At 34.4% G+C, this 72089-nt stretch overlaps 2 protein-coding genes across 3 annotated transcripts; both read left to right on the top strand.

The window, feature by feature from the left end:
* Positions 1–13052: 13052 nt before the first annotated feature.
* LOC125671362 (coiled-coil and C2 domain-containing protein 2A-like) lies at positions 13053–67435 on the top strand. 2 transcript variants are annotated; one of them, XM_048907007.2, is made up of 41 exons: positions 13053–13316; positions 18117–18192; positions 19176–19226; positions 20490–20561; positions 26301–26583; positions 27386–27570; positions 28010–28117; positions 31259–31342; positions 33138–33161; positions 33729–33899; positions 35987–36017; positions 36435–36569; positions 36985–37127; positions 37319–37651; positions 37820–37876; positions 39993–40060; positions 40393–40533; positions 40705–40861; positions 42059–42169; positions 42365–42564; positions 43477–43569; positions 47651–47735; positions 48350–48503; positions 48705–48852; positions 49117–49255; positions 49339–49548; positions 49652–49744; positions 51079–51170; positions 53857–54015; positions 56663–56726; positions 56861–56970; positions 59205–59301; positions 59654–59752; positions 60507–60674; positions 61138–61338; positions 61596–61685; positions 61999–62095; positions 63280–63431; positions 63519–63641; positions 64140–64300; positions 66949–67435. In XM_048907007.2, exons 1-41 carry the CDS (start codon positions 13312–13314, stop codon positions 67211–67213), a joined length of 5235 nt encoding a protein of 1744 aa, XP_048762964.2. In that variant the 5' UTR covers positions 13053–13311; the 3' UTR covers positions 67214–67435. The 2 variants fall into 2 exon arrangements, with proteins under 2 accessions (XP_048762964.2, XP_048762965.2); XM_048907008.2 differs by lacking the exon at positions 33138–33161.
* Positions 67436–67895: 460 nt separating this feature from the next.
* On the top strand, positions 67896–69931 carry LOC125671366 (uncharacterized). Its single transcript, XM_048907015.2, has one exon. The coding sequence runs from the start codon at positions 68816–68818 to the stop codon at positions 69686–69688; it is 873 nt and encodes a 290-aa protein (XP_048762972.2). The 5' UTR covers positions 67896–68815; the 3' UTR covers positions 69689–69931.
* Positions 69932–72089: the final 2158 nt, after the last annotated feature.

Genomic DNA, 72089 nt, shown 5'->3' with positions numbered 1-72089 from the left:
TGTGGTATTCTATTAAAGGATGAGTTACAGGTCTTCTAGTAGATTTATTCTCCTGACAGCACACGCCCTTAAAGACTGCAATTCCAGTCGACGATCTTCCTTTGCAGATTAAATTTAATTCCTGTCTTAATTCTTTTGAGAAGCAACTCAGATCATTAATTTTAGGTCTTTTGTTTAAGGAGATATCGGTTGGCTGAAAATAAACATGGGATCTATTTTTGGTGGGAGACAGATTCAAGAACTATTGATTAGAGGGCACTTGCAAAAAAGCCGCACCAGGCGCGCGGGTATTTGAACTGTTTACACTTTTTAACAAAGAAATCACACGATTTGTTAATTTAGCATGTTAGAGTTCTCACTAACCTTATATGTCCCGTCGCAATATATAGCTATATATATATATATATATATATATATATATATATATATATATATATATATTGATTATAAAAATTGTAACGAAAATAAAAATGAATTGTTAGACATTTTTACGATATTTTTTTTTTATCAGTTTTTGTTTTGAAGTTAAACTAATACCTGTTCCATCTATGGGTGAAACGGATGTGTTGCTAATTATTGACAATGAAAAACAAATGAACGTGTGGATTTTCTTTGGTATCGCTTAATTCTACTTGCTTACATCAATTACAAAACTTATATATTTGTTCCCGGAGACAATCGTACTTTTCTTTGTTAAACTGTGTTAAACACAAAACTTTACACTGAATTTTAACTTGGGCGTTGGTTCTTTGTGAGTTCAATTACTTAGTACAATAGGATAAATGTTTGCGTTTTTAAAGTAGTGTCAGGTAGGTAAAAAGTGCATTAAGTTCAATTTAAAAAATTAAGTATGTGATAATCTTCTTTCAATTAAATTTCAGTAAAGTTGAACATCGGTGGCATTTACCTGCGTGACATTGAAAAAAAATATCAATCTGATTTATTACAGGTATTGAGGAATACGCCTTGATTTTATCAAAACATATCACATAAAGATTATTAAAAGGCCATGAACTGAAAGAGCATGTAGACGGACGTGTCCAGAGCCGAGGAAATATCTGGCCTCTTTAATGTTTAATCTAATCACAATGTACATCACATTATCACCAGTTAAAAGGGAAATAAATACAAAATGAATTATTTCTACATCAGTCTTAACCTTTATCTTATTCCATTATATCAGGGATTTATTATGAGACCAGATATCGTAATTACAGCATGGTTTTCTCGTAATTTTCCATTGGTTTGATCACAAGATCATCTCATGATTGCGATCAATTATGTTGACTTATCATATTACTTACTATCTTATGATATGCTATTTTAACGTCTTTTCTCGTGGTTGTGAGATTAACATTACAAGAAAATTGTGATGTCACATATATTTGTCTAATAATGGACGCTAACACTTGTCTACTACAGAAAATGTAAACGAATATAAACTTGTAGAATTAGAAATACTAGAACACAGAATTTGAAAAAAATATTGATTAAAAGGTTATTGACTAAGTATCGGGAATACGCCAGTTTCGAGATACGAACTCTTCTGTGTAGGCGGTACATTTAGTGGAACTTTGAATGACTAAGTGGGACAGAGTGGACCTACAGTCAACGAGGAAGACGATGAAATGTAATAAAAGCGGCTTCTCTTTTGATATGTAAATGTGGGAAATACAAAATACTATCAAAAGAAATCTTTTACTAAAGTGGAAACATAAAAACAATGTCGTATTTGCAAGTAATATCTTAGATATGGTATTTATGATCAACGAAATAACGTGATATGATAAGAATTCTATGTATTTAATTACTCCCTAAATACTTATAACTTACTTAGTTTGTGTATCAGTCGAATTCGGGTAATCTAACAGTGTATGAGAAACTTACTGAGTACACTCACTTACGCAGTTATGAATATTAGTCCCACTCCCGCGTGTAAACAAATTGTTTCGCGTCTCACTATGTAAGAGAGTTCTCTAAAGGGAAGTAACTCGGGTGTATCTCGAAACCGGCGTATTATGCCCGCCCTCACTCAGTCTTTGCCTGAAACTCGCAATCTCAGTCCGCTTTTATTTTTGGACGAGCATATAAATTTCCCGATATTCCGCCAATAATTTTTAAATACAGGATCTGTATAGCTATATGAGACTAGTGTGGTATCACAATGTACTTGTCTGGTGACTGTAAACAATATACACGTACTTGTCTGGTGACTGTAAACAATATACACGTACTTGTGATTTAAAAAAGATTCGGAACGATCACATACTGACTCAGGGCCGTAAGTAGGGTTCTAAATCAGGGGAGGCAGGGGATTGGGGGCCGCCGATTGACTTTACGACTGAAAATGACACTTTTTAAATCCCAATTTATCATGTTTGTGTTTCATTTGTACTATGTAAAGAATCGTAATATGGTGTCAAAGACAAAGGTGCTTGTCTTCATTTTAAACATATATCCTATAATATAACATTTATATAATTTTATTTTCTTTTTTGCCAAAAAATCAGACGAGGCAGTTGCCTCGTCTGCCTCATCGGCAGTTACGGCCCTGTGACTGTAATAACACCATGAAAAAGCAAAGATAACGAACAGTTATCAAATCTCATAAATTCTACAAAGAATACAACATTTAGAGTAGAGCAAACACGGACCCCTGGAAATACCAGAGGTGGGATCAGGTGTCTAGGAGGAGTAATCATCCCCTGTCAATCGGTCACACCCGTCGTAAACCCTGTCTTGATCAGGTACACGGAGTAATCCGTAGTCAAAATCAATGTATAAAGAGTTCAATGTAATTTCCCCTGAACTCGTGTATAGATAACGAACAGCAATACAAAATGGAGAGCTGGGCAAACACGGACTCCTGGAAATACCAGAGGTGGGATCAGGTGTCTAGGAGGAGTAATCATCCCCAGTCAATCGGTCACACCCGCCGTGAGCCCTATATCTTGATCAGGTTAACGGAGTAATCCGTAGTCCAAATCAGTGTGCCAAGAACGGCCTAACAATCAGTATGAAACACGTCAGAAAGCATTTGACCCAATGGTCGCACACACTTATTTCATCACCTGGGTCAAGCCGGTTGATACTTCCGGAAGCGGGTAAGTAACTTGTTTCAAGTATTTTTAAGCCGCCGGTCGACCGAAAAGTAGCCCGGATCGCCTGATAAATTTAGAGCGGGCACGTGGAAAACAATATGGCGGAAAATAGAGATAAACATTTTCTTGCTCGTTATTTATCCATTTTTCATTCATTAAAAGAGTTTAAATTTCAATTAGCATAAAGTAGTGAGTTAAGAGGTAGGTTTTTTGACATTTTTGTGTCCGAATGCTCGATGATACGATCAACACCGCTTCTCTGTGGAAGTTACAGCTCAGTCCGCAGTGTTTGTGAACAAAATGTTTGAATAGAAAACCGATTATCAATTATGATTTTTAAACTTACATGGGTTACATTTGATAAAATCTGTTTTGCAGATGTTCTTTGAAAAATACATACGTGTAATTTTTGTTTTTACATTTTGATAAATATTCGACCGATTTCCCACTCGTTTCGCAAGACAAACCGGGTCAAAAAGTCATGTGATAACAGTGAACCGGGTCGTCGCCCAGATTTCTGAAACAAGTGCGCCCATGATAGGTTGTATTGGCAAACTAGGTCATTATAACGCAGCACGGTAGCTGAGTGGTTGGAGCTTTCCCCTCGTGACCGGGAGGTCGTGTGTTCGAGCCCCGCTCGTATCGTGAGTTGTAGAATGTTGTCAAACCTAAGACATTAACGTACGGGCATTTTTATTGCAGAGACACCAGTTTAGGTTTCAAATCAATTCCTCAGGGCAAATGGAAAAGTTTTACATGAAAGTGATGGTAACGATTAGTCATCAATCTCGTAAATCCTATAAAGAGTGCATACATGTATAAAGAGAAGGACAAACACGGACATTGGAAATACAAGAGGTGAGATCAGGTATCCAGGAGTAAGCATCCCCTGTTGACCGGTCACATGATCACACCAGCTGTGAGCCCGATAAAATAAGTTGTGCGTTAAATTGCATTATATTAATTTACCACGGTATAGATTAAATTAAAGCGGGTCAACCAATAAGGGACTTGAATGGATGGCTGTTTTAGAAGATATAATTAAGTGAAAGAATCCGAAACAGTACGGTTCAATGGTACGACGTACGACTTGAAAACTCAATGTCGAAACTCACGGCCGAAACGAAGTAAGATGATTGATTGAATGTTGTTTAACGTCCATCTCGAGAATATTTCACTCATATGGAGACGTCACCATTGCCGGTGAAGGGTTACAAAATTTCGGCCTATGCTCGGCGCTTATGGCCTTTGAGCAGGGAGGGATCTTTATCATGCCACACATGCTGTGACACGGGACCTCGGTTTTTGCGGTCTCATCCGAAGGACCGCCCCGTTTAGTCGCCTTCTACGACAAGCAAGGGATACTGAGGACCTATTCTAACCCGGATCCCCACGGGGTCGAAGTAAGATGAGTCGTACGTTTATTTAGCACTGAACAAATTGGATTCAGGCGAGTCAACCAATAAAACACTCAGCTTTGTAACCGGGAGGTCGTGAGTTCGAGCCCCGCTCGTGATACGGCCGCGTCAACCCCAAGATGCAAATATAGGTAGTGATTGCTCCTTCGCCAAACGCTCGGCATCTAGAAGTGAGAATCACCATGTAGGCAGGACGTAAAACAAACAATCAAATCACATGTGATATATAAACAACACAAAATGTTCTCAATGATAAAAGAAGCAATAATTTCTTCCACTCCTACTTTATTGGGAGAACTTTTTTTTTCAAAAACCCTTAAAATTTGCGTCATTTTATTAATTTCACCTTATTAAAAATGATAAAAATAAGTACAAATTACTAAATAGGAGACATATTTTAAGCCCTATAAAATCTGTAAAATCCAGGAGCTTCCGGGGTATTCGCCCTCTGGGCACCAGGGCTTCGTCCTGGACCCACTGGGGACCTCAAGGCGGTCCCCAGCCTCATACCCCCCACCCCCCGTAACCGCAATTCCTGAATCTGCCCCTGCCAGTACATCTAGACTGATTTTAACAAAAGTTTCTGTCATTAATCCAGCACAAAGTATACAAAGGAAAAGGTTTGCCTCCCCTTATGCCTGGTTTACAATATCACGTACATGTATAAGCGACAAGTTGAGGAAAGATTCGTTCACGTAATCATGAGTAACTGTAAAATTTCTGTGGTGTGAATGGGTCAAGTGTGACGTACATTGGGTCTGTATGGCAGGCTGTCCAGCACCCTTGGACAAAAAATAAGGGCAAATTTTAGGGGTAAAATTTTTAAAAATTAGGGCTAAAATTAGGAATTTTTAACCAAATTGCGGAAGTTTTAATTATTTAAAAGGACTTACCTTGTCAAATTTGACAATAAAGAAACTCACATGACACACAAATAAGATGTAAGTACAAGAAGGGCGTATTCCAGTGTTCCATGGTCTCAGCTATTATTGGCTATAACCTAAAATCTCAACTCTTTATCACAAAGTCACAACCAATAAACAAGCTTGACACATGGATCCACAGGTCAACTGCCTTTCACTGCATCAGCATTATCTGAATAAGAACTGCAATCTACGTTAATAACACACATTTTGTATGAATGCATTTTGATTTTTCAAGACTGATAAAAAAGTAGGAATTGACATGAAAAATAAGGGCTTTTTTAGGATTTTCCCTTGAATTTTACATTTTTTAAGGAATTTTAGCAAAACTGAAAAAAATTAGGAATTTTAGGGCCGCTGGACAGCCTGGTATGGGGTTCCGGGGACGTGAAGTGTGTATGTGTGGCGTTAGACAGGAAATCGTGACGTAATGGTTACGATGGTGTGGCGTTTTATTCATATATAACGTTCATACTAGGAATACCTGCAGCGTTCACAATCATAATAACGACCATGATGCAATTTTCATCAACATGCGGCCACGGCGGCATCAACCGTCTTCGGGTAGGTCATCTGCAGGCTTCATCCTGGATATTTGTCTCCTATTTTTCCACAACAATTTCAGCTAGGATATCAATATGTGTTCTGAACTTCTTTCAGGTCCATGAAGGTGGAATGAATGATGGCAAGGGAAGAATGATCTTAAAATACTTCCTTAAATACCGTGTATAACTCTTACAACGCGGAGGTATAATACAACGTAACAAAAACGTAGTTAGCAACGATACGACAACGAACATGCCGTTACTTAATTTGTATGTTCTATCTACAAAAATACGCCAACGAAAGACAAAATACGCCATTCATATGAGGAATATGTTTGGTTCCAGCTGACAAAACTTAAAACAACATTGTCTTTCTTTGTAAGGATCATTGTTACAACTGTATCTTAAACGAACTCGGCATTAATTCCACTTTTGGCAATTCTACTTATACTCTAACTGCCCTTTCAAAAAATGAAATTCTTCAAAACCATGCTTCAGTTTTAAACACATTTAATATCCCAGTCAATGGAACGAATTAATATGAGCTACCGTACCGTACCTATACTGGATTTCCTAACTTTACAAAAACTCTTACAAACATAGATACATTGCTGGATCCAGTAAATTCTCTACAAAGTCCCTATCTTTGCTCCTCACGAAAATATTTACAGCTGTGGTGGAGACATTTCAAACGTATCGTGCCACAGCATATGCGAGAAGTGGTGTAAATCAAATGTGGATTCTCAAAAATTTCAAAGAACCTTTAGTAAATTTGATGTCACAAAACTTTTCTCAAATCAACGACATCAAATCTGATGGTTTTCAAGACTCCTTAAGATGAATTAAAGACTAGACATATTTACATCAAAGACAGTTGCTTCTTCAACAAAAATATAAAAGGGACATGCTCAAATCTAATGATCAGTCATCCAAAAAATTTCAAGTTATTAGACATTATTTATTAGACACCACTCTGATTCTACTCACAAGTACTCTGAAATTGATACTAAAAAGATGCTGGAGTTCCTAATAAACAATATCTTCGTAGTCTTCGGTGATCAGGTCTTCCAACAGTCTGTTGGAATTCCCATGGGCACGAATTATGCTTCTTTCCTATCTGACCTGTTTTTATATTCTTATGAGACATAGTTTATTCAAAAGCTTCTACATGAGAAGAAAACATATCTTGATGTGGCCTCAGGCTTTCAAGCGAGCCCTTATTTTCCTAGAACAGCCCTTATTTTCCTTATTTGAGCTTTAGAATCCTAAAAAAGCCCTAATTTTTTGTTGAAATTCCTACATTTTCAAATTTTGAAAGTTTTAATAAATTTGAGATAAAGTAAGTGTTGGAATTTATTAAATTTAGTCTTAGTATAGTTTCAGAAAATGAATATATGTTGATTAAATGTACATCTCAGAAGATATCTTGATGGTTATCAGCTATATTCAGCATTGATTGTGAGCCATGGGAGTCCACCTGAATTATATCATGGTTTGTGCTGAATGCCGAATATGGCTGTTGATGACCACTGGTATGATCTTCTGAGTGGGTAATTAGTTTTTAGGTCACCTGACCTATTGCAATTGGTTTTCGTCCGTCGTCATGCGTTAACAATTGAACATTTTTAACTTCTTCTTAATAACCACCAGTCCAATTCTTTTCAAATTTGGTATGAAGCATCATTGGGACAAGGGGGACATATAAATTGTAAATTTCAGGACTCCAGCACCTCTGGGGTCCTAGGGGTGGGGCAAAAACTGCCCAAAATTGACAAATTTTCAAAAATCTTCTTCTCAAGAACCACACACATGTAAGAAAAACTAAATGCATAGTGATGTACAGCAGGAAGGCCTCTAACAAAATTGTAAATTTCATGATCCCCAGGGTAGGGGTTATGACCCCAGGGCAGGACCTAACTTGTTATATAGTGTTTATGTGTAAAACACTTAAATAACATTTTCTTTAGTGCTTTTGATACTAAATTGAAACTAAATGGATAGAGCAGGTAGTCTTTTACCAAAATTGTAAATTTGATTTTCCCCAGAGTAAGGGTTTGACCCCAGGGTGGGGCCAAACTTAGTATATAGTATTTATGTGCAAGTTTGCTGATACTGTATAAAATCTAAATGCATACTTAGGAATAGCAGAAAAAGATGTACAAAAAAATGGTGAATTTCACAACCCAGGGTTATGACTTTAAGATGAGTCCAAATTAGTCATATCTTTTGATGTTTTAATGCTAATACACCTATTATTTAAAGCCTTTCATCAGTGTATTCACTTTTGAGGGCAGTGAAGTTTTAAGAACACATCTTGTTTAATATTGTTGCTGAACATTAGAATTTAGTTTAGATATTTAGAACAGGAATTTTTTTCTAGATTTCATAGCCCATGGAAGTAGTGATACTTTTTCACTAGTATTCAGGTGACTGATAAGGCCTGTGGGCCTCTTGTTGTATTATTGCTCTTGCAAATGGTGAGTAAAACATTTTTTCCTATTGATTTGTAAATCTAACCCTTTTTTTGTCTAAAAAGCCCTTAAAAGTCCTTAAAAAGGCCCTTATTTTTTTTTCTTTCTTTTTATAATTTTGCCCTAAAAATGGCCCTTATTTTTTGCAAAATGTCACTTGAAAGCCTGTGGCTTTAGATATATCGAAGACGTTTTATCTATTAACAATAATCGTTTTAATTTATATGTCGATTCAATATATCCCAGTGAACTCGATATAAAAGACAATAAAGAGTTTTCCAAATCTGCTTCCTACTTAGATATTCATTGAACATAGATGTTAATGGCAAACTAACAACTCAACTTTTTTTACGAACGGATAATTTCAGCTTCTCCATCGTCAACTTCCTATATTTATTTAGCAATATTCCATTATCACCTACATATGGTGTTTATGTCTCTCAACTGATTCGACACGCAAGAGCCTGTTCAGCATATGATCAGTTTGTAAATTGAGGCAGACTAATAGCAAATAAGATGATGTTCAGGAGTTTCAACAGTCTCGTTTAAAGTCAGCATTTCTCAAATTTTATGGATCTAGTTTGCCAATACAACCTGTCATTGAGCCAAATGTTTGTCTGACGTGTTTGGCCGTTCTTTACACACTGATTTTAACTATACGGGTTATTCCGTTTACCTGATCGAGATATAGGACTGACGGCGGGTGTGAAGATCGACAGGGGATGTTACTCCTCCTAGGCACCTGATCCCATTTCTGGTATGTCCAGGAGTCCGTGTTTGCCCAACTCTTAATTTTGTATTTCTTATAGGAGTTATGAGATTGATCACTGTTCTTTATCTTCACCTTTTCATACATATCTCATATGGTGCTATGCTTTGAATGCCACAATTTAGTCAAAATTGTTTATTCGACGTATAGAGTGTTCGAGCATCATTCCTGCTGCGTCGCTGCGGTGTAGCTTTCGTTTCTACGGCGTACATATGACGTATGTAAGGCGTATGAAAGTTGTCACGTATGTGCAACGTACTTTTAAGTGCACACTTTAACACTGCATCCTGGAGTAACAGGAGATAGTATAACGCAACGAAGTGTGCCAATAACTTGTGCTTTCGTTGCTTTGACGTTCCTTTCTTATTGCCACGTGTCTCAATATGCCTTACTTGTATACGCAATCTCAAAAGGCTGGTAGTTAGGCAACATTTCATTTCAAATCCTTGTTGTGCTGAAATTCATATGAATGTTCATATAATACAAGAAATCTAAATGCTCACCGCTCAATTGTCTCGTGGGGATCCGGGTTAGTATAGGTCCCCAGTACCCCTTGCTTGTCATAAGAGGCGACTAAATGGGGCGGTCTTTCGGATGAGACCGCAAAAACCGAGGTCCCGTGTCACAGCAGGTGTGGCACGATAAAAATCCCTCCATGCTCAATAGCCATAAGCGCCGAGCATAGGCCAAAATTTTACAGCCCTTCACCGACAGTAGTGACGTCTCCATATGAGTGAAATATTCTCGAACGTCAATATTCAATCAATCAATCACCGCTCAAATCTGCATGAGAGGTGAACCTTATATACTACGGATAACTCCATTTACCTGATCAAGATATAAGGCTCACGGAGAGTGACCGGTCGACAGAGGATGCTTACTCCTCCTAGGCACCTGATCCCACCTCCAGTACATCCAGGGATCCGTGTTTGCCCAACTCTCTATTCTGTATTGCTTATAGGACTTTCATACTAATAAAACTTTCTAACGACCCACGTTTATAATTAAAAAAAATAACAAATTATCACAATGAATTATAAGTAGCTAACAATCTCGTGTGCTTAGTAGTCGCCTCATAAAACTCGATCAGGTTGTAATTACTGGACCGTGACCGGATATGTTAAAAAGAATAACATGCGAGTTCGATTCGTTTTTAAGGAAGTACTCTACAACGTCATAATGGCTGACTTCCTTTTAAAACATGGATGGAAAAAAAACAACATCAGCAATAATTAATTTCGATTTAAATATTTAGCTTAGTAGCTAAGTAGGTTGACATACCGACTACTGAATAGTAGGTCACAGGTTCGAGTCCAGCAGGGGTTTTAATTTTTCTTCTTTTCAGATTACCTTCTACTAAAACTGTATTTTTTGACAAAATAAAGTAAATTTTAAAATTTTCAACTTCAAAATATTGGTGTATATATCCTCCACTTTTCTTCTACATAAAATTTCTTTGGTGTAGCACACCTCCTTAAGGTTGGTTTTTTAAAAATCGTTGTTTTACTGGGTTTTCTATATTAAACCCTTTTCGAAAGACATAAAATTACCGGAGTAAATGTTTGCACAAAAACGTTCAAGAGCTGTTACGATGGTCGAAGCTGGACACAGTTCATGAGAGGTTGAATTTCGTTCACTATACCCGCCTGTTTGGCTTACAACTTTTAAATGTTCTGTAAAAATGATTATAACCGTCCTCAAAGGCTTTTACACAATTACGTGAACTCTATGAGGGGAAGTACCTACCTGTTATCCATGCAAATGGAGAACATACACGGTACTAATGTGTGTGTTTCTTATGAGATGATTCAATACATTATGATTATTGTTTTCTAACTTGTTATCGTACATACTGATGAATAGTTATATTCAAAATGATAAAATATAATTACAGAACAATGCGAAAGTATACGAATTTAGCTACCCGAAAAGTGCAATATTTACCGAGCCCGGAAACTCCGTTTCGTAGGCTTCTGTAACTGGTTTCCATGTTTTAAATTACGCCTTCCGGGCTCGGTAAATATTGCACTTTTCGGGTAGCTAAATTCGTATACTAAACAAACTTTCTAACGCCCCTCTCAAGTTTTCGCATTGTTCTGTAATTATATTGTATCACTTTGAATATAACTATTGATCAGTATGAAGGGAGCTATGTCCAAGACACGATGTAAATATGATATCGACAAACCAAACATGATATCGACAAACCAAACATGATATCGACAAACCAAACATGATATCGTACCGATATCGATAAGTACCACTTTAATAATGACATACCTTTACTGAAGATATTGTGTCGATATCGAATCATGATCGTTTTGCTTAACGTAGTGTTAGAACTGAAATAGAAATGATTTCTCTTTCTGTCGATATTGTGTCGATATCGTATCATGATCGTTTTTTGTAATGGTTTTGTGAGGACTAAAATAGGATTGGTATATCTTCCTGTCGATATCGTGTTGATATTGAGTCACGATCGTTTTGCTTAATGCGGTATTTACATAATGCTGTGTAGACTAAGACTATTAATTAAAACACATTTTAAGATAGACATTGTTGATATCGATACGATATCGTTATCAGAATGTCGATATCGACATCGAAGACAGACATTATGCTGTGTATACTAAGATAACATTCAGAATAGAAATTGTCGATATCGATACCATCTCGTTGTGTGAATGTTGATATCGGCATCGTAAGCAGGCACGACGATATCGAAATCGGATCAGATGTTGGACATGTATGACGAAACGATACCTGGTCAGCCATCTTTGTTTACAACCAGAGTGCAAGACCTGGTCGAAAGTGATTAGAGACGCTAGTTTTCATTAAACGACTGAAAAATAATAACTAACCGTTTGGGAATTCCCAGGTGTTTTGTTCGGTGGTTTTTTTTTTCAAATTGGGGATGGGAGGCTCCAATGTTGGAAAAATAAAATGTTATATTCACATCAAAGATAAACACAACAGAAAGCTCAGATTATTCAATAATATGATGGGCTGAATGTATTGTATTTGGCACACTGATTTTGACTACGGATAACTCCGTTTTCCTGATCAAGATATAGGGCTCACGGCGGGTGTGACCGGTCGACAGGAGCTGCTTACTCCTCCTATATAGGCACCTGATCCCACCTCTGGTGTATCCAGGGGACCGTATTTGGCCAACTCTCTGTTTTGTGTTGCTTATAGGAGTTATGAGATTGATCACTGTTCGTTATCACTGTTCACTTCGACGTGGTTTACCGTTGTGGCTTTATCCTAATCATCCGTTTGACATAATTATGATATCATGATATTTCCCATCGATTCTGCGATGACTCGTTCATTTTCTCCAGAAAAACAATACAAAATGAAACAAATGCTGACTTTTGATATCGGTTGGCACCTTTCTTTATCAACCATATGGAAGTGATCATTACCTCGGCAGTTGGTCTGCAAAGTATCAAACTCGTCAAAATTCAATACTCGTAAAATGCTTATCACGCAATGAACTGCACAATATATTATGATGATGATATATCACTGCTGTCGTGTATCCTAGTATAGATGTGGTCGTGACATTCTAATCATTTGTATGCTATTTTGGCGTCTTTCAAATTGTGTTTTTTTTTCATTTACGACACCTTTCGCTTTATATGATACATATCACTTCTCAACCTTAAATTCTATAATGCCTCTCTGTGCTTGTCCAGATCAAAATAATTTTCTGTGTATATCTATTAGTGTTATTAACGATGCAAGAATATTATTCAACGTGATTATATTGCATAAAATGATTGTCGATATAATCGAAACACAACACGTACGACTTGAGTGAAAGAAAGAGCTCTTCTGTACGTGGAGATACATTTGGACCCGCCGATTTTGTTTTCAAGTTTTGTCTTGTGAAAAATTGTAAACATACAATCATATTACATGGAAGATTTCATTGAAAAGGGTGGTTAATGGGAGTGAAATGATGCGAACCCTAGTAGATTTTTAAAAACAGTTATTCTGGTTGCCAAAAGCAGCACAAGTTTGGAAAATCGCAGCTAGTAGTTGCTACGAACGCTGACTGAAGTACAGTGGCATCGAGATGGCGTGAGTGCAGATGATTCTGTTATTTATTTACTACCATTCTTTGGCCAAAGGTATCCTATATATTCACTGTGATTAGAGGTACAAATGGTGTGCTGTTAAATAAATACCTTCACTATACATGTAAAGTAACAGAGTCTCTAGCGAGAGTAAATATATCCCGTAAAACTGACAAAAACCACCCGTGGAGTACATCTCTTTTTTTTCTTCTTTTTTTTTATTTACATTTTTTTTCATCATTAAATCAGATACATATAGATCTATAACAAAGAATGATTTTCATTGCTTTTTCCACTTATACCTATAAGCACACACACACACACACACACCCTTATGTAAAGTCTATATAGAGTTATTTTGTTGCTTAAATCTGCATATATATGATACAAGTAGATAACGGGTTAAAAATCAAAAATATTTTTCCATAATGACCATGATTTTTCAAATCTATATACATAACTGTTTTGAATCGCAATATGCTTTTCAATGTTGAATTTGAATTTCAAGTGAGAAAATAACCCATATATATTTGGTAGTTTGTTCTGTTTTAGACTAGAAAAAATATACTGTTTTGTGTAAAGGATAAAAAAATTTAGTACTTTGTTTCTTTTTTTGAGTGGAAGATCACCAAATAACACATTTTGCACATTAAACTCAACTCTTTCTTTGGTTTTTACATATATATGTAAACTAAAACTACTCCATAATGACATAATTTTTTCACAATCAATAAAAATATGTTGTATAGTCTCAACAGCTTGTTTACAAAAAGTACAGGTATCAGAACTTATGAGGTTGATTTTCTTTAGATAGTAATTAACAGGAAGAATTCTATGAAGAATTCTATACTGTAGCCACTGAACTATAGAATCAGTTGTTGTTTTGAAACAAACCTTAAAAACATCTTTCACCAACAATTCTTGTATTCTATGAGGAAATAATTCAGAGATCCACTTGGAAATTGAGATAGGATCAGTATAGTTCTCATTTAAAAGCCTATATATGACTTTTGTACATTTCTCATACAATATAATTGAATCATAGTAAAAAGGTATTAAAAAGGTTTACATACTATTTTGACAGAGTTTCTTTTAATGGACATTGTTTTCATAAAATTTGAAATGGCACTTATAACACTGTTGTATTGCATGATACATGCATACTCAAGATTATATCTTTGTTGAAAAGCATTTACAGACAAAAAACTGCTTTCATCATCAAATAGATCACCAACAACTGATATACCTTTCTCGTACTATGTTTTTATAAAGAAACCTTTATTTCCCACCTTAACATATGAGTTGTACCATAGTGGAGTACAAAGAAAATTATTTTCATTTATTTTCCTCTCCCTAACTTTCATTACTGTAACCAAGAATTAAAGACATCTTGCCAAAAGGCATTATTTTCTTTTACCAAATAATCTGAAATAAATGTATTTCCAAAATCAAAAATTTTGTTTATAATATCTCGACCATTAATAGCAATGAAAATATCTAACCATGGCTTAGAGTCACTTGTAGTTAGCTCCATGAACATTTCAGAGACATAATAAACTTAGTAATATCAACCATTTTAAGACCCCCTACCAAATAGTCTTGGGTAACAGTTGTTCTTTTAACTTTATCTGTTTTAGCATTCCAAATGAATTGAAATAACTCTTTACTTAATGATAAATTAGTTTCTTTTTTAGGTGTTGGTAGAGAAATGAAAAGGTGATTCAGTTTTGGCATAAGTAGGGTCTTAACAACTGTTACTTGACCTATTGGTGTTAGAATCCTTCTTCTCCACTGTTGTATCATAGCTTTTATTTTGGATATCTGAATTCCATAATTTAGTTCAATGATTTTGAGTACATCTCTTTGTATTTCTCTTGAAAAGAAGAAAAAGTGCTCTGCAAATATATTAATCAAAACAAAAACACTCATGATGTGTACTGAATTTCGGACTGCTTCCCTCTTACGCAGCAACTTTGATATGCAATTTCTTGACTATGTTGTCAATTTCATAGAAACGATTCGCATCATGTTGAGTATGTGTCGCACTTATTCAACGTTGCATGGGATTTGCCATTATTTTCAATAAAGACGCCAAAACACCTGTTTATGGTCATGTTTACTCTCTCGCTAAAGAGGGATAATCGAGTTTTAGCGAGAATATCTTGCTATAGGGGAAGTGTTCCCAACCTGACTAATACTCGTATGAAAACTGTATTTCTGTTTCAAAAACATGTGAATATACTTTTCAGAACATTCACACACTAAAAATAAATCTCTTTAAGCTTCAATAAATGCAATTGCCATGGTTTTTTATTTTAAAGTGTTATTTTCAAATCAAACTACATTTTTATACAGTTCTGTTTAATTACGATTTACGTAGGGAATGTTACCTCATCATCATTTCTAGATTTCCATTGAAAAATTAAGTAAACAATCATGTTTCAAAAAAGACCTTCATTAGATGCGGGAAATATAACGTGGTGGATGTAAACAGTTACATTGTGACATCATATTAGCTGGTGTTTTTTTCTTTCAAGTCAAGCAAAAACAAAACATTTGAAGCTTTGAGAAATCTTGTCTGGAATTTAAAAACGCTTATGGTACTTTCTAAACAATCTAATTATTTTAATTACGGGATTGTCATTGAAGTATACCACAGTGACAGCGACATTTTTCCAGAAGCATTATGGGTAATACTCATCTTTTTTCAGCTGATGAAGAGCAAATCATGTGACTCATATGTGTAATCATTGGAGCGAGCGCATCGCTTTGCAACGCGAGCTTTGCTCGCTATTATGCCTTTTGTTTACTTCATTGTGTCAGCAGTAAAAATCAAACTTGAAGACTGCAACACAATGATGATGTCAGTCATTTTTGTTGCAATACTTTTGGTCACTCAGTGCACAATGCATTAAACTTTATTTGGTAAATATCTAAAGGTCTCTATAGTTTTCAATTTTTTAAAGTGACAAGATACTCTTTCTAGCTATTATCAAATTGCCCATACTGATTGAAAATCCAAATGTACTCTTAAACAAACTAATACATTTAATATTTGTCAGTCAAATGTTTATGTCATTATCATCATTATGATTATGGACATGCATTGTTCAGAATCATGTATTTTTTTTCTATATTCAGAAGAAAAGGGTTGAATGTCAATCTTTGTTGCAGTAATCTGTAATGAAATAAATTGTCTGGTAAATTTTTTAGCCGAGTTGCAACAAAGTTGAACTCGGCTATTGGTTTGGTGATGTGGGCGGTTGGGCGTCAACAATTGGTTTCCGGATGATAACTCAAAATGTTTACAATCTAATCAAATGAAACTTTGATATATTGATGGGTACCAGGTAAGGAAGACCCCTATTGATTTTGGAGAAAAATTGTCAAAGGTCAAGGTCACAGTGACCGAAAATAGAATGAAAATTTCAGAAAAATTTGGTTTCCGGATAATAACTCAGAAAGTTTAAATCTGAATCAAATGAAACTTTGATATATTGTTGGATACTAGGTAAGGAAGACCCCTATTGATTTTGGAGAAAAATTGTCAAAGGTCAAGGTCACAGTGACCGAATATAGAATGAAAATTTCAGAAAAATTTGGTTTCCGGATGATAACTCAGAAAGTTTAAATCCGAATCAAATGAAACTTTGATATATTGTTGGGTACCAGGTAAGGAAGACCCCTATTGATTTTGGAGAAAAAAGGTCAAGGTCACAGTGACCAACAATAGATTGAAAACTTCAGACAAATATGGTTTCTGGACAGTAACTTGAAAAGTTTAAAACTGAAATTCTTCACAATTATGAATATGCCACATCATTCCTGACTTTACAATGTATCCCATGCAACTAGGCTTATGCACCCCTGGGTGCATATATTGATTTTTATGAAATCAAATCATTTTTACCCCCTATGTCTGGGGTATATGAGCCATTGGTTACACTAAAGCTTTATCCAACACTCATTGGATAAAAGTACTTTTGATTATTGAAAGCAAGTAAAAGCGTGATGTAACTTTGCATTAAGTTGAATCCTTGATGTAGACAAAGGTAGAAATTCAAAAGTAATTAGTATTGGAGAAACAGAATATCTGAAATACTGTGACTATATTTGCTAAATGTCTATCTTGTTGAAATGGTGTATATATTCAGTCAGCAAAGCCTCACAAATTTATGCACCATCTAAAACTGTATGCAGATATAAAAGTAAATGTAAAACATGATATAAAGACATCCTCTGTATGATTGGACAACTGATGAATTCACAGAAACAATTGATTATGATATATTTCAAATTACTGTAGGTCAGGAAGTTTTAATAAAACTCTTGAAAAGATTTTGTGAGATCTTTTGTTGTCAATTTACTTGCAAGAAAACAATTTCATGTTTCCTATTTTTGATAAGTCCATCAATTTTTTTAAAGATTGCAAATTGAATGTCACGTTTGATACATATTTAATACAGTGGAACTTCGGTATCGCGAACACCGATATCTCAAATACCTTGGATATATCGAAGTGATTTGGAAGTCCCAACCACATATTCTCTATGTATTTTACCCTCGATATCCTGAATTCTTGGATATCTCGGAGTTTTTTCTCGGTCCCATTGAGTTTGAGATAACAAGGTTTGACTGTAAATCATTTAATGATGAATGAACTGTTGTTCCTTATCAAACTTCTTTAGACCAATAGAATCTTGTTATAGCCATTTTCACCAACTACATGTGTATCATTATATAGTGCGTTGTATTTGACATACTTCACTTCAAGTATTTAGATGTGTCCTTTATTTTCTGAAAGTGACAAAAGAAAGAAAAAGAAACCTTTGATTGAAAATACGGAAGATGAAGAAACTGGAATGGTCAATCCAAGTATGGTGAGTCGGAATACCGATTTAGTGTGCACAAATTTTTGTTTATTTTGTGTTGTTAACAAAGATGTTCAAATTTGTGGGGCAGTATTATTTTGTTTATGTAGATTATCTTTAGCTTGCTGGTATAATACTGTATGTGTACCTATTTTAGTGGGATTCATTTTTTAGTGTCTTTGGTGGTGAAGCAAGAGCACTAATTGATGGTTGTTCTAAAATATGATAATCTATTTTCATCCATTTTCAAACACTGAACAAGTGCTAAATCCTGATTATGTCAAATAATGTATTACAAGAAAAGGAACTTATACAAAGTACAAAATTTACTAATACTTATTGTTAAGTATTATATATTTGCAAGTAGGTATGAAATTGCTCCAAAACTAAATGTTTGTGTTGTGAAAAACACATATTATTGATAGATTCTGTATAGAAAAATCTATGTTGCTAAAAAAGTTTTAAATATACTGAATATGAGAAATACTTGCAGAATGTATGTAATTTGCTTTAATTATGTACTGTTAAAAGAAAACAGTTGCTTAACATTGAGACTGATCAGTGGACCAGACATAATTCTTCCTCTCTCCTTTTCTCTTAACCTCTCTCTCTCTCTCTCTCTCTCTCTCTCTCTCTCTCTCTCTCTCTCTTTGAAATTAAAAACCCTTCACACTATATATACATATGCACTTCTAAATAATTATACACATATGTTTGTACTTGCTTGAAATATGTATATACTATATTATCATGTGTTATAAATATGTAAATGTTTATATGTTGTAAAAGTAAAAAAATCAATGAATGTAATTTTTAAAAAAAAAATTAGGTATTGGCTTCAACTATGCCAAATTTTTAGTATGCTAAGATGAGTACACATAGAATATTTTGCAGATTTTTCCTGATGGTAAAGCAGAAACATTATGGACATTCACAGCATGTTTACCTTTTGTAGTTTTCATTGTAAATTTTAAAATTCTGTAACATTTCAGGAAGAAGGATCAGATACACAGCAACAAAGTGGGGCTGAATCATCAGTAGAGGTAATATTTCATTTTATTGTACTGCACATAGAATACCTCAATCTGACTGACTTAAACACAGTTGAAGAAAAAAAACCTCTGTGAGTAAAAACCATACCCTGCAGGGTGTTATTTAAAGAATTGAATTTCAGTTTTGAAAAATACATGAGGATATGAACTGCGACGGTTCACACCAGCATACTTCATGGAGCGTGTTAGCACTTGATGAAAGGTACGCCAGTGTGTTAGCACTTGATGAAAGGTACGCCAGTGTGTTAGCACTTGATGAAAGGTACGCCAGTGTGTTAGCACTTGATGAAAGGTACGCCAGTGTGTTAGCACTTGATGAAAGGTACGCCAGTGTGTTAGCACTTGATGAAAGGTACGCCAGTGTGTTAGCACTTGATGAAAGGTACGCCAGTGTGTTAGCACTTGATGAAAGGTACGCCAGTGTGTTAGCACTTGATGAAAGGTATGCTAGCGTGTTAGCACTTGATGAAAGGTACTCCAGTGTGTTAGCACTTGATGAAAGGTATGCCAGCGTGTTAGCACTTGATGAACGGTACGCCAGCATGAAGCAGTTCATACCCACAGATATTTTCAAAATAGAAATTTATTTCTTATATTTACATGTTGCTTTCATTTCTGTATGATGTCCAAGCTATTAAGATAAACATACTTTATTCATCACGATTCATATGTGCATTGTTTACAACCTCAGCGCATTCATGAGGAAATGGCTATCATTACAATTTGTTAAGATATCAAAGGCCAAAAACATGGGAAATATAGATATTATCAAGTAAATGGAAATACTACTTGATGATGGGTAACATTATGAAAAATATCACATGCACCAAATTTATGCATGTATGGTTGTCTGTAGTTTTCAGTAAAACTTGCTTATAGCCAAGTGAAGGGGATGAACAATTTGATCTGTTATAAACATTATTTGTTATATCCAATAAAATCATAGTACAGCCAAGCCTCATTATCTCAAACTTGATGGGGCCAAGAAAAAATTTTGAGATATCTAAAGGGTCGAGATGTTGCGGTTAAAATACATAAAGAAAAAGTAATTAGGACTTTTACATATCCATGGTATTCAAGATATTGATGTTCGAGATACCAAAGTTCAACTGTATGTTTTAGAATTACAGGGAGTGAAAATCATTTCACTGTAAGTGTGAATTTGTTACAAGTATGTTCACTGTAACCATGTTATACTGTATAGTGATGTTCTGGAATATTGTGTTATGCATCATTTCCTTTTTTCTGTAACAGGTGGATGAAACCCAGGAGGCTGAGTCTCTTATTAAAGACTTGAAAACAAAGCATTTAAGCAAACAGAAAGAGGTAAAGTTTTATCATGTTTATGTTTGTGAGTGGTGATCAAGGTTTTCTTTATATTCAAAGGTCTGTGAATAACCTTGTTAATTTTCCATTTTAACAAATGGTGTTGTAAAGTGTTCTATTTTTTATAGGGAAATATTGTATTTGAAAGATAAAGTGAATATGAGCACAGTCCTCAGTTAAATGACATGTATCAACAACAGTGCTATTGATCAACATTTTTGCTAGAAATGGACCACAAGTTCTGCTCCATTATTTTCAATGAATATCTGACATTTTTGTGGTGCCATTATGTACATTTACAAACTATTGTGAAAAATCATGTCATGGATTTTTAATCATGCTGCACATTCATGCTGAATAGTGACCATCATGATTTTTTAAAAATATTTTGAGATTCACATAGACAAATAATGCTCTATGTGAAACCAATCTGATTAAAAGCTGATCTTTGATCTGCTCCAAAATATCAGAGCAAATCAAATACCTGCTCCAAAATATCAGAACGAATCAAAGCTTTGCTCCAAAATATCAGAACGAATCAAAGACCTGCTCCAAAATATCAGAGCGAATCAAAGATATGCTCCAAATTATCAAAGCGGATCAAAGACCTGCTCCAAAATATCAGAATGGATCAAAGATATGCTCCAAAATATCAGAGCGGATCAAAGATATGCTCCAAAATATCAGAGCGAATCAAAGATATACTCCAAAATATCAGAGCGAATCAAAGATATGCTCCAAAATATCAGCGCGAATCAAAGATATGCTCCAAAATATCAGAGTGGGTCAAAGATACAGTGTATACTCCAAAATATCAGAGCGAATTAAAGATATGCTTTTGATGAGATTAATGTGAACCTTTCTTTTATGCAGATATTATATTGATAAGTGTATTTATGAACTAAAAATGAAGACTACCATCATCAGCCAGGGTAGTTACTGTTATATATGTAAATACAAGAACCGTACAATCGCATGAAGACTACCATCATCAGCCAGGGTAGTTACTGTTATATATGTAAATACAAGAACCATACAATCACATGAAGACTACCATCATCAGCCAGGGTAGTTACTGTTATATATGTAAATACAAGAACCGTACAATAACATGAAGACTACCATCATCAGCCAGGGTAGTTACTGTTATATATGTAAATACAAGAACCGTACAATCACATATTTTCATGGTGAAAACTTTTGTTAGTTTGAGAAAAAAAATAACATGTTGGTGGAGACTTGATTTATGATTGAAGAGTTAATGTTTCTAATGACAATTTATTTCTGTGGGTATATTCAAGCCATGGAAACAAAATGGAAATGAACCCCCAACCACCCCCACCACAAGTCATGAAAACAAAATGGAAATGAGCCCCCACCCAACCACCACCACCACAAGCCATGAAAACAAAATGGAAATAAGCCCCCCCCCCCCCCCCCCCCAACCATCACCACAAGCCATGAAAACAAAATGGAAATGAGCCCCAACCACCACCACCACAAGCCATGAAAACAAAATGGAAATGAGCCACCACCATACCATCAAGTGATTTTACTCTTTGAAAATACTTCTACTTATTTCTTGAAAGTGTAGAATACAGTCCCTATATGTAAATCTTACATCTAACTGATAAAAGAGATGAATTGTATCTTATCTTCAGGAGTGTAGATGGAAAGTTGCAAATACATAGTCAAAATAGAAATATTTGCTGACATCACTTTCAACCCAAACTGAAAAAATAAATCTAAATGTTACTTAAACATTTTTATGATAATTTACAGCATGAATGTGAAAAGAATGTTTTCCATCCTTAACTTTTCCTTAAAGTACACATTGATAAAATGAAACCATTGGACAGAGATTAGACACAATGAGGTATTCCCACATCTCATTATGTATAATGTTTTAATTTTGTATTCAGACTTGTTTACTTTCATAATTATTACTGTGTTTGAAATGATTTATAAGGTATGAAATTCGTAAATTGTAACATTATTTATGAAGGAATGTAACCTCTCTGGAAATTCACTTCATGTGATAGTGGTTTGTTTGCCTTTTTCTGAGACAGTCAATGCCATATGTATTATTTCAAATAATGATCGTAAATCAGCTATAAAAGGAGCTCCGTGACAGCTGAATGATTTTTGATTTTACGATCAGAGTTCACCAGGTGGCGTGCTGATCATCACCAGTGGAAGTAACCTTAGTCAAGGTCCATGTATAAATTGTCTTATTTATATGATGTAATTTTCACTCCGTAAATCACCAGATGACGTGTAATTGACTTAATATAGTGGATAATAATAGTGCATCTGTGTAAGGTTTAACCCTGAAATATCACTACAGGGGATGGTAATTCTGCAGTTTTAGTTTGCAGGCATCTTATTGTGCTAATTTTAATTCCTTTTTGTATTAAAACATCATTTATTGTATAACGATGTTTAGTATAGATTGCACGTTTAATAGCCTAATGATAAATTCCTCGAAGGTGATATTTATGCTCCTTGAAATAGGCATCCTTGTATTTTTAACCAATGTTAACCACTGTGTAAATTCCTAGCAATATATTTGGTTAATTTAGGTTTTCTTATAAGAGAAGGTCAGTTTATGAATAGAATATATTTCATGTTCTGTAAAGTAGTTAGTGTAAGCTATTGCATATTTAAAAAAAGACAAATGAAAATTGAAATAGATTGGACTATGGCATTGATATCTAGAATGAAAGCAAGTTGATGGTGTGACTATATATATCTGATGAATTTTCAGAGTTGTCAAAGATTTCATTACTATTATTTGTAAATGATTAGATTTAAAGTAAGCGTAAAAATCCTGCAGTTTTATTGTGTCGCTTAAATGAAAATTTTTGTAAGGTTTATAATTTGTAGTAGATGTAATTTTTAAAATCCTGGATTGAACATTGTAATGTTTTGTTGATTGCTCAAAGTTGAAATCTTTAGCATTCTATGTCCAAATGCAAACAAAAACTGTGGAAACCTTGAAGGGGTCAGACATTTGAAGATTTAAGGCCTAATCTGGATGGGATCTTGTTGTCTTGTCCCATATTTTGCATTTACGTAATTATTTGCATTTATGTAATTTCCAAAGAAACTGTCAAAATGTCTTCAATACTAGAGTTTGACACAAAATTGTTATATGAGGTAGTGCTCGGGGAAAATGTGAATCACTAGCTTAGCTTGGCTGTATATGGCAATGGTGAATAATGCAGGAGGGGTTTTCCCAACTCCTGTGGAGGAGTTCCAGGAATAATTTTCATGTCACCTATTGCTATCTGTGCTCATCCATCATCATGAGTCATTAACCTTTGAGCATTTTCAACTTCTTAGAAACTGCTTGACCATTTGTCACCAAAATTGATGTGTAGTGTGTTATAGGATAGGTAAACAAATTTTTGCCAATTTCATAGTCACTGCTCCAGTGTTGTCTTGGGGATGAGGCCAAACTTATAAAAATGATGCCATCTTGAAAAATCTTCTACCTAAATTGTACAATTCATAGCTCCAGAATCAGGGATTCGGGTCCCAGCTTAGAGCTAAATAGGTTAAGAAACAACTTCATAAACTGATAATCACATTATTTGAATAAGCTCTTAACTCCTACTATAGAAGACATACCGGGTGCATTGTTGTAAGGCCTGCAAATTAAGATGAGGATAATAGGAAGCAGAATGTCTGCCTGTCTGTCTGTTGTTTATGCTTCCATCTCACTTTATGCCAGGGCCATAGCTTGTAATCAAAAAATGTTAAACTTCCTGCTTATCACAAAGGTTGTTGATGACTAGACAATAAATATGTCATAGCCTTGAGTCAAGGTCATTTGGCCAAGGTCACTAGTTAAAGAAAGTCATAAGTATTAGTCCTAGGCCATAACTTTATAATGGAGAAATCTTAGAATCTTATTAAGTGAAGAAATTTGTTTATGACCAAGGGATGTCTTGACCTTAAACTACTGTCATTTATTTAAAGTCGATGTCACTGTGTTAAGATTTAAGAACAGTTAAATGAAGAACCATTAGAAGTTCATACTTATATACCAATGACCAGACAGTGAAGCAACGTCATGTGTTAGCCATGCCAAAATTTATTACTTTGACCTTAACATCATTATTGCTATCTTTCATGCATAATAAGCCTTTGAGCAATTATGGCTTCTCAGAAACTACATGTTTGATTTTCATCTAAATTGCTTTGTGGTACCTTTTTGGATAGGGGAACAAAAATGATGATTTCATAATCCCACCAGCTGTTTGGGGGCTCCAGGGGTGGGGCTAAAATCTCAGAAAATAACACAGATCTTAGAATTTAAAAAGTGTACTTTTGCACCATCAACATGCAACACCAACATGATTTGTATTGTTTTAAATGGTTCTAAATTCAAATAAAAGACTTTTATTGGTTAAAGTGTAAGACATTGTTCATTGTGAATTCAATAAGATCGTCAATACAGGGATTTTTTTTAACCTTTGATTTCAAGAACCAGGGCCATTCATATTGTTAAAACAGCGATTTTTGGTTGAAATTGGGAAAACATTTTTAATTCTTAAAAAATTTAAAAAGTAAAACTAATTGATTTTATTTACCCATTTCTAAAAAGCAAACTTCAATTTTCTGTTGAAATATGGAAATGTTTCAGTAAAGCCATGACCCAGGCATAGTCCGAGTATGATTTTATTGAAGGAGATTATCATCAGTCCCCAATGTAAGTAGTGACTGAAATCAACAACATTTTGAATACTTTTATTTTCTTTATCATTCTCTGAAATCAAAGAAAAACCCTTGGAGTTTCCATTTAAAGATTTTTGTTAGTGTCATATGACAATTTCATTCTCAGACCCAGTCTCTTGTTGATTTTCCACCTGTTCACTTGTCAGGGAACATGGGTTCCTCACTTTAAGATCTATCTTCAGTTTTGAAACATTTTTTTAATGCCATTTGTTAGATTCTGATCCCGAGCATTATAGCTTCAAACATAGGTAAATATCCGAAGTGTTCCCAGTGCTCATCACTGGGAACACTTCGGATATTTACATGAAACAAAAAACTTTTGATTTGCCATTTTTTCGTTTTTTATCATCCTTTGGGAATTTATAGGCGTCATTTTGCGGAAAACACCTGATTTTCAGTACAGGGAATGGGGTCAAATTTAAGCCCTCTACAGACCATTAAAAAAATATCTGCTATTATATTTTTAGTATAGCCAAAATTCCTTAGAATTCAATTACATGTATATGTAGTTATGTTTAGTGAGGAATCTTAACGTATCTGTATATACATGTTTTTACGTTGCTAAGTAAACATTCCGCATTTTTTGTTGTTAATAGTAACGTGATCCACAATTTTTACCTCAGTAGAGACAATTCTTATAATTTTGATTTGATGACGACAGCCCCTGGTCGAAACCAATCAACCAAGAAAGTGTATCCTGCATTCTCACTATGTGTTGGTGATCTGTTTTAATTCTTTAAGTCTATACTTTGGATACAGACCCTGCTGAATACCACGTGGTATCCACTTGTGAGAATCTTCCACAATTTTAACCTCAAGGTGTTGGTCTCCAGTTTTGACTTTGTTTGTATTTAGTGAGGAATGGAAATGGCTTTGTTACAATTATTTGCTATAAGTATGTATCTTTATTGAGCAGGTTTTAGAGTTAAGATATAATTTGAATTTTACTGTATAGTATATTGGAATATGAATAGACATCGAAGCTTTGCATTTTAGCTGTCTAAGGTCAAATCGCCTAAAGATGACCTTGCCAAAGAGCTACGTACCATTAAAAAGAAAAGCAAGGAAAAAGTGGATGAAACTATCCGACAGGAAGAGGCAGAGTTATCTGCCACTGAAGATGGCACAGTTCCCATGCCAACAGAAGAGGAGGGTGAAGCAGAGACCCAACTCACCGAGTCAGTTGTGACGTTTGCTGAGACCACAACAGAATTACAGCCAGAGGAAGACTCAGTAAAGAAACTCAAGAGGAAGAAAGAAAAAGTGGAAGAGGAGGAGGGTAAATATAGTCCCTGAATACAGATAATCTCAGAATAATACAGATAATCTCAGAATAATACAGATAATCTCAGAATGATACAGATAATCTCAGAATAATACAGATAATCTCAGAATATTACAGACAATCTCAGAATGATACGGATAATCTCAGAATAATACGGATAATCTCAGAATGATACAGATAATCTCAGAATAATACAGAAAATCTCAGAATTATACGGATAATCTCAGAATGATACGGATAATCTCAGAATGATACGGATAATCTCAGAATGATACAGATAATCTCAGAATATTACAGATAATCTCAGAATGATACAGATAATCTCAGAATTATACGGATAATCTCAGAATTATACAGATAAAATAATACAGATAATCTCAGAATAATACAGATAATCTCAGAATGATACAGATAATCTCAGAATTATACAGATAATCTCAGAATTATACAGATAATCTCAGAATAATACAGATAATCTCAGAATGATACAGATAATCTCAGAATAATACGGATAATCTCAGAATGATACAGATAATCTCAGAATAATACAGATAATCTCAGAATGATACAAATAATCTCAAAATGATACAGATAATCTCAGAATTTTGTGAATGTTGGTTTATGAAATTGAAAAATGTATGTTACAATGAAGTAAAAGGATTATAGGATTTATCCATATATAGTGTCAATGTCTAAGACATACACACAATATGCCAGATAATCAGTGTATGGGATTGTACACATGTCTCCTTATCTCTTCAGAGCTTCAGGAAATTGTAGTTATTTTTGTTTACAGTTATCCCATTGAAAGATGAAGCTGAAGAAACAGCAGTTAAGAAAGAGGAGGAGGAGGTTCCTCCCCCCACCAAGCCCACTACCCCTCCCCCTGAGGAACCGGCCAAGCCCCCTCCCCAGGAGGAAGTTAAAACTCCTCGTGGTGGACTCAAGGCCAGCATGAAGGCCCGACTACGGAAAGCCAAGGCAAGATTATAATGATCTTCATAAATGAAACACAAACCTTATGCATCGATACTAATTTTAAAGCATTTTGCTGAAGGTTATAAATAATTTCTCTTAGTCACTTACCAATATCAATGAAATTGTTTGGTCCTAAAGAGTCAATAAAATTATGCCTGTGAAGTAGTAGATACCCCCCCCCCCCCCCCCCCCCAACAACAACAACAACAACAAACCATGAAAATTATCTCAATTTTTTTGTTAGAAATATAAGACAAAAATGTAAAATAAATGGGATTGGGAATGTCATGTAAGAGGTAAAGTATGATACAAGTTTTGTCATAACTAAATACAATATTTCTTAAACTTTAGTTTTAATACCTGCAAGTAAAGGTGTGCCCAAAATGAATTGACTTTTGTAAATTTTGTGAAATTTGAGATGAAAAAACAACCAACATTACAGGAAGAGGCAGCTGCTGAAGCAGAACAGGAGCAAAAAGAGGAGGAGAAAAAGGAGAGACAACTCAAGCGTGACAAAGACAAGAAAAAGACTCGCTTTGATCAGCCAGAGGTAATGTAGTGATATCATTCTTGTAGAATACCACTGCAATTTTGTGACGAATAATCTTGAGTTCTGAAATAAATTTCCATTAATTTTGTGTAGAAAACATGACTTCAAGGTGCAGCGTTATAACCTGTTCCTAAAATACCAGTTACTTTGTCTCATGTTCGGCAATCCTGTTCCATGAAATTTGCAAATGTCAATGATATATCACAGCAAAGTTGGGTTAATTCATGTAAATCTTGTGTACAAATTGAATTTTGCATGTGTTAGAAAGGAAGTGATTCACAGAATATTGTAAATCATCATTCTAGCTCAGAATATTGATTTTTGGAGAAATTAGTTTAAGAATACAGAAATATCTTATTTGGTGAAGGTGTGACTGAAATGCACGTAATCCTTTTAAGATATATTTTATGTTTCATTAAATCAAATTCTCTTTATTTTATAATGCCACAATAAGACTAGCTGGCATAAGATTTATTGAATGACTGGAATAATAGGTGATACTAAAATCATTAGAACAGGAATTGATCACTGTGAGTACTTTTAAGATGTAAACTAATACAGTCTGAGTATTGCAGATGTTGATGACTCTTCGAGGACAATACTATAATACGATGCTGATATTTTTAAAACTGCATTTCCATTCCACTCAGTAATGATGTATTATTTTCATTTTTTTAAAAATTATTTTTTAAAGCTAATTTAAAGGTCTAATGATTTCTCGCTTGATCCAATCAATTCCTGAGCACTTTAAATTATGTAGAGGAAGTTAAAATTGTCATCAGACGTGTAAAACTCATAATACAAAACTTTCATAATTTGAAATTTTTAAATGTTTGTGAAGAGAAAAAACACACACAGAGCAATTTCTTTTTGGAATTTTTGATGATAAATTCCAAAACGATATGAGAAAGATGTAGTTGAACAAGTAGAGCTGTCAAATGTGGACACAAAGTTCTTGTCAATTTCACACGAATACATACATTGATTCAACCTCATCTGCATATTCATTTTACTCTACATATACCTAGGCTTTGATCCAATTATTGATGTACATATTTATAAGACATTTATGAGGCATGTGATATTTTTGTTAGCCCAGTTCTTTGACCCTAAATAACTTTGTATATATTTCTTATCTTGATGGCATTCCATCGTAGAAAGGTTACAAAATACGAGAACAAGTTAGAAATACAAAGAGTAACCCTGCCATACCACAGAGTAATGTTTTGTCATTTTGTCCTGTGGTGTGTTTTGATGTTTAATTCTCATTTGTCAATGCTTTGCAGAAACATGGCAAGGCACAGAAATTTGATGAGGTAAAATGGCTCATCTAGGGGTGTGGGCTTGATTCTGTGGCATCAGTTACCTTTGTGATATGATTTAGATGGGGTTATTAAATGCATGATAATTAGAGGAATGAGTGGGACCATCAGCAATACTGTTAGATCACACTGTGTGAGGCTTGCAGACACTCAAGCACGAAAATCGACACGCTTTAGGAAATCTGATTTCCTGGGTATCATATATCCTACACAACTTCTTCCTCTCTTTAGATGTAATAGGATATCTTAAAAAGGAGGGAGATATTGCCACTACATAAATTTATTTTTATGTGGAATTCACCAGTATCAGTGGTGAACTTTCAAATATGAAATTAAATATCCGTTTGAATATAAATGGGGAAATTGGAGTATTATTTCCAGCACACTTAATCACCTTTTTGAAATAGTATAAAAGACAGTTGTGTTTAAGTTGATAATTATTCTTCTGCTATCTGAAATATGATTTTTGTGAACATCCCCACCTAGAAGCAGATTATATTTAGTGAGCTGGGTCTCTTCTGAGTCAGGTTGGAGCTCCTTTGGAGCTCTTCTCAGACCTGGTGTTTCTAATTAATGACAGTTTTAAATTAGAAAAATGAGAGGTGTACTTTAAGGGAGATTGAGTGCAGGAGACCTGATATGGTAAAAAAGAAAAAAAAGGAACAAAGTCTGTCATGAAATAAACATTTAGATTTGGTTATTTCTAATTAACCTCGTAGAAAGATGACATCAGAGTCTTTATAGTGATCTGATATATTGGCAAGTTTGTCAGATTTACTGTAAAATAATGCTTTTAAACTCACAATTGTCAATTAATGACAAAGACACACTCAGAATTATTGTAGTGTGAACATATAAATCAGTAAATTGTCTTAATACCAATTACACGTTGAATACATAGTTATTACAGTCTCTGTCGGTGCACAAGTTTTTAGCTGTCATTCACCGTTTCAAACTTTCTGTAGTCTGTACCTCAAGTGATATTGTTTTTACATATTTTATTCATGTCCTCTAAATCTGGTAACAAACAAGGTCAAAGGTCATGTAAGGTACATTTCCTTATTTTCATAATTTTTCACTTGACCATAAAATGTCTAAATGATAATTCATTAGTGTGCTCTTTTTTTTAAAAAAAAAATCAAGGAAGAAAATCAATGAGGGAAAGAAAGATTGTAAACAAAAATAAGGAAAGCCAAAAACAAAATCATCCTGTGATTTAGCACTGGTTTACTGGTTATGCACTTGTTCAGGGTTTTCCTGTTGAAATGAAGGTCCAGAATAATGTGTAATTAATTACAAATGAGCACTGACGCACAGAGAAAAATGCATGGAGTTCACATGCACTTTTGTTGTAGAGGTAGAATGGTAGTGAATGGTTGCATGGAATAAGGAAGAGACCAGGTTTCCAAGGAAGGAAGATGCCTTGAATTGTTTTATATTTTGTAAATGGGGTGCCAATAAGTTTTCTGTTTTTTTGTAATCACATGCAATAAGGGGAAAAGGAGTTAGGAAGTTATTGTAAAAGTTTTCTCTTTTGCTATTAATTTTGTCTCCTTCCCATTTACTTACATATTGTAGCATTTAAGATATATTTTTTGTAAAGTCATGTAAATGGAAAAAAAAGCTAATTAAAAGCCACATTCTCCTCTTTATGGTAGAAGGCAAACATCACAGAGTTTTATCATTCTATGTTTTTATGATATCGTCATCGTTTTCATTGTGTTAAAATTACATCGGAAAATACTTAGAGGTGTATTTGTTCATCAAAATTTGTAATCTCTTTTTTTTTTATGAAAGAAATTATCATATCTATTTACAGGTTGATGAAGCAGAGCTGGAAGAAAAGGCCCGAGCCTTCAGATCGCGACTGAGAAAGATAGTGAAACAGCCGCTAGAGGAAAAGGTAAAATACGGTTTGGAAATTATTTAGAGTTTGAGAGGGATAATAGAAAACTTAATAAACCTATAGTAGCAATTATATTATGCATCACATATTATAAACACATTTTCAGGTGAAAATTTTGGAAATTTGATTTTTAATGATTATCATAGATGTTTGTTGAATGCTTTATATTTATAAAATTAATTCATTTTATAAATTTTTGACTTTTGTATCTGTAGACCCAATACATTTGTTAGGGGTACAAATTGCCTTGGTAATATCACAGAATAAAATACAAGTTCATTTCTATGATATTATTTTTAAAATTTTCATTGTCAGCTTTTGAAATGTTTCAAATTGAGAAGTGAATTTGCATGTGTAGGTTTACAGATGTCCTCCACACCATCTTAAAATAGATGATTTATTTGATGATCCTTATAATGTTCAATTCTTTAGAGCCCATATATATTTAAAGGATGTTCACAACTGAGTATGAAAGTCATTAAAAAAATGAGCAAAGTATATATTTTTACCATCTACATATTTTGTGCATTGCAGAGGGGAAAGTAGGGGTCTGTCAGCTTATTAAGGAGTCAGGTGGCATTGAATTTGAACTATCCGCACTAAAGATCAAGCCTATTCATAGGGACTAATGCCTTGTGTGGCTCCCCCTTATTGGGACGTATTTAAAAAATATTATATAGTTTAAGGCCAGAAAGTCATTTGAGCTCCAACATTGTTTATACGTCACCTAAATACACTATAGATTTCCATGACCTTGATTTTTATTAACATACTTAGAATGTAAAAACGAGATTTGAATGACATATTATAACTCTTTGGTCACCAACCTGAATCAACACATACAAAGGTTGATTTACCAATGTCTTCACTACATGCAATCTTCATTGTTGAATCGTTCAATATTTTTTATTCATAAATACTTTGCAGAAATAGACATCAGCTAGACCATTAAAAAATTCTTATTTATGAATTCGAATTCGTAAAGCGTGATTGAATGTTGTGTTTATTAAGCTGAACATAATTCAGACATATTGTTGTACATACGTAAACTGCCAAGAAAGGTTTTCGTATCAAAATGCCAAATATCATTTTGGAATTACAGTATTCAGCAAATATGAATAATTAAGGGTGTGATTAAAACTTCATTTATGTGACAAACATTTTGTCTGGATCATGTGACAGGAAATGACAGTGTGTATTATTGCTTCAGGATACATTTGTATATTGTCCACTCATTACATTTTCAATTAATCATTATTTTTCTAAACCGTGGAGGGTAAAAACAAACAAAAATTTTGATTCTTGGTTACTTGCCTAGATTTTCATAATTTAACAGGTTGAAAATGATAATCTGGGTAACTAACAAAATTAAAACTTAACTCTGGACAAAGTGTCATACATGGTGAAAATTAATCATTGTCATTTTGGCCTGGATTTTGATATGTGGCATGTTTCTTCAGGAAAACAGGTTATAATTAAGATGCGATTTTTGCTAGATTGCTATATCTGTATTCATTAGGAATTAACTTTCCATATTTAAGTACAGATGGGGAAGCATTTTTCTTGCTTTTTCTTGACATTGACAGTGATTTACTCTGCCGTAGATGCAGTATACAAAATTTAGAAATTTTCTACCAGCACTACAACTGGAAATACTGTGATTTAAAACAACCAATTCACTCATTTAGATAAGAATCATGGTCTCTCAAGACCTTTTTCATTAACTGGATAAAAGCACCTCATTGTGTAAAACGGTACTGTTTACTTGCTGAGTAATTTTATTCCATGGCAGTTACGAAAGGATTTGCAAAGCAAGGTAACAAGAGAAGAGATCTGTGCTCAGTACACGCATTTCTGTGCTGCCCCCGTCATTGTTGCCCACTCTATGAATGTCGCCCACACTTTGAATGTCGCCCACACTATGAATGTCCTACACACATGCGAAAACACATTGGCATTATGCCAGATCTTTCTGTTAGCACTTCCCTGCGCACATGAAACTACAAGCTTAAAATCAATATCTTTTCAGCTTTAAGTGTTTTGCTGCTAATTGTTCTGAAGTAATTACATGTACCATGACTTAAAATTGAAGATAATGAACTGAACTATGACTTCTCTGATTTTTAAATTTTCACAGCTTTTTTCACTCCAATTGATGTGAAACTGCATTCACAACTTCTGAAATCAAATGAAACCAAAAAGAAATTCTGACAGATGTACATCACTGAATTTAACTATAAGTTTACATCAAGAAATATTTAATGCTTTCTAAGAAAAAGCACATTCTGATTGTAAAGACATTTCAAGGAAAATATTAAAATCTTATTGTTTTTGTTTAGAAATATATTTTTATTTCAATTTATGTGCATATCTTTCTCTTTAGGGTGTTTTCATGCCAACTGCAGATGAAGCATTTGATTTTTTCACACATGACTTTGAGCCAGAACCCGAGGAACCAAAAGCTGAGGAAGAAGAGGAGAGCCCAAAACCTGAGGCTGAGGAAAAGGAGGAGGGTGAGGAGGCAGGGCCCAGTGAGGAGGGAGCTGAGGAGGAGGTGAGTGATCATGTGACTGATAATGTCTGCAGGGTTCTTGTTAAATGTTTAGCACTGAAAATGATATACTGGTGATTAGGATTCGAAAATTTATTATTTCGATTCATATGGATTGGGGAATAGCATATTCAAATTTAGTTTTAAGTTGAGTTTTTGTTTTTATATGCCCGTCTTTAGATTCAATTTGCAGCAACGTTTACATTTCTGTTAATCCTTTTGGGTTTCTATTTTCATTTCTCTGTCACACATCATGCTGAAACTTGCTGTATAGTTTCTTTGTGGGTCACTCTAGATGATGTTGCAATTTTGATCCATTTTGACCTTGCTTGCAGGAGATTTGTCACTTTAATTGAAATTTAATGTCATATGGAGGGTACATTATTTGTCCAACTAACTCCTCCCACAGTTTTCAAGTTAGGACCTTATTTTACAGAGTGTTTATATGGGTATTGAAGATGTGCATGTGACAAGGAATTTGATTTTTGAGAAAATATATGTTGTTGAACTGAGGAAGTTTTGGGGAAATATTGCTAAGTAAATGCATAGTTTGTCTGTCTCACTCCTCTCACAGTTTTTAAGCTAAGGCCTTTGTAAACAACTTGAAGATGGGCATATTCCAATTTTGATGCCCAACTATTTCTTAATTTCCTTGGATGTTTGAAAAAATTACAAGTTGAACTTAGCTCTTAGTTTGTGTATCTACTCCTTTCACAGTTTTTAACCTAGGTCCTTTTAAGGGCAAGATCAAACGATCGTTGTCAGATAAAAATCTAAATTCAAATAGTTTGGGAGAGGGGGGATAAAAATCCCCCGTAAGTCTCTGTCATCCGACGTCGATTACACGTTAGTGGAAGAAGAAAAAAGACAAGTGACTGTTAAAAACCACATGATAATATTACATTTTAATGAACACTTAATAGTTTTAATATACATTTTCATTTTGAATAAACAGTAGAAGAGGTATACAGAATGTATACTCGTATGATTTTACTTGTTAATCAATAAGTTTCAACATTCATCATATTTAGTTTTAAGGGGTTGGGGGGGGGTGGGGTGTCTGGGTGAAAACTATGTGAATTTAGTTTTTTGTCAGACATTGAACTTTTGACCTTGCCCTTTATTTATATGTTGCAAAAGAAAGTAGGCCACAGCTTGATAATGGCTGATACTTCTACATCTTGTGACGTAAGAAAAAACCCCACATAAGCTTGTGATGGATGTATTATCTAATGTTTCTGGTACTCTTGTTTAAATTTTGCTTTATATCTAAATTCGTAACTTTTATAGACTATTTATTTTAGCATATTTGAAAGGATGTGTATATGTACTAGAGAGCATAATCATGAATTCGTGCTACATGTACTATATTCTACAATATTTACATTCACTGAATCTTTTCTCTTGTATTTCTATTGAAATTGACATTGCTTTCATCTGGGACAATTCATGTTTGTTGCAAACTAGTTCGATCCGGTTTTTTAGTACCACCTGTCTATATAATCATTACCAAATATGGAGTGTCATCAAGGTCAAAGATTGCATTGGCTGTTCCGTTTAGCGAATGAATAACGAATGGGTCAACCATATGATATTCTAGTACTGGGTACTTGAATCTAGTTTATATTTTAAAGTAATACATAAAAATATAAATATAAACAATAAAATGCTTTCTTTGTTGTTTCATCGAATGATGAAGGTAGCAATTGTTGCAGAAAAAATTTATATAACCCGCTTACACAGGTTATGAATTTTTTCTGCAATGCTAGTTACCTTCATCACCCGATGAAACAACCAAGAAAGTATTTTATTGTTTAAATGAATAGTGAAGATAATGCATAAGTATGCATCATAAATTAAAACTTCATTCAGCACCAGAGGTGACAAGATAATACACTTACAGTATATTGTCCACGAATTGTTGGGATTCAACACTTTGTGTGGTGGAGTGGAAAGTTGAATTTTTGAGTCTAAATAAAATAAGAGGCTATGGGATCAAATGTGAATTTAACATTGTGGTTGTTTGAATTTGCCAACAACTGAGCATTGAGAGCTTTATATGTAACAATAACATTTGTGTTATTTTGAAGGACAAGAAGAAGAAAAAGGATCAGGAAGAAGGTAAGAATTTCACCCATTTATTATTTATGCCATTATTTTGCTGTGAATACAGTAATCCACGGTTATAGTGAACTTCTAGGGCAGTGAAAATAGTTTTTACAACCAATACAATTTTCATTATATGTTTGTTATTGGTGTTTTAATGTCAGGTGTTGCAAAAAAAAAATTAAAAATTATTGAAATAAGTCATTAAAACATAAATTTCCAAAATAAGTACTTATTATGCTTGTAAGTAATACATGATTCACAAAATTTGAAAAAGCAGTAAATCTATAGCATTTTGACCCAATTTCAAAATAATCAATCAACACTAAAATTTCCAGCTTTTCTGTGTGTTCAGAAAGGGCTATCATTGATAAATACGAATTGTACATTTTTGTTGAAAAAAGAGTAAGTTCTTCTTCTCATATATTGTAGATGAGGTTCCCCTAATGGAGGATGTGGATGAAGAAGGGTATGGTTCCTACGCAATCAGAAAACCTGAGTTTGATGATTCTCCAGAGATGGCTAAAAAGGAGGCAGAGAAACTCTTCTATCCATCTGTCACATCAGGTCAGTTTGACTCTTTGTAACCACAGATTTGTCTCTATTGAAATTGTATATATATATTTTGATACCCTTCCTTGATGTACATTAGATACAGTTGAACTTTGGTATCTCGAACATTGATATCTCGAATACCATGATTTGGAAGTCCCAACCACTTATTCTTTAAATATTCTACCCTCAATATCTCGAATCTTCGGATATCTCGAAGCTTTTTGTTGGTCCCATCAAGTTCTAGATAATGAGGTTTGACTGTATTTTCACAGGGGACAGAAATTCAGTGAATTTCCTCATTTATGAGAAAAGTTTTCACATTTGAATAGATGGATAAGACACATTCATGGGATAGCAGTGTGTATGGTGAAAGTATGGTATGTGAGAAATCAAATTGATTCAAGGATGTTTTGCTTATTACTTGCAGTGAATGCAGAGGACAAAGCCAAGATACTACAAGACCTTCAGCCTCGGTTTCTGGAGGATGAAGGATTCTATGTAGGAACTCGGCCCAAGATATCAGGCTGGAATGTCAACAAGATGGAAAACCGGCTGATTAAGGAACTTCATGTAGGAATCGATTGATTTGATTGAATAAAAATATACTTGATAATTTTCAATTTATTGACCCATTATTGATTTTGTGAACAGTTTACACATAATTTATACTAGAGTTGACAAAATTATATGAATTGTTTCTGTATATATGGATGCTAATGTCTTTCAGTTACATAAAGTTTCTACATCTTTTTTTTGATCAGAGAGAGAAGTGGTTTGGTGAGGATGGAAGGATGATTGTGCTACCAAACCCCCTACGCCCCACCCCATCTCGACCTCCCATACCGGAGGAACAAGAACCCGAGTTGGAGACCCAGTACAGGAAGGCCATCTTGCATGAGTACGACAACCGCTACATTGATGGCTCCCTCGACAACGCTGGATTTTATCAGCTGGATGTGGACATCAATTCATTGACATTTTCCCATCATCACCTGTTCAGTCGAGAGCATGTGTTGGCAACTCGATTATCCCAACTGTATGAGGAATATTTGGATAGACAAAAGAAAAACATGGCTGAGTACCTAACAGAGAAGGTGCATAAATTTTATAAAAAAGTCAGCAAAATGATAGCCACATGTGAAAGGAAAATACATGTAGCCGTGGGTGTGGGATGAATCTCGGGGAAATAGTATGGATATAATTCCTACAATTTACATGTACTTTGATATGATTATAGGACAAGTATTGTATTTTCGTTGTAGCTTAAAGCTTTGAAACTCTCTGCAGTCCACCTAAAGGACCACATGGCAGCTCACAAGGTGTGTAATTGTAATACAGGAACAACATTATCCATGTCATGCATTAACACGTCATCATCTTAACGTATCTGATCCATAAACCCCCCAATTTTTTCCTTTTGAAGAATTAATGGTTATTTAATACAAAACTTATCAAATGAAAGATGATTAACATACACAGTGATTCACCAAAAGAATTTTCAAAATTGACAAGACATATAAGAAATATCTGTTATAGAGATTAAACATTAATCCCAATGAGAAAAACAAATTTCTGACATATAGAGTCAATTAGAATATGATTTTTAACGAAAGCTCATAGTAAAAAGATTTCTATTACCATGGTCTTTTGAAATATGCAAAGAAAAGTAAAGTTAGTAGTTACAATACAAATTATGAAAATATTTATTTTTTTCTACATTTCTACAAGGGAAATAACTGACAAAAAAAATTGAGTTCACTGTAAATAGATCTGTGCATCACCTACTCTCTCTACCATCTTTATCTCACTAAAAATTAGGCATTTTGTGTTACAAAAGATTTAGTGCAATGGATATTGACTTTTTGTGAAAATAATTGCTTTTATCGGATACCTTAATATAGAAATTATATTAGCATGTTGCAATCTTCTTTTTATGTCCCCGAGATCGAAGATCAGGGGGCATATTGTTTTTGTCCTTTCTGTCATTCTGTCTGAAACTTTAACCTTGCTAATAACTTTTGAACAGTAAGTGATAGAGCTTTGATATTTCACATGAGTATTCCTTGTGACAAGAACTTTCTGTGGGTACCAACATTTTTGACCCCGTGACCTTGACCTTGGAGTTTGACCTACTTTTTGAAAACTTTAACCTAGCTAATAACTTTTGAACAGTTAGTGATAGAGCTTTGATATTTCACATGAGTATTCCTTGTGACAAGACCTTTCCTTGGGTACCAACATTTTTTACCCCGTGACCTTGATGTTTGACCTACTTTTTGAAAACTTTAACCTTGCAAATACTTACTTTAAGTGATAGAGCTTTGATATTTCACATGAGTATTCCTTGTGACAAGACCTTTCCGTGGGTACCAACATTTTTTACCCTTGACCTTGGAATTTGACCTACTTTTTGAAAACTTTAACCTTGCTAATACCTTTTGAACAGTAAGTGATAGAGCTTTGATATTTCACATGAGTATTCCTTGTTACAAGATCTTTCCGTTGGTATTGAACCTTTTGACCTTGACATTTGACCTACCTTAATTTTTTTTTTACATTGGTCATAACTTGTAAATGGTAAATATTAGAACTTTCATATTGTACATGAGCATTTCTTTTGACAAGATCTTTCTACTGGTACCAAGATATTTGCCCTTGTGACCTTGGCCATCTTCGGAATTGACCATTATCGGGGGCATTTGTGTTTCACAAACACATCTTGTTTTTTTGTTTTTTTTTTATAATTTATTCGGTTTTTGTCACATATATAATACTTATATTACCTTCTCACACTGAATCATTCTTTAATAGAATTATTAAATCTGTGGTTACTTGCTGTACAAAAATTTTAAAAAGGCGAGAGAGAGAAAAAAAACAGTCCGTTATAACCAAACTCAGTAATATATTGTTTGATATATTAGTGTAGAAGAATGATTTTGTAAAGAAATACAACTGCTTGGATTGCAGATATGTTTCTTTTGATGTTTTGTCAATGAATTCTCAGGAAAATGTCCATGGCTGACTCAAATATGCAAACGAGTTGTGCTTCGCTCTTCAGCTTCATGCATTGTTAACAAAACCAGAAAACAATGATGCCATAAGAACCATTTAAGCATTTTGCCCAATTAATATCTTTTATCAAAAGCATAATTTCTAGACATGAACTTTACTGGTAATGTTAATTTTGCATTTAACACATAATACTTAAAAAAGTTATAACATCGCAACAACGACTGTATCAAAATTAAAAGCTATGCAAAGTCTTGCACACTTGAATTAGACTTGGCCTTGTTATTACAAAAAATGTTGTTATCAATGTCATAATCTTAATGTAATACAAGAACTACCTTATTTAAGCTTACCTGTAAAAGTGAATGTGGTGCTGTAGGCTTTCATTATATTTGACCATCAGTTGACACTCGTTGTCTCTTACAGTCAGAACATGACTACGCAGATCGCTCAAACTTCCAGAAAAGGCTCCAAGACTACAAAGATGAAATAAGGTTAGAGGATGAAGGAAATCTTGTCATTTCAAGTGAAAGCTGGGACAATTTTGCTATTATATGATTTTTGCTAAAATGCATTGAAAAACTTTTTTTTTTCCTCTATTTTAGATTCACCCAGAACTATGTTGCCACTTTAAATTATACAAACTTTGTTGAATTAGCCAGTTTTAAATTCATTCATAAAGAATTTGGGCAAAACTATGATGGGGGCAATTTTTTTGTGTTATACAGTATTTTCATGCCTCTGTTTAACAGAATAACTCTGGAGTATATTTCTTTGAATTCCTGTTGTATTTTATTCTTCATAATGAAATGTTAATGCATTGTAGGCGAGCTAGAGCCTTGAGAGATAAAGAAGAGCGGACAGATCGTCTGTTACTGAAGGCCATCATAAAAACCTGGAAGGAGACCAAACAACAGCGAGAGAAGCAGAAGTATATCAACACTGCAATCAAGCTTCAGGTCATCACGTGAGTGTCTATGTCCTTCATCAGAAAAGTCAATGACAGAAATGAAATATTTTTGATTGTGATTCTTTTGTCTTTTGAAATTTTCGGCTAGAAATATGGAATGGATAATGTAGTTATGTAGGTATTGAATTGGGAATGACTGATAATGATTTTGTTTTGTAATGACCACAGAGAGGAAACTAACAAAGAACTGGACACATCTCTGTGGAAGCTGGAGATAGAGGACGAGTTAGAGGAAGTGGAGGAGGAAGCACAGGTGATCTATAAGAAAAAGATGGCGGAATATGACGAGGCTGTGAAGAAGCAGGCAGAACAGAGAAAGACTAAGGTACAGTACACAGTACAACACAAAATTAACTTCTGAGGGGGAACTACAGTACAACACAAAATTAACTTCTGAGGGGAGCTACAGTACAACACAAAATCAACTTCTAAGGGGGAACTACAGTACAACACAAAATTAACTTCAGAGGGGGAACTATAATATAACACAAAATTAACTTCAGATGGGGAACTACAGTACAACACAAAATTAACTTCTGAGGGGGAACTACAGTACAACACAAAATTAACTTCTGAGGGGGAACTACAGTACAGCACAAAATTAACTTCTGAGGGGGAACTATAGTACAGCACAAAATTAATTTCTGAGGGGGAACTACATTAATTTCTGAGGGGGATCTTTCAACTGTTGAATGCAGTTGCTGAATTTCTGTAATATACTGACATTAAAGGGACTGATTCACGATTTTCCTCAAAATTTTCTTTTTCACTTTTGATGATCAAAATCTACTGTCTAATGTATTTAAAAGATTTCACATAAAAATTAAGGTTATACATTATCACAGAAGCTCATTTTAGAGAGTTTATTATTTGTTTTGTAAACAGAGATTGTGGTATGTTATTGTTTCCGAAATTTTCAAAAGAAATGTATTTTGATCTAAATTTATCATATCTTTCACATTTCAAGCATTTTTGGGGTAAAACGTGTTATCTAATAGTAAAAGTTTTTGACTGTGCAAAATTAAGATGCTTTATATTACAAAATCAATATTTTACTTGTTTGTTTGTATACATAAAATGACTCGAGTCTTTGTTTACATAACACAGATTTAAGGCTAAAATATCGCTTTTATTGTTGCATTCAGAAGGTCAACATTTTGGCTGTCAACATTGAATGAGTTATATTTTAAATGTTTTACATCAAAAATGAAAAATATTTTTATCAAAAATCGTGAACCAGTCCCTTTAATATGTAACTCAATGACAAAAGCGCATAGCAGTGCTTTAGCAGAAATGTTGGAATGACGTACTAAATCACTGACTATTTAAAACAATTAGGCCCCAGCATCGAAGGTGTGGATGCCTATAGTAATAACTATTTCCATCGCTCTGCTTGTTTGTCTAACACTCTTTTAATGCAGTATCTTGTAACATTTGTATTATTGTATACACATGTATCTGTATATTGGTAAGTTCTGTGGAAGTTACATTATGAATTTTCTGTATGGTTTGTGTTTTACAGGAAGAGGCCCGAGTAAGAATACACAAGCGAGGCCGTAAACAGTCTAAAGGCTCCAAGGGCTCCATGGGATCAAAAGCCTCCAGGCTCAGTGCTGAAAATGAACCCAATCCAGTGTGTGGCTTGAAACTGTTTTGAAGATATAATTTTAATTCTGTTTGTACAAAAATATAGATTCAAGAGAAACTCGTAACTCTTTTATTGAGGAAATATTGTACAATGCATTTTCTGTGAAATTCTTAATGTTCATTACAAACTGATTAATTAAGAATTTCATGAATGGTCGTTAATAAATGATGTTATTTCTAGGAGGAAGAGGCCAAAGACCAAGAAATATTGAATGAACCTGATGTTGAACTTCCAGACAAACCTGATGAATTCAACAAAGAACAGGCCAGAAAGGAAATTGTGGCTAAAGCCAAGGAAATCAGAAGGAGGCCGGGGGAACCGAAAATGTACCCAGAGGTCACCAGCTCCCAGCCAATCACAGAGACCAGTAAATGTCCTAGGTGAGGCACCCAGCCATCTGCTATGCATCTCTTAGTACATTTTGCATCATGTGTGCTAGTGTAAGATAAACATTGATTTTGTTCTCATACTTTGTGTGGAGTCTTCCATAGATATCATATTGAAAGGGAGGTAGAATTCTCAACATAAAACAGAGAAAGAATTTTTACCCAGAATACTTGTCATAAGAAATTACAACCAAAAAGTTTTGAAATTCAAATTACAGTAAAACAGTCTGTGTTGTACATTTTAAGTACAGATGAGCTGGCTTGAATACCATATAATTTAGGCCAAAAAAACTATTAAATAGTTTCTCAGGCCAAAAATTTCAAATTTTGATGAGTCAGTTAATGTTTTTTAATTGGCTGTAGAATGAGTTGCCTTTTCTTTCTCATTTATAAAATAAGAAATGGGATATGGAATTAAATGTATTCTATTATTTGTAACCACTTGCACATAATTGAATTTGCATTCAATAATTATTTGAATAAAAGCTACTTAAAATCTAGCTGCAATATTGTAGCCGTATTCAATTTTTTTTATTCTGACGTTTTCGGGATAGGGTTAGGGTTACCCTAACCCTCTCCCCCAAAAAAAGAAAAATTGGAGAGGCTACATTATTGCAGCTACTTAAAATCTTGTTAAAACCTTCTAAAAGTTTTACATGAATATCTATAACAAAAGAGTTACCTCATTTACATAATCAAGCAAATATAAACTGGAAAAAAAATTCCATGTGGTACCTTTTCAACGGATGTGACAGGGCCTGAGAAACTATTGATTAATCTTTTTTGGCCTTACATTGTGGCATTAAAGGAAATCATCTTGATAGTGCAAGATACTGTAACAAGATAATACTTTCTCAAAGATACTTTTAATATTTTTTTAATTAGTCTTTTACTTTGATTTTGCAGAGCAGAGCAACAGAGAAGAGATGAAGTCAGTAAATGTAAAATGTTCATGAAGGTTCTATTCAACAACAAGGAGGTCTCAAGGACACCTGCCAAGTATGATAATTGATGTTTTCTTTTACTTGATGTTAGCATGCTCCCATGATCAGATGTAAATTACCAATCTTCAAATGCAATATCTATGATAATTATGTCTCCTCTTCAATGAAAGGAGACAAAGTGTTTTACAAGTATTCTAAGTTTATTTCTTTCATGTTTTTTTTTAGGTCACCTGAGTCACTTAGGTGACCTAATGCTATCCATCCATTTTGCATCTGTTGTTAACTTTTTGAACTCCAGAAACTTTATGGTCAATTTTCATCAAAATATGCTGTGGAATGTTTTTTGGGGTAGAGAAATAAAATTGGTGAATTTCGTGGTCACTGCCCTTTTGTAAGGCCTAAGGGTACCTAGGTATGGCTGGAACCTTTAAAAATACAAGTCTTTTTTTTTAAAAATTTAATCCTGGGCATCTAGCATGAAATTTGGATACACAGCTGAAATGAGCTAATAATCAAAATTGTGAAATTGGTCCCAGCATTAGGGGTTCAAGCTCCAGTGTTGGGCTATATAGATCATATGATGATAATGCATCCAAAGCTTAAAAATTATCTTCTCTATTCTCGACTGTCTAGGAAACATATTAAGTGTGTAGTTATATGAAGCATAAAGGTTGTGGAACTCATGAATCACTGGTCAGGGGTTTAGGCTTCAAAGCATAAGGATCATGTACTAGTGAGAATGTTGTTAATTTGAATCTGTGGAAAATCTTATTAAGCATAAGAACTAGGTGAGTAATGATAAAAAGCATTGAGGCCTTTGTCAAAATTGTGAGACTTGTGAACCTTGATTCAGGCACCAGGGAAGGAGATTACATAGTAAAAATGTATTAAATCTTAAAAATATCTCTAGTTCATAATGGCTAACACACAAACCAGGTGCATGATTACAATAAGCATGGAGGCCTCTACCGAAATTGTGAAATTCATAATCCTTGGGTTAGTGGTACTGGCCCCAGGATGACTCATACTGAAAATGCATTATATCTTTAGAAATAGTTTAAATTCCATATGTTTAGCTCCTACTTAGCACAGAGGTTGCTTACGACCAGATGATATGTTATGACCTTGAATCAAGATTATTTGACCAAGGTCAGAATTTTTTTCTGTGAAAATAGCTGTTTTAACTTGTTTCTAAGACCTGAATACTGTTTTGTGATACATTGTCCATTGATGCTACAAATAAAATGATTTTGGTTTAAAATTAAAACACAAATAGAAACATTTTTCTGGACCACAACTTAGTATGAAAGAGATATTAGCAACTAAAACTTGGCCCAAAGGTTGCTTATAACCAAAATCAGAAGAATTAAATATCTGTTTTTGTTTTTTGACCATAAAAACATGCATTTTTGGGACTTTTAAAGATACACACTTGCACATTTTACACACAACACATTTTATTTATATTCTGCATTGTGTAACACTCAGGTGACCATTAAGGCCCGTGGGCCTCTTGTCTCCTAGTACAGACCATATTTTTTTTTCATCCTTTCACAAAGGCTTCTGACACATCTAGGTAACTCTCCCTTTGAAAATCAATTATAGAATGATATACATGTACACCTAAATCATTTAAAAATTAATTATAGAATGATATACACCTAAATCATTTAAAAATCAAAAGAACCTAATCAATACAGTAATTTAAATGTGATCAGTTCACCAGTACAAAGATTAGTGTCATAAAATCGGAATCTTTACACGTGGGACACTAGCTGTATGATTGAACGAGCTGTTTACTGTTTTATCATCGCCATATTCAGCAATGAGTTGTCTTTTAGGTACATCACTCTGAATGACGCTGATCTATTGCTATTATGATTTATGTATAAACACCAACATGCAAAAAACAGTACATTTTACAGAGGCCTGGTGAATAATACATACTTTAAAAAATTGTTTTATATACTAAAGACCTGAATTATGCAAAAAGGATTGTTTATTTACCAGAGGCCTTTATTATGCATACTTAAGGTAGGTCCCTAGTCCTGGACCTACTTGTGATTTCTCAAAAATTTGAGTTTAGATACTTAGATTGTTCATTTCAGGGTATGATAAAAACAAAAAAATGGGGGGTTGTCAGTATAATGAGTAAATTATGGTATTTTTATTACGTGTACCCCCATTTGTCAAACGGCAATATCAGAATTCATTGAAGAAGTCCTGGAATATGTCCATAAAATTTTGTTTGAGGTATGATGCTGCAATTTTTTTCCTCAAATATGAAATAAATATGTTTAACTAAATAATTAAAAGTGAAATTTTAACATAGTTTCATGTTTTTTAATAATGGTGGTACAAAATTGACCTCAATACAGGCCCTCGGCAGTCAAAAATACGGCACTGCAACACCACTAATATGAATATTTTAAAAATTTGACTTGTGATTTTTCATTCAAACTCACATATTATGTTCATATATGAATGCTTGTTAAAATACATTTAAAAAATCTGCCCTTTCTCAGCATAATATTTTCACAGCATCTCAATTTATATTTACATTTTTGGGCCAAAATAACCATTTTGAAGATGATTTTCACATAACAGAAGATAACAAATATATAACAAGATAACAAATATATAACAAATGCAGAATTGTTTTATTTAATTCCACAAGTGCATGATTGCATATCATGAATTTTTTTTAATTTACAGATAATTTTAACATGTAATACCCCGGCCTGTATATCAATTAAACAAATATGTACCTCTGGTTTTATGTGTGAATTAGATGACAAAAAATGGAAAGAAGATTGGATCCATAGTCTACTTAAATATAAGTGATGGAGTGTTATTGTATTCATTTTACTAAATTAAAAAACATCCAGGTAAATGTAAAAACAGTATAAATCCACCCAATAATAATAGTACGTGAACCAATACTGGAGTTCGATCCGGACATGACGTCACGCTACTAGACCCCTACTTTAAAACAGATTGTTTATTTACTAGAGGCCTTTATCATGCATACTTAAAACAGATTGTTTATTTACTAGAGGCCTTTATTATGCATACTTAAAACAGATTGTTTATTTACTAGAGGCCTTTATTATGCATACTTAAAACATATTGTTTATCTGCTAGAGGCCTTTATTATGCATACTTAAACAGATTGTTTATTTACTAGAGGCCTTCATTATGCATACTTAAAACAGATTGTTTATCTGCTAGAGGCCTTTATTATGCATACTTAAGTATCTATCACAATTTTTTGCTCACCTGAGTCACTCAAATGACCTATTACTATCCATGTTTGTGTATTATCATGCATCATGTAATGTCCACTTTCAACATCTTCTCCAAAACTACTCGGCAACAATTGTCCATTGTGTCAGATGAATATTCTCTATATGTAGTGTAGATGTGTCACATGAATATCCTCTATATGTAGTGTAGATGTGTCAGATGAATATCTTCTATATGTAGTGTAGATATGTCAGATGAATATCCTCTATATGTAGTGTAGATGTGTCAGATGAATATCTTCTATGTGTAGTGTAGATGTGTTAGATGAATATTCTCTATATGTAGTGTAGATGCAGCTTTATAAGAAATCATAACCATGGGACCAGGGCATAAAAGGGGTTCAAGAATTTAGATAGAATTATGATCTCTATACAAATCATCTCAAAAACCACAACAGTTAAAAAGTGAATATGAATGTATCCTCTTGTAGAGTAGATTCACGTTTATTTTCAATGTAGGATGAGGCCATAATAGGTGTTTTATAATTTATACTCTTACTTTTCCAAACTTGTGATTCTTTTATCTTTGTATGAACAGAGTGACTCAGGTGAGCACTGTGTCCATTTTCCTCTTCTTTTTTTAAATGCTGGAGTTGCTCGAAGCCCATGTCTTAAATCCAATGAAAACTCTCTGAGCCCTTGTGTCATCAGACATACGACATGGTTGAGCATGTAACCCTCTCACCTCTGGTGTATAGATTTTAGAGGTAGTAAGTGTATTCATTGTTATCATTTAATCTGTTTGTAAAGATTCATTCTTAGCATTATCCAAAACATATTGCAGAAACTGTTTCTCTGCAAAGATGTGAATTTGCTTTTTTATCTTTTTAGACCACTGACGCAAGAATTCGCCTTAAACTTTGGGCAGATATTCAACTTGAAAATTGTCCAGTGGCCTGAAAGTATCACATACCAGGTATAGTGTCCGAATCTAAAGTCGTGGTGAGAGTCGCACATGTTCCTTACACAGAAATTCTCATGATACCAGCCACCCCTAAAAATAATTTATAATGTCATCAAATTGAAATGCGGATTCAAATATATGAAAGAGTAGATTACTTGTAATTAGAATAGCTCTGATTTAATAGAATAGCTGTTAATGAAATGTGAAGCTCCCATTGCTAGTTCCATTCTGAAAACTTGGGTAGTTTTTTATGTCACAGAACAAACAATACTATCAGGGTAATTAATGATTTGGATAGACATGTAGTTTGACAGAAATGCTTTAAAAAGTATTTACCGCACATTCCAAAAGTGGCAAAACATATACTACATATTGTTTGCTTATTTAGTCACTGCGTTGAATTTATAAGTGCCTGTGAACGTGCTGCAGTGAGATACAGTGGAGCATGATTATAATGAACTGGTAATGCTGAATATAAGGAATCCCAGACATAATGTCCCTTGAGTTTCTTTTCAGTCGAGTTTTACTACATGTACATATGTTTCTGGATTCAGATCAGTAGGCTGTGTTAAAGTCATAAACAATTGTGTGCTGGTGTGGTTTTAATAAACAGTGACACTGTTTAGGTGTACGAGACCCTCGGCTTTGGAGGAGAGATGATTTGTGAGATTAATTCCTGCATCCCGGATGCTTCAGTCACATCCCAAAGTGTCCAGTTGGAAAACTTGGACTTCAGCAGCGATCACAAAGTCAACCATGGGCATGAAGGCGTGGGCAGTGGTATGTATCCAGAATCTATTGTATCTTTGTTATTCAAGTGTATGTCCTGGTAATATTTTTGTTGTTGTTGATAAACTGTTTTTAGTTGTTTATGGGTGTATAAACCATGAAAAATGAATAAAGATGTTGATATGAAAAGTATTTGTGTACATCCAAAGAAAATCCTTTGTCTAAATCTCTACTGAATTTTGTTGTTACTAGGGGTGCCATTTTCCTTTGGAGCTAAAAATGAGGGGACAGAGACCCTGTACACAACTGGGGAGCTGAAATGTTCAGTGGCTTGGGCGGTGAATGAACAGGGACAGCCTCTTGTACCTCCCAGTTCACAGGAACAGAGCAACATGTTCTAGTAGGTGGCCAGGAGTTCGTGATTTAAACATTGTGAAAGTGGGGTTTTTCTTTACTATAATAAAGCAGATGATTTAAATTTCAAGTACTTTATTGTTTGAGTTTATAATTTTATATAGTGACAAAATGTGTATATTCAAGATTATGAGGGAGTTTGGATACTGAAAATAATATTTAAGATTTTACATATATGTGTTCACCTATTAGAAATCTCTTTATTAATGTACTTAGGAAAGCTAACTTCACAGAGTGCTTGTATTTGTAGTGCTATGAGGAAGAATGATCCGGTGTCAGCTATTGGGGCATCCGGTGTAGTGGATATCCAGAAACTCGCCAAATGGTTTGAAGACTCCAGACTAGATCCCAATGATCCAGCCAATGCTGATTTGGTTTATATGTTGAAGGTTTTACAATTTATTTTACTTTTTGTCAGTTAATGAATTAGATTTTGAATTCAATAGGATAATTTTGTTCCATTTTATTTCAGCCCAAGGGAGGCGATCCAACCCTGCTTGCACCAAAGGAATTCTTCCGCTTGGAGCAACTTCAAGAGGAGTTCAATTTTTGTGAGGATGAGGTTATTGATGAAAACAAACGATTTAAACTTATATATCTTAGAGACAGTGAAGTTACAGAGTTCAAAAACTTTAAAATGGTGCCCCTCCTGGACAGAGACATTCCAAGAGATACATTTACAGTAAGGAAAAATCATTCATTATTTTCCTGTAAACCTACACAAGAATCCACTGGAATTCACTGTTTTGTACAATGTTTTAGTTACATTAAAATCAATTGTATAGGAGTTTGAAAAAAAGAAAAGAGAGGAAGACAAATACAAGGAGGAGAAAGACATTGAATCCCACAGGGCAGCGGTGTCAAAGTTCATGCAGAGGGTAAGTAACAGCCAGGTCACAGGGCAGCAGTGTCAAAGTTCATGAAAAGGGTAAGTAACAGTCAGGTCACAGGGCAGCAGTGTCAAAGTTCATGCAGAGGTCAAGTAACAGCCAAGTCACTATTTTTTTTTACACACATATATTCTGATCCACTTAGCTAAGCCAAGTATGATGTGTCTTGTTGGCTAAAACACAATCAGGGTGGACTATTTTGAGTCACAATGAGTTATCAAGTTTTACACTTACTTTCTTAAAAGTTAGTAAATTTTGAAACCTGTTAATGATTCTTTTTGTTCTTATGAGACAAACTTTATTTTATTTAAAATATATTAACTTAATTTCCATTCTCTTTCCTTGCAAATTTGTTTATTGTTATGGTCATTGAGATTATTTTAACATAGAAATCATTATATTTTGTGTTTTATAGTCTGAATTTCTTACCTTCAGTGAGCAGTTGATAATTACATAATTCTAGAAAAATTGGGACAAGAACAAAGTTTCTGAATATTGTATGTAATCCATTCATCTAATTGTATAGGGCTACAGACTCTACTCTGTAAACAATATTTTAATTATGCTCCTGATATTTTACTTTTCATCAGTTTTCTACAAAACTCTTTTTAATATTACTTTTCCAAGTCCTGAAGAACAAATAAGAAAAGATATTCTATTTCATGAATTTTAAATGTTTTCCAAACCGTCCTTACTATGAATAGGGCTACAGATTCTACAAAAAGTGAGCATTTTTGCACACTAAGTTTCCAATCATCTGGTGCAAAGGAGTAAATTTTCATTGGAATTAATGTGTTAATAGATGCCATACTTGAAATATATTTGTAAATTGGTTGCCATATATACAACCAATAACAATATTTTAAGAAAAGTATACCCATAACCCTGAAAAGTTGAAAATATTACACTTGGGTGCTGATACTATTTCTTCAGTGATTTTGTTATTTTTCAACCAAATCTGACACTCTCAATTTTGAAATAAAATGTATGAAATGCTTTTAATACTAAGATAAAAATTTGAATATTTTGTCTCAGATTTGACCAAGCAAATTATCTGTACAAATACATGCAATCTTTGACATAAATCACACCCTCAAAATCATGTATAATTTTCAGTTTAACCAATTTTTCTTGGTTACAAAATAATGCAAAGTACTTTAATGTTATACTGTTTTGAAAGCTGAAAGTGTGTACATTACAGTGATGTTATTCTTAAAACAAAAAACATATCTGCTTACATATTAGGTTAGTAGTAATTTCCACCCTGATAGTGTTTTAGCTGTAAAAGTATAGAATTTAATTTGGTTGATTTGAATGTTTAGGTGAGAGAGCAGGTGATCAGACGATTCCGTCTGCTGGCTCACCAGAGACGGCTCGATGATGTTGTCAATGAGGAGGCGGTACCAAATATAGCGTATGTTACATTTATATTTCAAAGACTTAGATTTTTGATCAGAACAAAGGATATGTGTTCAAAAGGCAAATGGCTAAGTGCATCATTTACATGACGGACATCTACAGTGTAAAAATCCTGCTTTCTCATGGTTGTCTTTCTTGTTTGTCTTCTCAGTGATGATACAGTACAATTGCACTTTATCTCAAAGTCGGTTGAACTAACAAAGTCTTTGAGCTTTCAGGGCATTCAAGATTACCAGCTGAAATTCAAAGTCCATGTTATCAAACATGAAAAAAAAAATGTTAATGTAACAATCGTTCTTGAATTAGGAGTCCATATTCATAGGATACATTGTATACATGTACTGCCTAAACTTTTTATTACATACAAATGTTAATTTGAAATTTCTATGTGACTTTGCACAAATTGTTATGCTTATTCATCATCCAAGTCTGTATATATTTGTATGAGACACAGATTAGTTCCGAATTTCATTCCATTTCACCCATTCATAATTTTACAACTATTGTTCTTGAACCCATTTTGTTCTGTTATGATTACAGAGATGGGTCTGAGTTTTGCTGTTCGATAGATTGAGCATTGAACAATTATTTGTTGAAATCATCATTGCAATAAACACTATGAAAATTTGTTAGCACACCCATTGGTGTTATAGGCGGGAATTTAAAAAGAAAAGAAAAAATTATCAAATGCCATGAATGGATTTCGAAACTAAAGTGTGATTTGATAGAGAGAAAAATTTATAAAATTGATTTGCAATTGTGGCTTGCAAATGTTGTATACTGATTGTATACCAGTTCCTATATTAAACTGAGAAAGAATAAAGAACACAAAAATTGAAAGAAAAACAATTTGCAATGATATTCAGATAATTTTATTTCTGACTTCAGAAGTTGCTTATGCTGAAGTTTTATAATTCATTTGCCATATGTAATTTTTTTAATTGTTTAAATTCGAGAGAATTTTCCTTTCATTTTCAATACATATACACTGTATCTGTTCTGCATGAATTGACAAAAGCTGTCATTCATCTTGTCATTGCACTGGAAAAATTAATCTAAAAACTTCACCACATATACCTGACAAGTATACTCTGATTCAGAAATCTGACATCCCTACAAATCAAGATATATTAATGTGGTGTGCAATATTTTACATTGGTATGTAATGTTTTATGTTGGTGTGTAATGTTTTACGTTGGTGTGCAATGTTTTATGTTGGTGTGTAATGTTTTACGTTGGTGTGCAATGTTTTATGTTGGTATGTAATGTTTTATGTTGGTATGTAATGTTTTGTGTTGGTGTGTAATGTTTTATGTTGGTGTGTTATGTTTTACGTTGGTATGTAATGTTTTACATTGGTATGTAATGTTTTATGTTGGTTTGCAATATTTTTTGTTGGTGTGTAATGTTTTACGTTGGTGTGTAATGTTTTACGTTGGTGTGTAATGTTTTACGTTGGTATGTAATGTTTTACGTTGGTATGTAATGTGTTACATTGGTATGTAATGTTTTATGTTGGTGTGTAATGTTTTACGTTGGTATGTAATGTTTTACGTTGGTATGTAATGTTGGTATGTAATGTTTTACGTTGGTGTGCAATGTTTTATGTCGGTATGTAATGTTTTACGTTGGTATGTAATGTTTTACGTTGGTATGTAATGTTTTATGTTGGTTTGCAATATTTTATGTTGGTGTGTAATGTTTTACGTTGGTATGTAATGTTTTACGTTGGTATGTAATGTTTTACGTTGGTGTGTAGTGTTTTATGTTGGTGTGTAATGTTTTATGTTGGTATGTAATGTTTTGCATTGGTATGTAATGTTTTACATTGGTGTGTAATGTTTTATGTTGGTTTGCAATATTTTACGTTGGTATGTAATGTTTTACGTTGGTGTGTAGTGTTTTATGTTGGTGTGTAATGTTTTATGTTGGTATGTAATGTTTTGCGTTGGTGTGTAATGTTTTACATTGGTGTGTAATGTTTTATGTTGGTTTGCAATATTTTACGTTGGTGTGTAATGTTTTATGTTGGTGTGTTTTGTTTTATGTTGGTGTGTAATGTTTTATGTTGGTGTGTAATGTTTTACGTTGGTGTGTAATGTTTAACGTTGGTGTGTAATGTTTTACGTTGGTGTGTAATGTTTAACGTTGGTGTGTAATGTTTTACGTTGGTGTGCAATGTTTTATGTTGGTGTGTAATGTTTTATGTTGGTTTGCAATATTTTACGTTGGTATGTAATGTTTTATGTTGGTGTGTATTGTTTTATGTTGGTGTGTAATGTTTTATGTTGGTGTGTAATGTTTTACGTTGGTGTGTAATGTTTTACGTTGGTGTGCAATGTTTTATGTTGGTGTGCAATGTTTTACGTTGGTATGTAATGTTTTATGTTGGTGTGTAATGTTTTATGTTGGTATGCAATGTTTTACGTTGGTATGTAATGTGTTACATTGGTATGTAATGTTTTATGTTGGTGTACAATGTTTTATGTTGGTATGTAATGTTGGTGTGCAATGTTTTATGTTGGTGTGTAATGTTTTACGTTGGTATGTAATGTTTTATGTTGGTGTGCAATGTTTTATGTTGGTGTGTAATGTTTTACGTTGGTGTGTAATGTTTTACGTTGGTGTGTAATGTTTTACAATGGTATGTAATATTTTACAATGGTATGTAATATTTGCAGTCTGTTGGGAACAAGTGTGCTCAAACTGACCGAGAGAAAAAGGCCACTGCGTGTTGAAAGGAAGGAAAGGAAAAAGGTTGTACCCCAGACCATAGAAAATGTCAAGATCCTTGTTAACATCAACCGGGCTGTGTATGTCCCCAGGAGAGTGGCCACCAGGTGCGTAAAGAAAGAGGGTGTGAATTCCTTAATGTAATACAGTTCTGGTCTTCCTTGATCCCAGTACAACTAAAGGGACTAATTATTCATAACAGTTAGTGTAAACCAGATTTTTTCAGTCAACTGAAGTCCTGTACATATTACCGTATAGTGGGTTTATTCAGCAGGTCTAAAATTTGGTGATTTGCTGGCTCAGAGGTATGCTAATGATTTTAGTGGAATAAATGTTGACGGACAGGGAAGAGTTGTCTCTCTTTTAAATACTGAAATCGCAATTGGGTGCATATTTGACGCGTGAAAATTTGGCGGAAAGCTATCTAACCACTAAAATAAGCCAAAATTATAACCCCGCTGAAAAAAAACCGCTATGCAGTATTTGTCAGGAGTGTTACATATTTTTTCTTCCGGTATTCAAAATCTTGATATCCTTGACTTTTTTTCATTGAAAGATTTAAAGCTTGTGTTCATTAGTTATTACATTAATATTCAAGTTATAAATGTTCATTTACTTTTATGTAATGTGTTTATTAGTTTCCAGTTATGAATGTTAATTTACTTTTTTCTACTTCAGGCATTATGGGTATAGAGCAATAAACTGCTTTGTGTTTAACATTATTCTAAGTTTAGCTAGTTTTATTAGGGTCCAGATTTATTGCATGTATTTTTTAGTATAACGCTGTACATCATCATTACCTGGAATTCGTGAAAATGGAGAGAAAAAATACATGTAATATTGTGTCATATCAACCCCCAACCCCCAACCCCCAACCCCCCCCCCCCCCCTCATTATGTACAGTACATCATCATTACCACGACCTGGAATTAAACAGAGAAAAATTTTTAAAATTCATTCCAAACACATGGATTATGCAATATTACATGTAATGAAAGTTAAATGCTATGACTCTCATAGCATTTACCTTTCATTACATGTAATATTGCATCATAACCCCCCCACCCCACCCCCCTCATTATGTACAGTGCATCATCATTACCACGACCTGGAATTAGTTTGTGAAAATTGGGGAAAAAATACATGTAATATTGCATCATATCCCCCCAATCATTATGTACAGTACATGTGTTATAGTTTCTTGGAAAGTAGGCTAGTAGTTATATTAAACTGCTTGTCAGGCAAATCATGCTACACGCAGCATATTAGATTGTTAATGCTTAACCATCCATACATTAAATGCATAGCCGATTTATTTAAGCATGGGCCATTCTGAAGCATGGAATTTTTAAACCAATTCATTTTTTAATTTACTGCGCTTTAATTGAATAGAGTGTGCATACAAAGTGATTAGCAGCCAGTCATGGTGTAAAGATTATTTCTATGTACGATTCTCTCCTAACAATGACCTGGATGCGGGTAAGGTCCATCCAGCACTAATCAAAAAGCTTTTGTAAATAATTAGCACTTACAGATAAATCTAAATGTTTATATATAACGGGACAAAAATTTTACTTCAAGAAATCAAGAGTTTTGTATAATCGAGAGTAAAGTTTATATAGGGGGGAAAATTTGAACCAGGAGATTACTTTGAGAGATAGAAAACTTTTAGAAATTGAGAACTTTGAGAGATTGAAGCTTGAGCCATCGAGAGTCACCTGTACTCTCTGTTAAATATTTCACAATGAAAATTTAGTATTCCCTTGAATATTTGGAATGGTACAAAGTGTATATTTATATTATAGAGTGGTTATTTGGATAGCAAATTAAGTTATAAAAAAAGTTTTTCTGTTTTTATAAATTCTGAGCATACATGAAAATAAATGTAAGAAGAAGAAATTGTTTGTATTAATCTATTGAACTACATATATATTTATTATTTATTTCTTCTGTGACACAATCAATACTTTAAACGAAGGAAGACAGTTAAGTTCAATATTTGTCTGATATTTCATCTCTAATACTGAGAAACTAGATAACATAGCAGCTTCCTGTAGACAATTTATGAATTTTATAATAAACATTTGTACACATCATGTGTATACACAACTATCTTTTTTATGTCTCACTAGATGTGCGTTCGAGATCGCCGTTCTTCGCACAAGTACAAATTCCTGTCGATCCCAAACACCAAGTACGCAACCCGAGAACGGGTCAAGGTGCAAGAACTCGCACCACCTCTGTAGGTAGTGTGGTCGAAGAACAAAGAACACGTTTGTGCGCACATGTTCTCACCGTTCGCGACTCTAAGAACAAAGCATGAGAACAAGGGGAATGGCGACCTCGAACACACTCTTTGTGTTAGGGTTCATCAAAGGAAAACAACTATGGAGGAACTCAGAAATTTTATAATTTTGATATGCGCTTTTGAAAAAATAATTATCTAAAGCTCCTATTTTCAAAATTACTTATTTTGTCAATCAAATATTTTCTTTTTATGTTAATGGTTGTTTGACATTGTTGTGTCAAATTGTCAAATTCCAATTACCAGTTAAAATTAGATTAAGACATTAAAGTTTTTTCAAAGAATGACTATGGAATATGCATGTGTATAAATATAAAACTGTATCTTAGTTTTGTGGAATGAATATCTTTTCGTCACAATGATTATATATTTCAGAAGTTCTTTCGATGTATGATTTATATAATTACGATTTAAACGTTACTCACAATATTGTGAACATTGTATTCCAGTCAAGGTGGTGCCATGACAGCACGGAAGTCCGACAACAAAGGGGTCACCAACATCACTGGGGAGGTCAGTACACATTAAAGAGAGGTTTCTCAGTTTATTTTGAATTGAATGGAACAGATTGTGTGTACAGCATGGCCAGGGATCAGACTAATGGTCCTACTCGTGCAATGTTTCATGTATATTTCATTTTATAACAGACCGAGGTCCAGCCCTATATTGAGGTTATGTTCCAAGATGTCTTCCTGCACTCTGAGATTGGGGATGGACCCAATCCCAGCTTTAATGAAGAACTCGAAATGCCATTTAAGTATGTACATGTATTTACACTTCTATAATTATCGTGCTGACGGTCAGAACCGAGTCATTATAATTATCGTGCTGACGGTCAGAACCGAGTCATTATAATTATCATGCTGATGGTCAGAACCGAGTCATTATAATTACCATGCTGACGGTCAGAACCGAGTCATTATAATTATCATGCTGACGGTCAGAACCGAGTCATTATAATTATCATGCTGACGGTCAGAACCGAGTCATTATAATTATCATGCTGATGGTCAGAACCGAGTCATTATAATTATCATGCTGACGGTCAGAACCGAGTCATTTCCTGACGTTCTGTTACTGGTGTATCTTCATTTACATGTACTTTGCTTTTGTCTAATGCATATATTGTAGTTATATTGTTTAATTATTAAAATTGTATATACCCCCTGATGACCCTTGATTGGTGAATAAATAAATACAATGTATATATTTATTTTGTTAAATGGGATTCATGTGTAAATTTTATTTAATCTTTACCTGTATATGATTTAATCTTTACCTGTATTTGATTTAATCTTTACCTGTATATGATTTAATCTTTACCTGTATATGATTTAATCTTTACCTGTATTTGATAATAGTGTAAGACTATTTTTTCTGTGTTATATACTTGATTACTTCTTTATTTCTAAAATAATGTCTCTAGTGTAAATATCTAGTTTATATATGTACACTACTATTTTTCTTTACATTAAATATTTTTATTAATTTAATGCTCGAGGGCCTGTGTGATTCTGTTGGTAGTGTGGCTGCTTTCAGAGTTAGGGGGCCTGTGTGATTATTAGTTGTGTGGCTGCCTTCAGAGTTAGGGGGCCTGTGTGATTATTAGTAGTGTGGCTGCCTTCAGAGTTAGGGGGCCTGTGTGATTATTAGTAGTGTGGCTGCCTTCAGAGTTAGGGGGCCTGTATGATTCTGTTGGTAGTGTGGCTGCCTTCAGAGTTAGGGGGCCTGTGTTATTCAGTTAATAGTGTGGCAGCCTTCAGAGTTAGGGGGCCTGTGTGATTCTGTTGGTAGTGTTGCTGCCTTCAGAGTTAGGGGGCCTGTGTGATTCTGTTGGTAGTGTGGCTGCCTTCAGAGTTAGGGGGTCTGTGTGATTCTGTTGGTAGTGTGGCTGCCTTCAGAGTTAGGGGGTCTGTGTGATTCTGTTGGTAGTGTGGCTGCCTTCAGAGTTAGGGAGCCTGTGTGATTCTGTTAGTAGTGTGGCTGCCTTCAGAGTTAAAGGGCCTGTGTGATTCTGTTGGTAGTGTGGCTGCCTTCAGAGTTAGGGGGCCTGTGTGATTCTGTTGGTAAGTGTGGCTGCTTTCAGAGTTAGGGAGCCTGTGTGATTATTAGTAGTGTGGCTGCCTTCAGAGTTAGGGGGCCTGTGTGATTATTAGTAGTGTGGCTGCCATCAGAGTTAGGGGGCCTGTGTGATTCTGTGGCAGTGTGGCTGCCTTCAGAGTTAGGGATCTTGAGTTCCATCGTAGGTCACGGTATTCAGATTTTTTTTAATTCTGTGGTAGAACTGTGATCTACTTTGGCATTTCATTTTATAAAGCCTTTAAAGTACTCTGTGAAAGTGGTAGAGTTTCAGATACAGAATTAAACTAGCCAAGAGCATAATATTTATTTTTTCCTTTCCAGTAAGAAATTTTCATGATTTAATCATACAACAGAGTACTGCTGGTTGTTGGGTTTTCTCTACTATATGACATACTTCCGTCACTAGCTGATTAGCAGTTTATCTCTATAGTTACGTGTGCAATGTTTACATGATTTACTGGAGATATTTAAGGTGGTTGTATCTCTATAGTTACATGTGCACTGTTTACATGATTTACTGGAGATATTTAAGGTGGTTGTGTCTCTATAGTTACATGTACAATGTTTACATGATTTACTGGAGATATTTAAGGTGGTTGTGTCTCTATAGTTACATGTGCAATGTTTACATGATTTACTGGAGATATTTAAGGTGGCTGTGTCTCTATAGTTACATGTGCAATGTTTACATGATTTACTGGAGATATTTAAGGTGGTTGTGTCTCTATAGTTACATGTGCAATGTTTACATGATTTACTGGAGATATTTAAGGTGGTTGTGTCTCTATAGTTACATGTGCAATGTTTACATGATTTACTGGAGATATTTAAGGTGGTTGTGTTTCTGTATTTACGTGTGCAATGTTTACATGATTTACTGGAGATATTTAAGGTGGTTGTGTTTTTCAGGGCACCAAATGATGACTACACACCTGCTAATCTACAGACTGTTACAGACAATATCTACCTCAATCTCTTTGATCAAGTCTTGATAGATATTCAGGAGGTAAGATAATCGTAAAAATAAATCTACAAAGAAATGTTACATGAAGGGGTGTTTACATTGTATTTATCATACAAGCGCATCAATGTGCTGCAGTTTTATTTAGAATCTTAACCTATTCCTCTAATTGGTTAGTTAGTAAACATGTTCAAGCATTTTATAAGGCTGTATCACTCTGATTGGTTAGTTAGTAAACATGTTCAAGCATTTTATAAGGATGTATCACTCTGATTGGTTAGTTAGTAAACATGTTTAAACTTTTTGTAAGGTTGTATCAGTGACTTCTATCAAATTGCTGTAAGATATGTTGTGTCATTGTAGAGTAGATATGTAATACAAAATGTACTGTATTTAGGATGACCGTCAGAGAGGAACTACTGTCCACCAGAGGATAGAGAAGAAGTGGCTAGGGGGACTGACCATTCCATTCTCTACTGTGTATTTCAATGGAAAGGTGATCAAATGTACATTTATATAATTCAGCAGGTGGAGGGGGAGTATGTGGATCCAGCAGGGTGTCAGACTCCCTGGAATTATGCTACATAAATGTAATATTTTCAATGTAGATATGTAAAAATTAATTTGCTTCAGATGTATTCCTGGTCAGATTTTTAATGTACAATGCATTTTAACCTCCGTTTAAGTTTTAATTATACATGTGTTTTGGGCTTTGATGCATTTAAAGGAAACATACAATAAACGAAGATACAATTGATATAACATATTCTAAGATTTTGCGTATACATGATAATTTTAAAAACGTATGTTTTTTATGCAGTTGACCACCACACAGACATCATCCACCAAACCCTCCACCCAATGTATACAAATGTACATATTCAACTCAATGCATTGGTTAGGGAAGGTTTTACATGCATGCCTGTAGATTAATATATTAAACAACTACAGATTCTAAGATTTATATTACATGGCCCCGACCATTGATACCAAGCACACTGAAGCATATTTACACATACACCATATGTTTATGACCTATTGTAAGGATTACTTTTTTTCTTGCTTGATTGATTTTACTTGCCTGGTAAATATTGGTTGTTTGAACCTCCAGATAAAAAATCCTGGATCCACCACAGATCAGCTGAATTCACATTTGAAATTATACATTACTGGACATACATTATCAAATCTAACATGATGCTGTTTATTCATAGAAAAAATAACGATTATGCGAATTGCTACCTTTGTAGATTGAAGGCACGTTTAAACTGAACAAGCCCCCTGTTCTGTTGGGATACACGCAGGGGCCTGACGAGGAGGAAGGAACAACTCCAGGTTCACATGAAGAAAATACTTACATCAGCATATTTATGACAATAGAGCCCCCACTACAGCCTCCAGAAGCAATGAGAGAAAGGGCAAGTTTCTTCACTGAACTGACTTTATATTCCAATGATTCACTATCAATGTTGCGTGGGATCAGTCTTGGAGTTGTAGTTCGCTGAAACGTTGAAACATGTCTTTAATGGCTCGAATGTTTTATTTACTTCGCTGAAACGTTGAAACATGCCATTAATGGCTCGAATGTTTTATTTAGTTTGCTGAAACGTTGAAACATGTCATTGATGACTCGAATGTTTTATTTAGTTCGTTGAAACATGTCAATGATGGCTCGAATGTTTTATTTAGTTTGCTGAAACGTTGAAACATGTCATTGATGGCTCGAATGTTTTATTTAGTTTGCTGAAACGTTGAAACATGTCATTGATGGCTCGAATGTTTTATTTAGTTCATTGAAACATGTCAATGATGGCTCGAATGTTTTATTTAGTTTGCTGAAACGTTGAAACTTGTCATTGATGGCTCGAATGTTTTATCTAGTTCGCAACAACAGAGGATGAAAAGCTTCTACAGTATGCTGAAAACTGGGAGAAAACTCTGAATGCCAAGTTCAAGGACAGAGAGTACAAGACAACAGTGATAGACGTGAACGGTAAAACCGTGTTTGTCACCCGATACTTCAAGGCCTTGGAACCTCCACAGGAGATCTTTGAAAAGGCAGATACAGAGGTCAAAAAAATGGTAAGCATCAATAAACTTTTGTAAAAATGAAGTTTTTTGAGTGAAAAGAAAATCATGAAAGATGTACAACAGTTACTGTGATAGTCCCAGATAGTTGTCAGCTTTATTTTAGGCTTTTACACCTGTGTAGATGCAATAGGTAGGTATTTTACAACTGTGTATATGCAATACATTGTTGTATGCCCATACAGTTGCTGTTTACATAATTATTGATGTTCTGTAGTCACATTTTTAATGTCTTTTGTCCACGTTGACAGGAAGTTGTGGCGCGGTACGTGTCTATGATACCCTCGGTGTCAGACAGTGTGGTATTCCCGGGGCTCTGTGATATCTGGAGTACATGTGATGTAAGTCAGCTACACATAACATCTCTATAGTCCTCACATTTCCCCGTCTATGACAACCCAAAGTTCACATAAATTTATCAAAGTAAATTTTGAAATCTGAGAGCTGATAAAATGCATTGGTTCATTTCAAAACTTTTTAACCAAGGCTTCAAACAATTGTTTTATTAATTAAAATTCGTACAAAATGTTGTTATAAAAATGATCAGGATGATTTACTTGAGTTCTAGAGGAAAGTTAAATTAAACTGTTCATGGCATATTGTCAATATCGATGTTACACTTTGTGTTGAGGTTTTAATTTGTTTGCCTTCCAGCAATTCCTGCAGATGATGGCTGGAGATGAGGAGGAACATGCTGTGTTGCTGGCTAACTACTTCATGTACATGAAGAAAACAACCTGGCTCATTATTGGTAACTTTCTTTACACCTCTCTTCTAAAGAAGGGAACAGGGTACACTAAAACACAGATGTGATGGACACACATACATCATCGTCAAAAACCCACGGCCAGTCGGTCAGTCGCAGATTATGATCGACTGTGGGTTTCCGACGATGCACATACATGTATGTTTTAATAAATGTTTATAGCAAAATTATTTATTTCCTGGTAATTAGAAAAATATGGGGTGAAAAAATAACAAATGATATATGAATAGTGCATGTATTTGAGGGTAATACTGAAAATTTTCCTCTCAAAAAACCATTGTCAATCAAAGTGCAGTCCCCAGTTTTTTTGATACTCAATGTGAAACAGTAAGTAAAGAGAGAGAGAGAAAGAGAGAGCACAAAAGTTTTACTGAATTTCTTTAAACAAGTAACAAGAAAATTTAACTTGGTGAATATAATTTAAGATTAACAGTTCAATAGTAACACGGCACATGTATGTTCCAGGCTGCGAATTATCGCTTGTTTCTGTCAAACAATCGATTTCATTCAAAATGTTGCTGTAACGCACTGAAAACTGCATCTATTTCAAACGCTTAAACTACATCTTTCTAAAATCTATAACGAAGTGTATGCATGTCAATTTGACACGTGGTAATTTTTTATAATGTCACCCATTGTCAAGTAATGTTTCTTGTTGCTAGATACTATCACCTTGGAGGGTGTGGTCTTTACTCCCAAAGGGAAACATTGATTTTTGTCCCCCATTGCAATGCGGAAGTGGGACATAGAAATACTGGTGTCTGTGCATCCTTCTGTCCCACTTGACTTTGTGGACGTATCTCCTCAGAAACCGCTCAACGGATTTTGTTCAAATTTTGTAGGATTATTAGTCACAATATGTAGTTGATCATATTCCACCACAATTTTTATTCGACAAATTTTACAGGAGATGGGACTTTTGTGCTTTTTTGTGATGGTTGGTGACATATGGCAATGCGTAGCAATCTTGTTTCAAATCAGATTAAAGTATTTTACATGAAATTATAATATAACACAAAGTTATCCCTGATTCTTTGTTGTAACCATGTTAGTCTGTTTAACTGATAGTTGAAGATGATGCGAGTGTTGTAAGCATGAATGTTCAATGTATAAAATAATACTCATTATTTGACCTATCTGAGAAGTAATAGACTAGAATTTTTCTTTAGGAAAAGGTATCCCTGAGGGTCCAACAGCATATGTAATGACAGAACAGGAGTCCGATTACTGGATCTGGAACGCAGGAACTGGGGAACACTTCAGTTACCGTGACAGTTACTGCCCCTTACAGTCCATCAGCTGCTTGATCAATGCAGAAAATGTACGTTAAATCAGTAAAGAGAGAAACTAATTTTTCTACACAAATAAGTGCAGGATAGAGATTTTTAAAAAATCATATTTGTTTTAGATATGGGCTAACATTCAACAGTATGAGAAACCAGCACAAATGAACTTTGACATTTCCCAGGGTTCATCTTGGAGGCCGTTTTTCTCCCGCAGTTTTCCAAACACAGGCATTGCAAGTTATCAGGTGATCAAAGCAGCTGTTAATGTGATTCAAATAAAAATTGACGGTCACTATATGATTGTAGATATGCATCGTCGTAAGTAAAACTTGTCATTTTACAGTTAATGAGCATGTAATTTCAGAATTTTCTGGATGTTTTCATTTTGTCAGATGGAGATTTTTCCCTGTCAATGTAATTAAAATCAGACTTCAGAGATCCGCACCATATACTTGTGAGCATATCTTAGGATCTGGTTTTAATTTTAATTAGATTGTTTCCCTGTAGACATGTATATTGTTGTATGATCATTATATTTGGGGGGTTGGGGGGGTTATTTCAGAAAGATAATCCTGGCACTTTGGCAATTTTATCAGCACAGATTACCTCCAAGTGTGAATTTTATGTATACATAAGATGTATGTAAACTCCAGTACAAGCCAGTCGAAAACATAGCCCATGCTTGTCACACCCTAAACAAATATCTGAAGTTTTAATTCTCATCAAAGAACATTTCTTTACAGCCCGAGAAGCTATATTACAAACCAACCAACAAGAATGCCGTCCTTGACCTTCAAGAGAAGATAGAAACACTACTGAAGAATAAGATAATGGAATGGAGGAGCAGGCTAATTACCCGCTGGAACCGACACTGTACACAGATCATGAGAAAACTCCTGCCTATGTAAGTTGTGCTGTCAGTTTTGGAGTTTATATATGGAAAGCCTCTCTTGCAAAATCAAAAGTTGCCTTTTTGATCTTATCGCAATTCACCTTTGAATTAGAACGCTTTACCCAATATAGTATTGCGTTGTGTGACAACACAATTGAATGAGACGATTGAACAGTTTGAATGACATGTTTGATGTAATACAATAAGAGTTTTCATTGGCTGATTACAGCCTGCCCACTTTCTCGAGCAAATTCAGGTGGACGGACTAGAAAATTACTAGCTGGAAAAATGTAGCTCTCTGAAAAAATATTATGACGGAACAGAGAGCTACAGATCCACCTCTTATAAAAACCTTCAATTTACGGGTCACAAAAAGCTGCGCACGGTTGAGGCCTGATATAGGTGTATTCTTGTGTTGCTGTCTCATAAATTCAATATAAAAAAATCTTAACATATTTTCCTACTATACTTGTGTCCAAACATACCTTCAAATATTCATTAAAGCCCCACACGACCCGAAAACTTGCAGCTTCAAATGATTCCGTTTGTTGACGTAGCCATGTTAGGTATCCGGTCAATTAGAATTCTGTTGCTATTGGTATCTATTCATAAAATTGGTTGTAAGTTATGTATTCGCTCTTCATTTATTATCAACATGAATAATTAATAGAAATTAAAACAGATAGTTTTTGTAAAGGTAAATAAGCTCCTGATTAACGAAAATGCTACATAAGCCCATTAGATAGAGACCGGCCAGCGCCGCCCCCCAGACTAATGAAAGCTGCATTGCCATGAGTTTAACTATTTGAATAATTATCATTTAATGGAACTGGGATGATGTATTAGTTCACATCTAGACGCTATTGTGCCAGTATGGAAATGAACCGGGATTCAAATTGAACGAACAAAATCATCAAAAGCTGTGAGTTTTTGGGTCGTATGGGGCTTTAATAAATATTTGAAGGTATGTTTGGACACAAGTATAGTAGGAAAATATGTTAGGAATTTTTTTATATTAAATCTATGAGACAACAACACAAGAATACAACTTTTTCTCTTTCTTCCTTTGGAGTTTGTTTCCATCTGGCCGTCATGTTTTCAAATGCTGACTACTCCCGTATAAGGGAATTTGGGAGGACTTATACATATGGACCAATGAGAGTTTCTGTTGCATTTCGCAATTGTATTACAAACAGATTCAAATGTGTCATCATACAACGCAATACTATATCGGCCAAAGCGTTCTAATTCAAAGGTGAATTGCGATAATTTATGTTATGGTGCTCGATTTTACTTTAATTTGATTTTGAACAGCAGAATGGTAATAGCTCTATGCTGTTTCAATGTATCTATAATGTAAAAATAAAAATTATTGTGTGGTTCTGGTTTCCTGAACTACCCTATGTTTCGATCCTTGACCCTAATTTTTTGAAGCTCGGGATTCAATTATCGTAATCAAATTATCTGCTCTTGATTACCCCAAAATGATGCTAGGAAATTTAAAATGTCAAAAAAGTATGCATGGTATTGTACATTTACATTGAATGACATTTACACACTATTTCAGTATCATTGTATCATGCATGTTTTTTTATTTATCATTAAATAACACTGGAGTTGCAGACCTCTTTAATACTTTGTCCAAGAAGAAAATAAATGAAAACAGTGATAAGAAATCCCAACCTACCTTCCCTATTTCTGAAAAAAAAAAATTGTAATAGGAATCACATAATTAATTTTTTTGGCCTTATTTCTGGATAAAAGCAATGACCTTTCAACTTGATATAAAAACAAATTAAACAACAAAATATAAGGAATAAATGTCTATTTTGTTTGTATTATGAGACTGTAAACAATTGATTCATGGGTAATTATGCCATGCTTCCATTATTTTCATTTACCCATAATGCAATCAACCAGAACATTTATTCCTTAATGAAAGTATTAAAGACAGATGTTTAAGGAGGTATGCGACACCATAGAAATTCGATATGGATGAAAAGTGTAGGATATGTGCAACAATATTTTGAAACTTAAAACTTTCAAATTTACTTTGTTTAGTTAAAAATGCACTTGTGGTAGAAAGTAATCTGAAAAAAATTTAAAACCCCTGCTGGACTCGAACACATGATCTACAATTCAGCAGTCGACGTGCTAACCTACTGAGCTACTCAGCTAGGCAATAATATTTGAAATGAATAGACAAATATTGCTGATATTTATATTTTCATCCATGTTTTAAAAGGAAGTCAGCCATTATGACGATGTAGAGTACCTCCTTAAAGTGCATGTAACTGATAATTATAGTCCCACAATAGGCAGGTACCCTATAGTGGTCAGTTATGCATGTGTCTGTCCGTCCATGGAAATGCTTCTTCAGACTTTTTAAAAAATACCCCTGCAACTATTGAATAAAAAACTTATACATGAACTTATAACAATGGGTTACAGATCTAGTTTGATTTTGGACTTTCTTGACTTATTTTTAAAAGAGTTATGGACCTTGAACTTAGCAAATAATGTCATAAAGCAGAGTCCGTTTGTGATACTTGCTATCACAATAATGTTTAGTTGATTCTGTGCATTTGGTGTGTATAACATTTTAATGAAAAGTCTTATGACGTCTTTCTTAATTTATTTTTAAATATTATCCATTTTAGTTTGGAGGAGAATCTTGGCCACAACCCTGGAGAGCAATACCTGACGGAGTTAGAGAATACGTTTTCTTCTTACAAGGTGTCAGGGTTCCCCATCAATATGTCATACAATGAGATCACTACCATAGTGGATTCCGTGTACTCAACTCGCGTCCATGCTCACGAGACTAGTGATGTTGAGTTTGCTTTAGCAGTTTATATTCACCCCTACCCTAATGACGTATTATCAGTCTGGGTTTATGTGGCTTCATTGATCCGAAATCGATGATTGGACGTGGAGATATTTTGTATGGAATTACAATGTACTAATAGCAGAGGATATAAAAAATTATTTGACTGTGATATAAAGATTTAGTGCATTTTATAATCTGAGAGACTGTGTATTTAGCGCATGTTTTATTTATGTATGTTTCATTTCCGTCCAAGAGTATTTGTTTTAGATCATGAAATAAATGTGATAAATTCATGAATAAACATCCGAGATCCACGGCCTGGTCTTTGTTCTGTCTGTGTTGAAAAGAAAAAGAAACAATCTGAAGGACTGGGGATTAAATATTGTGGAGAAGTGCAGTGATCTTTAGGAATTCCAGTGAGCGAGCATTTCAGTTTCCAAATTCAAACAAACCAGCCGTGTTTTTCTCTTAATTGCCCTCATTATGGGTTCCTGGTATCACAGGTCGATACATTTTATCACTACAGTGGTTATAGTTTATTGGTGATCATTTTATCTTTATTGAATATTGACAATAATAAGAAATACACTGCTAATGTAATGTTTCAATGACGTCTCTCGTGCACCATTTGTTTATGAGCGCCAAACTATCAACCTTTGAATAAAAATTAATCGTATCTTCCGTAAAAGAAACAAAAATATAATTAAAAGCACGGCAATTTACACAATATATTTCGTTTTAATGATTTGCGCATGTTCTTTTTAATCCTTTAAGTCTATATTTGTTTATTGGATTGTGACGGTATATTGCAAGATTTCAATAGCTCCGTAAAATGTCTCGTTTTCAATAGACCCTGTTTGATGGATACTGATAATATGTTGTTCGAAACGACACACGGGCAGCTTTTGGCATCAATTTCAAAACGGAAACTGTACAGTTCAGATCAAGCGTATTCTCTGAAATCTTTTAATATATATATGCATGCTTCACGAGACTGCCAAGAGCTTAAATTGTGATTCAATAAATACTTCGCTGGTGATATCTGCTTTTTGCCAAAAAGAGGGAATTACAAAATTGATTTCTGGACTCAGAAAAGGTTGTGTAAAACAATTCATCAATATTTGCTCGCTCATTTAATCTGTTAGTTTAACGTTGCTTTCCATATATACGCCATGTTAAACACTTAGCCAAACACCGGAAAGACATGGTACTTAACGTAAATCAATATTCAATACTGAGTTTTTAAAAATATAGATTGGGTCGAATTCTTTTTCAAATTTATTTAGCTTTAGTTCCACTCGGTTTGAAAATTTTCATTGATATGGTAATTGAAAGAAAATTGATTGACTTTGAAATCCAGCGATCTCGGAGAGAAAACACCTCAACTAAGGGAAGACGGGAACAATTAGCGGCGGTTATTTTGTGTTTTATTCATATTTGATGAGTTGCTTGGTTTTAAATACCTGGTTACGTGCCGATGTATGGTCGGGCAATTAACAAATTGAGAGAGAGAAAGTAAAGACCTAATGCGCTTTATCTAGCAGTGAAACTCGATACAAGATAATTAAACAGTCCGCTGGGATTTCTTCGATCCGAGGCTTATAACGATACTGGAAAGGTGTTAATTTGTAGTTGACACTTGGCGAGAAAGGATTAATTTTGAATTTTTCTGATAATATTTGATAAGAGGGGACAATATGTCGAAATTTATGTTTCATATTAGATTTTCAAGTGAAGAGGATTACCTTCACCAACACGAACTTTACGAGATGCTGAGATCTAGGAATTTATATCAAGTGCAGTTTGATTTGAAGAAGAGACTCGAAAAGCGCATTAGATCCATAGAACAAGCTGAAAAAATGCACATAGCAACTTCCCAGAGCAAGAAAACTCTGTTTCTGCAGACTGTTCAGGAACGAATAAAGAAAAGGAATCGATTCGGAGAAAGATACAAACGCCATTACTCTTCGGGTGATATTGAGGAGAAAACGGACAAAATATCCCAACCCCCTCGAATGTTTCCGAAACAAAGGGAAGGGGAACCGCCAGATACGAGCGACAAGGACATGGCTAGAAGTCAAACAGCTCCGGAAATAGCAGTTTCTCAAAAATCTAATGACATGGGTGTCCACGCAGAGGAAGAAATTACGTCATTGAGACGCAACGTAACTTTCTGCGGTAAATCGTTCCCGATGGCAAAGAGCGCAAAGCGTCGCGCAAAACCCCAACACCTTCTGTCAGTTGAGGAAGAGAAGGAGGTTATGACGTCTACAGAGACTGATGGTGACATTGTCAGTGATTCTATACATTTACCGGACATAAACAACGTTATCACCCAACCCGACAATAGCGGAATGAAAAGGACCTTATCTCCAGCTAATTTAGCTGTTATGAAAAATATGTCCATCTTTGAATCCGGAGTCACGGCACCAGATGGTCGACTGATACTCTCCAGACAGGACTATGATGAATTCATTGATCAGTATCGTCAAGCACAGAAGCATTGGTTACGGAGACAACGACGAAAAAGTGAAAGTCTGGAGGAAAAAATAAAGAATTTAAGATTGTGAGTGATGGGGCTTCGTAATATTCTGGAGTGACGTTTTCTGTTCAGTACCCTATAAGAGTGATCACGATTTTCGCAGGTTTTATTTCAAACCTTTCTCTTTGTAACGCTAAATCTTTGTCAACATCATGGAATTAAACGAAGGAATTTTCACCATCTAGTGATGTCCAGTGAGCACGTTAACAGATGATCAAAATTCAAATTGTTTTAATATCACTTATCTTTTAATAGAAAAACCACACATGACTCTTCAAGTGTTTACGGGGGGGGGGGGGGGGGGGGGTATATATATACCTTGTATAACTTCGGTTATCGTCACATCAGCACGAGGTCGGACATTAAAATTATTAACTAAAGGTGCCGCAATTAAAAGGAAATATTTGTATTGAAATGAGGAAAAGAGAAAAAAAAAATTGTAATGTAATTAAAAGTCTATTGTCGGTTATAAAACGACACTGGGGGAGGCATAGCTGGAGGCGGATAAAGAGAAGATTCACAGATCTAAAGTTAATTTCAACATAACACGACGACTATGTAGGCGTTTAGTTGAAGCATTCCAGTCACATTGAATGAGATGCATATCGATCTTATTTATTAGATTCGGGTTTTGTTCAAAATTCATCTGTTAGAGTACAGTGTAGTTTAAGAAATAGGACCTACACTGGTGTGCAAAATACCATGCATGCTGGTCAAATTGATGTGTGATTCAATTTCAATGTCTTACAGAATGTCGTTAGCGTAGATTGCATTTTAAAGTTAATATGATATACATCTATACAGTGCATTTCCTTATAGAAATCAGAGAGAGCAAATGTGTATAGTCAACTAGGTTTATCGACAAATAACCGGTAATTGTGTGGGAATTATTTTTATGGTTAAAATCTGATTTACAAAATGAAATCCACATTTGTTAATCTATTCGACTAGCAGCGCTGTGCTATTGTTCATGGTTGTTAAATACACAGTATTTAAGGACTCTAAACTACATAGGTACATCTATTCAGAAAAATTATAACACAAACTTTAGATTTGTCCGAGAAATGTAGGTTATAATTTCATAGACTCCGGTATAGTGGCATCGCCGTAGACCACGCCTATTGTCTCCATGCACACTCCCAGACTCGGTGGACGTGGCTTGCGATAATATGGTTCAGTAGTTTTGAGCGACACTGCACACTGTTCATGTTCTTGTTTTTTACGTATCCAAAATCTGGCGCACGGGAAGGTCATGCACTGATTTGAGGATTCGTGATTTAGTACTTTTATGTGATCATGGAAAAATAAATATTTTCACAATTTAACGCAGTCATAGATTAGCGCTCTTGCGTCATCGACAAAAGTACTAAAATTTGAAACCCGCGGAAATAAACACACATACAGTACAACTGTATATTACGATTCCAATACGTTAAGAATGTGGTAGTGTTGTACTTCAATCACAGAAACTATGAAACTTAGTTACGACTCGGTCATATCTGGAGTGGCTGCACAGGACGTCCAACCTTTAAAAGGCATTAAAACTCTTTTGCTATCATCAATTTTTGGAAGTGAAAGGGGGCTCATGAGCATGAGAATTGTGCAGACAGAAGGTTCACCCTTCCTTCCCATTGAAAGTGCGTGGCACGAGTCCCGCAACTGGTTCCTAGCTGTCTGCAATACTGTGCGTTTCGGGGGGGGGGGGGGGCATATAAGAGAGCTACAATCCTGATTTATCCCAAAGAAATCTACAGTTCTTCCGCCATTTCTGTTCTATAGTATACATGGAAATTGTTAATTGGTGATTTTCAAGACAATTGCATTTGGCAAAAACAGATGACACTAAAGCAGCTGTGATGGTGGCATGGGTTTCAAGCTTCTTCAGTTAGGATGAGACAATTTAAAATGAATGATCACGTGGACTTTAAAGTCATTAATGTTTGAAGATTTCCTAATTGAACTTTACACATTATAATATGCTTCTCTCGCCATATTGTAAACTAGACGCACTTGGTTGCAAAACGACTGATTAAATCGGATGTGGGATAAAGCAACCAGTTTTAGTTCAAATCTTGTTAAAGTTGAACACTATTTAACATCTGACAAGGATATTTTTTTTTTTTTATTAATTAGCTATAATTAACAACTTTAATCTACGGTTAGCGTGTTCCTGTTGGTTTCCAGAGTTAGAGGGGAGAGGTCAAAGGTAGGAATTTGTCAGGCGCAGTAACGGTATATTGTATAGTCTAAAATGGTTGTGATTGGTTTTCAAGATTACAAATAAAAGGTAAAGGAGAATATAATGTTTATTCAACAAAACCAATTCTGGACAAGATCTAAGGTACCCCCCCCCCCCATTTTTATCCGACTAGAGTGTTGCATTATAGGCCTTCGGCTATTAGTTTCCATCGGTTTCAACGTTTTAAAAC

Source organism: Ostrea edulis, chromosome 4, assembly GCF_947568905.1.
Source record: "Ostrea edulis chromosome 4, xbOstEdul1.1, whole genome shotgun sequence".
NCBI classification, from domain to species: domain Eukaryota; kingdom Metazoa; phylum Mollusca; class Bivalvia; order Ostreida; family Ostreidae; genus Ostrea; species Ostrea edulis.
Note: the sequence above shows the minus strand (reverse complement) of the source record. Positions and strands in the feature narration are given on the sequence as shown.

Excerpts from the sequence above, each read along its gene's own strand:
- LOC125671362 (XM_048907007.2), top strand. Across the intron at positions 19,227-20,489 it reads GGGCTGAATCATCAGTAGAG|GTGGATGAAACCCAGGAGGC; the intron begins GTAATATTTCAT and ends TTTCTGTAACAG. Across the intron at positions 62,096-63,279 it reads AACAACCTGGCTCATTATTG|GAAAAGGTATCCCTGAGGGT; the intron begins GTAACTTTCTTT and ends ATTTTTCTTTAG.
- LOC125671366 (XM_048907015.2), top strand. The coding sequence starts at position 68,816 with ATGTCGAAATTTATGTTTCATATTAGATTTTCAAGTGAAGAGGATTAC.